Genomic DNA, 72089 nt, shown 5'->3' on the forward strand with positions numbered 1-72089 from the left:
TTATTAGTAAAATAGCATTGCTAGTAAATGAACAAAAACAAAATCTCTGAAACAAAATAAATAAAAAGTTGATGAAGCAGCCTTCGCTTCCGCACTCCGCACTGTTAATATTTCAAATGGAACAGACGAAAGTGCATTTTTTTTTTTTAATTGTGTGTACATTTTTAATTTGAACATCAGACGGCCATTTTGCGCAAAAGATTTATTGACGTGTCAATATCAGGTTTTTGACCAAATTCAGTCAGTTGAACGGAAATTAATTATTATGATTGTATATAATTTGAGTATTCATTACATTATATTTTCATAAGAAAATAAAGCGTTGGGTGGTATAACGATTAAGTCGACCGCCTGTTAAACGAAAGGTCCCAGGTTCGAATCCTACACATAATAATGATCCTAACTAATATTATAAAGGCGAAAGCAAGTTTGTTTGTTTGTTACCTCTCCACTATCTACTCAACAAAACTTCTTGAAATTTTGCATACCATACATATAGTTTGAAGTATGGAGAAGGACATAGGGTGCCTTTCATCCCGGATAATTAACGTGGGCGAAGCCGCAGGCAAAAGCTAGTAACCTATAAAAACAGAAATAGTCCATACGGATATAATAACTCCTAACGTACTTATAATAGCGTGCAGTTATTTTCACGATATAAAACTAAAAGATCTTTTATCTACAGAACCCTTATAAAACAGATATATAGCTATTAGCACAGAAAAAGTGTGATATAAACCATAAAACGAGGGTGCATCTGGCTGGGAATGCAACGCAATTCACGTTACATTTTCCGTAGCGTTATGAAGATAATATACAATAAATATCCGTGCCACAGACATACAATATGGTAGACATAAAAATATTATTATTGTATTAATAACTAACTTTTATCTGGGGTTCGCTACTATTATATTGAATCAAAGTATTCTCAGACATTTCATAAAATATCTCGGATTCTAAGCAACCTATTTTAGACTAGACCAGAAGTTAGAGCATCCGCTATACAACTGACTGTGAAAACATTTTACGTTATGAGCAAACAAATATACAGAAAAAATGTCTTGGCTTTTATTAGTCCCGTATAGAACATCCATAAAGACGGCCATAATTCTTTAATATCTCCTTTGTACAGATATTTACAGATTTATATTTGAAGTATAGATACCATATGTCTTTGTCACGGTAAATATTATAATTTGTTCCAATACCATATTTCTTAATTAAATATATGTATAAATATATAAATACATATTAGGAAAAATCACACAGATTGAGCTAGCCCCAAAGTAAGTTCGAGACTTGTGTTATGGGATACTAATTCAACGACACTATATTTTATAACAAATACACATATAGATAAACATCCAAGATCCGGGTCAATCAGAAAAGAAAATCATTTTCCATCATGACCCGACCGGGGATCGAACCCGGGACCTCTCGGTTCAGTGGCAATAACTTTACCACTGCGCCACCGAGGTCGTCAATTGGAGTAACTACCTAATTGCTTGTATAATTAAATAAATAAATGGACAACGTTAATAACCAAAATTGACAATCCTCGCCCGTGAGCTGTCACAACACAACATACACCTTATAATACAACACAGAACATTATCAAAACTGAAAAAAATTACTCCATTATGACAAAGCCACTTGTGTAGGGTTCGTATCGATTCTGCTTTAGTTTAAGACAAAAATATCTGTCGATGTATATTTGTGTCATTTTAAGATTTGTCTGTTCGTATTGTTATGACGACCTCGATGGCGCAGTGGTAAAGTGCTTGCCTCTGAACCGAGAGGTTCCGTATTATATCATTTTTATGGGGCGTATAATTTTCGCCTTAGATAAGAACCAATCCCTATATCCCTACATGGATATCGTAATAGGCTAATATAGGATTAGCAGAACTGATAGGAAATAACGATTAAGTTTTTGTATACAATTTGTCCGCGCAAATACCATGGCATCTAATTATCTGTGAATCTATTCAAAATTTGTACTTGTTGCGAACATTATAGTAAGATACATTTTGGGGATCGGCCATTTTGTCATTTTTAAAAGGGAGATTCTGGAGCTCAAACATGATCTATACTATTATTATAAAAAGGTAAGCGCTTGTGACATTGTGACTTTGTATATTTGCGTCGGGTAATCTCCGAAACTACCAAACCGATTTCAAAAATTCTCTCACCATTAGAAAGATATGTTATCCAAGATTGCTATAGGCTTTTTATATTGTTATATTTTACCTCAAAATTCCCACGGGAGCGAAGCCCCGGACAACATCTAGTAGGTTACATAAACGTACGAAACGGTAGCTGCCCAATTCGACTTAGCACCGTCACATGCTTAGTTTTGGGGCGCGGCAGCCGTGACATATTAGGCTTATTCATCACAGCTCATATGCCAGCGAAATATGCCTATTGTTTCGCTTGATTACATGTGTACACGCCCTAGACGTTTAACTAATGAATGGTAATTAATTTGGGAATTGTGGACTTTTTAACTTACTGTATTTAATTACTGTGTGTACATGATTTGCCGTTTTGGAAGTGACATGTCTCTTTCGGCCGCCTATGTATCTGTATCATGGCTATGCTTCGGAAAATATGAATTAAAGACACGTGGCGCATCACGCGTCGCGTCAGATGGTACGTACGTAGTTTTGACAATATTGACATAGGTAGAAAAATCGATTTTCGACCTGGTAACTACGCAGATTTAGATAATATATATCATTAATTAATTTATCCACACTTTTTACACAAAATTATATTAATTTTAACTAAAAACAATCTAAGTAACTTAAAAGTCCCTTATAAATACTTATAAATTAATATATATCTATTGTGTACATAGTTTTCATATAGTTGCATAGTTTTTGTATAGTTTTCACGGATATAGACGACATTAAAACAATTAAATCATAAATAATTACACGCGTTGGTTTGATTTTCTGTCGGGTAAAGTAGCTCATGCTGTGTGCACACCCCGAATAAACTACTATACAACATTTAATATGATAAACAATAAAATGCCTTTATAAGTACATGCATTGTACTTTACGCAGACGCAATAGCTTGGGCTTCACCCGGCACTGTATGTCAACACTGCATTTTACTTGCATAAAACTTACATGCGCGATTGGGACAGTAATAAAGTGGGACCGCCACTTTATTACTGTCCCAATCGCGCAAAAACCCACAGCGACTCAATCTGAGTGTCAAAGGGAATAAACCAATGCAAAAATTATAATTTATTTTTTTGTACCTTTACAGAATATTGACAAATTTGACAAAGACATCAAACCGAATTGGTGTTATAATTTTCTTGATTATTTATAAAGTTCAGTAACAACTCTGGTGGCGTGTGATTCCGCCCTAGAATATGACCACTCCATATCCGTCTGGGGATGTCGTACGAGGCGACCAAGGGACACGCAAGGCAACAATAGCACTCCCAAGAACGGTTGTGAAATCGCAGCAGGATTTCACCCTTAAAAATTTTAAGGGTCTTTTTAGGCTGACCCGGCGTTTCGCGGCTTCACAATCCCGGACGCAATGAATACTATCCATGCAGAGATGAACAATGCACTGACATGCATTCGCAAACTCTTTATGAGAATTAATTCTCAGAGCGTTTCGAACGCTGCGGCCGCGCTGTCATTAGGTACTATCCGTCAATTTTCTCGAGGAAGGAATCATTTCCATTCATTCATAAAATTGACATTATCACATTACAAATTATCATATAGTCATATAGTAAAAATGATTCTTATCTTTTTAAAATTTGAAAAATGTTAAGAGAACGCTCTGAGCACTTCGTAAACTCTATACTCTGAGCACGTCGTAAATGCAGATTTGCAATCAGAAAGAACTATTTCTGTGTTTTTAAATATTCCATGAATGTCTAAACTAATTGACTAAATTTAGTCCCATATTAACTAGTTGTTTGCCGCGAACTTGACCTTGCGAACACTATGAATTTTTCATTAGTTTTTACATAATTGTGAATATTTCAAAAACGACTTAACTGATTTTGTTGCCCGACGAATTTAAAAATTCTATTGACAGTTCCTACATACTTTTTAAATCTCATCAAAATCGGACCAACGGTTCGAAAGTTATCGCGTTACAAACATAAATACATATAAAAAATGTACTTTTGCCCCAAGTTGATTTGTAGACATGGCTCGCTTCGCCCGCTCGGTCAATGGTAACTACTTATATGAGATTTTTAACCCAATTGCTAAAATTTGGGCCGCGGTCTAAGAGATATAAAGAGATTCTAACTATCCTAAGTTAGGATAAGAACTGGTCAAAATCAAAGATCTTGTTATAATTATGATCTTGATATAAATATTTATAAAAATCTTTTCTTTCCTACGAAAAAATGAACAAAAAAAAAATAGACAACCTGTTCGCACCTTCCAAAACCTCAACAAAAAATCGCATACTTCCCCAACCAAAATCAGTGTATAGTAATGACAGTAATAAATCATATGGATCGTTAAGCACGCTCGGTTCGGGGTTCGATTCCCGAAATGGCATCATCTGTCAATAGAGTGACTTGACATGACTCGCTAATGGACTAGCTGTGTTGGATTGTTGTATGGAGATGTACTATTGTATGATATAGTGTTATACATATTTTATGATAAAATAGTATTAATATATTTGGAAACAAGCAGTGAGCTCATTTACATTATATGATAAAAAAATCTTGTAATCTATAATATAAGTTTTATATATGTGCACTAGATGTTGCCCGGGGCTTCGCTCGGAATTTTGAGATAAAATATAGCCTATAGCAATCTTGGATAATGTACCTTTCTAAAGGTGTAATATTTTTTTTAATCATTTCGACAACCGGAATTGTGGACAACGTTATCCGCCTCAAACAGACAAACTCACAAACGCTTACCTCTTTATTAGTACTTATAGATAAATATCAAGGATATTTAAAAAGATTTCTTTATTGTTACATAGTATAAAACAAAGTCGCTTTCCGCCGTCTGTCTGTCCTTTAACTATATTTAATTTGTGATGCGTTTTTTAAATAGTTATTCAAGAGAAAGTTTAGGTGTAAATTTTATTATGGTTTTAGACGAGCGAAGCCAGGGCGGGCCGCTGATTGTATATAAATATTTAAACAATGTGCCATTTCAATCATTTTCTACATACCCTGAGGTACCCTGACCTGGGTGCTTACCATCATCACTTAACGCGATCCACTTTACGACCTAAACTGAACTGCATCGCAAGATCGTACCATCGACTTAATTTTTAGTATGAATGCGATTCATTTTAGGTGCCTAAATTGAACTGAGTTGCATTGGAATCGTTCTGTAAAAGTTGATGGTAGGCCTGCTGGATCTTGATACGAAGGTCATCTGCATTCATAAAAAAACACTACTTATATATATTTTGTGCAATCATTGGAAAATGTATAACTCACTCTTGTTGATTTCTGCTGCCAAACAGCAGTGCTTGCATTGTTGTGTTCCAATTTGAAGGGTGAGAGGTGTAATTAAAGGGTTGGCAAAATATCCTAGGTCACAAAATAGGCAACGAGCGTGTGACACACCTGGTGATGCAGGTGTTGATAGGCTGCGGTAACCACTTATCATAGTTTGGGCCGAATGCCTGTGTGACTTCTTAGTACAATAAAAACGAACCTTTTGTGAATTGCCGTAATGCAATAATTCCAATCCTTCAATTATATAAAACATTAAACACACGTTTATATAAAATAATAATATAAAATAATAAATTTATCACGCAATCAATCTTTTATTAATTATAAAAATTGTTTTATGAACTAAATATAAATATACAGAAGCATAATCCGCAAGCGTTTATCTTACACGATAAAAAACATAAATTGTTGAAAAAGTCATGGATTTAGTAAGTACTTCAGGAGTACATTAGTAAGTACTAATTCCATGAAAAAAGTTCACAGATAACAAATACAATTTAGTTTGACGAATTAGGTAGCTTAGAATTGTTGAGACGAATCGACGAATTAACCTAAAATTCTCACGAAATTATCTGATTACAACGAAACTTATTTTGAAGTAATCTAGGTAGGTACTTCATCCTATCCGATTAAACTATTTAAAAGTTCCGACTGTGACATGTAATCGTTAAAAAACTCGCGTTTTTATGTTATTACTATTAGTACTAATAATAAACAAATCTTAAAAGCTTCTAAAACAGTCAAGGGTGATCCACGCGACATGTAGTGTCTTGTTACTGTTCTTTACACTGTACGATTTTAATTAGGCAATTCATTTTAGTTTTTTTTTTAACAAGTGTCGATTTTGCACTATACATTTTTAGTTAGCGCTCCAAAACAATATCTATAAAATACTTACATAAAATATTTTTGAAATTTTATTCTTGTCAATGAGAAAAAAGGTGAATGATGAATATTTCATGAAAGTTGCTAGACCAAACCATACCTAGTATTTACAAAATTACGCTTCTTTGATATTTAATTAAATTAATAATTCGATTTCAGATATCAACTAATCGGTAGATACGTATAAATATTTAAATTAATTATAAAAAAATATTAATATTTTTTTCATCAACATAACCATTCTTAGGCCGATTATTACAACATATATAGTTTAGACGCACTCTAAAAAATATTTGCGTTAAATAATCCCAAAATGGAAGGACCAATCACGTGGTACACTGGTATGGCTTATACAACAAGTATATATTTTTTATAATTCACTTCATTTATACAAAAAAGTCGTATTTTGTTGGTAACAATGAAATCTTAATCTATATTTCTTTACTTCTTTAATATACAAGTGTGTAAATATTTTTTTTACTAATCTGAGTGTGTACTAAAGTTGTTACACACTCTGATTAGTAAAAAACATATTTCGCAAAATTTAAATAATGATTTGAATAAAATCAAGTCTTGAAACTTATGTTTTTTTTAATTTTTTTTTTAAATTAGTTTAAAAGTTCTTTTTCGATATCGTATGATCTAACGCGCACTAGTCAAAAACGTCATCGGAAGCCGACAGCTGACGAAAAGGGAACTCCTCACCCCATCAATAACTTATTCTGACGGGCGCGTTACACCGCGCGGGTAGCTTCCGGCTGCTAAACGACTACAGCTGGTTTACACTTGATATCTTTATTTTTATTACTCTTTAGTACTTTTCGAAAAAGTATACTTGGATTTTTCGTTTGTATATATAATAATGATTATATATTAAAGAAGGTTTAAGTTAAGTTTTTGTAGTTTTGAAGGAAAGTAATGCGATTTCTATATCACCAAACTATATTTATTTTGAAAGGACGAAAGAGGATTTAACCTTATTGTTTGTAGCACATAATAACTAAACTATATCGGAGTTTAGATTAGGCAATTTATCGAAGTACAGTCGGCTGCATGTCGAGCTAGCCAAATTTATTGCAAACTCACCGTTATTACCGCCGCATAGAGTGCCACGTAGGGTAACTTGAGATGCGGTCGATTGTGCATGATAAAATGTCAAACGGATTAGGTATGGTGATGGTAATCATATTTAGAAGCAAACCCTTCATTTTCTAGGGGAACCTTAAAGAAAGGGTCTAGTCCAGGTTCAAGTCTAGTCTATGAAAGAAACCGGAAGCGGTGGTAGTGTAATGGTTAAGACGCCCGCCTGTGGATCGAAAGGTCCCAGGTTCGAATCCTACTCGTGCCACATGAGTTTGTATACCAATCTGACCCATGTATAGTAGTTTTCATCGACCACCACTTGCTTCCTGTGAAGGAAAACATCGTGAGGAAACCTGCACACTGGTTGATTATTAACTTGTGTGTGAAATGGAGAAGCCAATGGCAAACCACTCCATTACTAATGCCAAGAAAGTTGTTGTGTGATTAATTCCACGTAATGACCACGACCCTCAGCCATGAGGAATACGACTATGAAGAAGATGAAAGAAACCAAGAATTCGCCCAGAGAAAAAACAGACAGGGAAAATTCTATGTAAAAAGTATACTTTAACAAAAAACCTATGAGATCTATTCATAAAAAAATATCACAACACGTGATTGGGTAGTGTCTAAAAATATAATTGGAGGTTATTTTATCACCGAAAAACAAAACAGTAATAAAACGTCGGAAGTAACATGTTAGAATATTCTTCGTACGGACCACACTCGCGTCAAAAAAGTAAAAAAATGACAGCTTCGTTAATTGATATGGAAAACGACACAGTGTTTCATCGGGGCAAAAAGTATTTCGAGTTCATTGCCCTTGGTTTTATACCAAAATATTTTTTTAATACCATAGTTCCACATAAGGACCACTCCGTATACTCCCGTGGATGTCGTACGAGGCGACTAAGGGACACATTCCCATAGAGGTTTAACGTCAGTTATATCACAGCTAAATCTTTGGTTACAAGTTATATCTTCTTCAGAGTCGTATTCCTCATGGCTGAGGGTCGTGGTTATTACGTGGAATTAAACACACACAACAACTTTCTTAGCATTAGTAATGGAGTGGTTTGCCATTACCTTCTCCATTTCATACACAAGTTAATAATCAACCAGTGTGCAGGTTTCCTCACGATGTTTTCCTTCACCGGAAGCAAGTGGTGGACGATGAAAACTAATATTCATGAGTCAGATTGGTATAAAAACTCATGTGGCACGAGTACGATTCGAACTTGGGACCTTTCGATCCACAGGCGGGCGTCTTAACCATTACACCACCACCGCTTCTCAAGTTATATCATTTCACACCTAAATCTTAAAAATGTCGGTTACAATAGTCAAGTTATAGGTTAATTTGAACGCTGATAACGGGTTTGAGAATAAGTATTCATCTTCTTCATCCCGATTTCACATGGGATTAAAGTCACAAACTACTTAAATCATTTTACTCACCGCCGGACATCGTTATCGACATGTACCTATCCCGTTTCATTCAAAACTCCAATGATAGAATTGCCAAATAGTTTCGGACTAATAAGAGGATGTGGAAACTATGTGGAAACATTGCAAACATCCAAATGCTTGGAAAACTTCCCTAATCTAATTGTTACCGCAACCGGATTGGTGGACACGATATTTTACGGTATCTAATTTTATTCCGTCTACAGCTCAAAGTTTGGTATAAAGACTTAAAAACGGTTGACCTAGCGAGCGAATTTTTTGTATGTATGTTTCTTTGTAACGCGATAACTTTCGAACCGTTGGTCCGATTTTGATGAAATTTAAAACGTATGTAGTATCTGTCAGTAGAATTTTCAAGTTCGCGGAGAGTCAAAATCGGTTAAGTCGTTTTTGAAATATTCACAATTTTGTAAAGACTTATCAAAAATTGATTGTGTATATAAGTCTATATAAAAGATTATAAATAAGAATACAACAGTCAGTGATGATTCCGCCCACAGGAATTAAGGAAGTCACAAATTTTCACTTAAAGATCAAAAAAACAGCAAATTATTTAAGAATCCTCTAAGGATTTGAAGAATTCTAAGAAAGAAATGGAGATTTCTTTGTACTCGTCACATAGTGATAGGATAAAGCGATAAGCATAAGCGACTGTGTCTATTATAATTTATTTATTTACTAGTTGTTCGCCGCGAACTTAGACCTCGCGAACAAAATAATTTTTTACAAAATTGTGAATTTTTCAAAAATGACTGAGCCCATTTTGATGCCCCCCGAACTTAAAAATTATATTGACAAATTCTACATACCTATTAAATTTCATCAAAATCAGACTACCGTTAGTCTCGTTAGAAAGTTATCGTGTTACAAACAAACAACAAACAAACATACGTACATACATACATAGATACATATATACATACATACATACATACATACATACATACATACATACATACATACATACATACATACATACATACGCGTCTAAATCTAGTACTTACATAAATACGTTTATTTTTCAACAAAATCACTACCTTACTTCAAAAGTCGTGAAGTATGCGAACGGATCCGCGGTAATAAGTAACGCTTCAAAGGGGAGTGTGTCAACATATTGCAGAGACACAAGATTTATATGCGTTTTAAAATAGGAGAGGGTGACGTTATGTGTGCCTTGGGACTTAATAGTCGGCTAGTTTTCGAGTTATTGCTATGTGTTTTATATTTCTGAGACTAGTGGAGCATTTGGTCCCTTGTAGCGTGTGGTTCCACCCTGGAATAGGACCTCTCCGTGTACTCGCGTTGATATAGTTCATTCATTCATTCATATCAAATGTGTTATTGCTAACACTAGTGTCAGATTTTATTCAAGTCGCTTAAAGGCATCTTGACATTTAAGTACGATTAGGTACCTACCGCCAACTGGTGGCAAGTAGTCTCATACACACTAGTGAACTGAACTGTCGATCAATAATGTGCAGGTTTCCCCACTATGTTTTCCTTCACCGGAAGCGTGGTCTATGAAAACTACACGAGTCAGATTGGTATACAAATTCATTTGGCATGAGGATTCGAAATTGGGACCTGCCGATCATAGACGGACGGTCTTATCTGTTGATGTAGTGCAAGGCGACTAAGGGACAGTTAGCTCCAGGCAGCGGTCATAATAGCTGACCCGGCGATCAAAATTGCATGGTAACTTTCAAAAGTCAACTAGAAAAGATATTTTAATATCAGCTGCGGCGCTCAAATAAAGTATATTCATGTATGAAACATGAACAGACACGCAAGTGGACCTAAGAGCCATGCCGAATTACACCGTTGCGCTCGGTTGCAGCCACGCAGCAAATTGCAGATCCGTTGTGCTCCATTGTTTTCTATGTTTTGATACTGACGTGCGTTGATGTACGACGAAACTCCGTACAATTTCTGCGTTGTTCTGCGTTAACCCGTCAAAGGACGGGAACGTTACGAAGGAACACGGAGCGCAACGTTACGGTTCTTATCTGACGCAGATTGGGTCAGGTTAATTTATCGTTGACTGTACACTATGCAAGGTGAAGCAAGCAATTAAATTACAAAAAAAAAATGTCGACGGAATAGAATCGAACTAAAGATCTTTTATAAAATTTAAATATACTTGACGAATAAAATACAAAAATAGATAGGTACTTTCATTATCTTATTTCAACTATCATAAAAACAATAATAAACAACTATAATTAAAAAATGGCGGCGCCAATGATAACCCTTTGATGGCTCTCACTAATTATTACAAATAAACATCCTTCTTTACCAAAATAACCCTAAAACTATCCGGGCATAAAATTTTACAGCAGCATTATTATAAGCGACTATGCCAGTGGTTTATAGTTTTTATAATATTTTTCGACACCAATTACACAGAACACAGACTTTCTAGAGGTTAAGCTTGCTATATTTACTTCAAAATCCAAATTTGCACCTTGTTCAGTCCTAAATTTTTTTTCGATTGCAGTGTCTACATTTTAACGTTTGTAATGTATATTTTAGATGGATTTTATTCGATGGCCTTCAAAATTGCGAAATAGGAATATTATTCATGAACTCATTCTTATTGTAGTATTCGTGGCTATCATGTGTACACACACAACGACTTTCTGGTAGAGTAGTTTCATATACTGGTTTCCTTCTGGTGGCCTTCATTTCATATACAAGCTGTAAAATCATCAACGAGAATGCCAGTTTCCTCACGATGATTTCCTTTACCTGAAGCAAGTGAGGGAAAAGCCTTCACTTCACTCCACGTGAACATTTAAATAATAATTATCAATGCAGCTATAAACTACTAGAATTCCGAAATGACCACTTATAAGAATTATTGCCGAAAGAAACTCAAAACTACTTTACAATGTCAGTATTATTATACAAACTTATTATTTACTAGATGTTGCCCGGGACTTCGCTCCTGTGGAAATTTTGAGATAAAATAATAACATATAGCAATCTTGGATAATGTGCCTTTCTAATGGTGAAACATTTCAGCCTCAAACATACAAACTCACAAACGCTTACATCTTTATAATAATAGATATATTGACATACAAACTTGTGTGTCACACGTAGGATTCGAACCTGGGACATTTCAGTTCTCAAACGTGAATTCAATTACGTCTTAACTTGTCTCTCTACTAACTTTCGTTTGTGTAAGTGGTGTTGGTACAATTATAGAAATAAAATCTATCTTAACCTGAACTCTAATACTCAAGGAATCGTACCATCTTACGGACCATTTTATATTATACAGCCAGTTTAATTTCAATCCAGTGTTTCATATCGAATGTTAGTGAGTTCAGGTCCAATAACAGTGGTGATTAGTAAACTACTTCTAAGAAATTTAGTTTTGGCTCATTAACGACTTCGGAGTGATTGATGAGATTGACTGCAAAAGTGTTAGGTCGTTTCATGAAAACTTAAATGTACTTAAAGTATAACAGTTAAATGAGGAAAGATTTTAAATAAGACTCCCAAGTAATTTATTTCTTTTGACTAAATGCATACGGACTTGAAGTATTCTATTTTAGTCTTGTATTTAATTAAATAATTAAGTATAAATCCAAAAGCTAGTAAAAAAAAAATAAAAAATACTGTCTTTCCTTAACCCAAGGGTTAGTTGTCAATCAACTCTATACATTTTTGAGTTTTTGAGCTGTAATATATTGCAATTATGGAATAAGTAGGTACTCAGTAGACCGGTACTTACTAAATCCATGGTTGCAATAAATTGTGCATAAATAAAAGATCGCGACGAATGAGAACTTCCCAATTTAAAGTCGGTTAAAATATATTATACTTAAAAATGATCAGGATCACGCAAATAAGCCTCTTGTAGTAAATGCTTAAAAGCTTTTAATAATATAGGCTAGGTAATGAACAAAGAATTATCTTAAGTATAAAATTTAATTTGGCAAAAAAAAAGCAAAAATAAAAAGGTAAATAATATATAAATCTTTCTTTGAAAAGATTACCCGGTTTAATATCTTTATCAACTCATGTATGGTTAAACCTCTGATGTGGTTTAATTTTACGCAAGGTTAGAAAAGGAAACAATAAAAAGGGATCATTACAAAATATTATCATATAAATTGAAAATGGTCCTCTCGAACAAAAAGCTATGGAGTCAATATTACGTTATTTACTTTTGGGCATTTGACGAATGTCAAACCTGTTACCCCATTTGTTTCTCATTAAATTAAGACTTAATGTTCTATATACTTTGGTTTAAATTTATCGATATTACTTTGTAATACCACACACAATAAACCATAAAAGGCTCACATAAATAATATTATCTAATGATGAAAGACAAGAAAATAATATTACTTTTCTAATTGACTTCGAAATTTCCATTCACCGTTCCAAGTATTTGTAATTGTATCGCGCACAAAATCCTATTGTGTAACATTATTAATAAATATATATGAATTATATGTTATAAAATAGTTGATATATAAATATAGATAGACACCCAAGAACCCAGGTAAATCTATAAAATATCATATTCAATCTTGACCTGACCGAAAATCGAACCCGGAAATCCATCGTGGACGTCCAGCATGATATGACCATTAGACTCCCTACAGAGGTTTATTTCGTAAACATGAAAGTGGGCCTAATACAGTTCATTAACCATTAACTGAAAATCTAAAAATAAAGATATCACAATTTTTATGTCTTTTGATTGCAATTCAAGTATGGGCTTTGCATTTCTAATAAATTAAAAATAAATATTTTAAGAAATTATATGACACGAACGAAATATATGAAAAATAATTTTATTCAAATATTTAACAGCCACTCCATTGTTTTTTCTGTCTCAGCGTCCCGGATAGATACGCGTCATGATTTGTGGGGGCCGTTTTGACATCTGATTTCAGTCATGCGTCACATTGTCAAGGGTTCCGTAATTTATTATTATTTACTTAAAATAACGTGTCATCCATTCATGAAATCTCGGGTAGATGTCGCGACATTCTTCTTTTATCAAATATAAGGGAACAGTTTTATAGTCGCATGAGTTGAGATATTTTGAGATCTATATCATAAGTCGCAAAAATTCATATGAAATTATAATAAACAACGATAAAACATTATCTCTAATTCACATAAATAATACAATGTTTAACTTGATAAGTGAACTTATTTTGAGAGAAATACCTAATTTACGTTTGTTCATTTAACTCTTTCATTCTTTCGAATGCTTCGATAAATTAAAACAAATTACTATGTAGGTAATATATACAATAAAATAATAAAAATTAAAACATATGTGTACTGGCAGCAAATAAACCTAAATTAATTATTGATTGAAACCAATGTAAGATACAAAAAAATTACACGAATTACCTACTTCTCTATAATAGCTTTATAAATTTTAGAATGCATGAAGACTTCATTGGTTGTCGAGTGCGTTGACTAGATTCTAGAAATTTGTTCGAAAATAAGCAGCAGAAATAAGTCGAGAATCATTTTATTAGGTAATTCTTTTTTAAACGAACAGGTGGCTAATGAAAAACGATGTTTAAAAAAGTATAAATAAATTTATTTACAAAAGTAGAAAATTCACTTGAACACAGCGAGGAAGACTAGAGAGGTGATAACGGACATGATCGACCTGTAGATGACGACAGTGCCAGAGTAGTATCTCAACTGTCTGGTCGTCTTGTCCATCTCGATGAGGCAATCCATGATTTCTTCGTTATTAGGGATGATCTGCGACGTTGGTAATAAGAAACCGAAGTTACCTACATCCCTGTAATTAAATATTATCATTTAAATAAGATCGGTATTTTACTTCAGTTTTCAAATTAAGTTTATTAATAGATTACTGATGAAAAAACAAATCAGTTCTTAAAATCCTAAGAATCAAACGGAGTAAAGATTTAGATTTTTATTGAGAATTCACAACGCACAGAGTAATTAATAAGCACTAGGATTAAGAACAGATTCGTATATAATACATGAATTCATTGCGTTTATCAGTCCGTAGTTATTCATATAACGTTTCTTTAGTTAGTTATGTAACTAAAACATCGATAAAAGTGTGCAAAATCTGTGAAAATGAGTACAAATTTGCCACAAATACGCAACAGAGATCGTCAACTCTTACCTGAGTTCAAAGAGATACACAATAGGAAAGTTTGCTACTCCTTTGGCCCAGTCGAAGCTTGATCCACTAACTGCATCTATAATAAAATCATGCTTTAAATTTGCCTGCCTTAAATACTTATTTACCACACATACCGAAAGTAAGTTTGTTTGTTCTTTACCTGCTCAACCTGATTTCAAATCTTGTTGAAATATTGCATATATGTAGAAGTGATGAGAAGGACAATGGGTACTTTTCATTCCGGAAAAATCACTTTTTCCGTGAAAAATTCACGTGGGTGAAGCCGCCGCAGAAGCTAGTATAAATAATTTGCTTAGGTATTTAAAATTCGTTAGTTTCATAAAAAATAATTTAGATGATCATGAAATATTTCGAAGTCTATTCAACTATATCTTTACTTTCAAGGATTTATTTTTTGGTGGTAATTACATTATACAAGGTAAACTACAGTTAATTGAGCTCGATCGAACATAGAAAAAGCCTAGAACATAAAAGAAGCATTAGGTCTTAAATGTTCCATCAAAAATACAAAAATATTGCAAAGCTTTCTTTAGTAGCCAAACCATGGAGGAAGTTTTTCAATTAAATAATAAATACATGTACTTATATTTGTGTGGCAAACCCTTTTAATATCAGTAGGTACTTCAAATATTGAGACGCTTCGCGCAAACGTTTCTGTTATCATTGACATCAAACTTTTTATCTTATTTACACTGATTTCTTGTGCTGAGTAATGACTAATTCCTAAATAATGAATCATATTAGGTCTATGAAGTATTTTGTGACTAACAGTGTGTTTATTTCTGCAAACTATTTGTATATAATAAGATAAAATACGCGAGTACTTGAATTTATCAAGTATTTGTTATTTAAATAAATAAATAAAAATAAATATATTAGGACAAATCACACAGATTGAGCTAGCCCCAAAGTAAGTTCGAGACTTGTGTTATGGGATACTAACTCAACGATACTATATTTTATAATAAATACATATATAAATAAACATCCAAGACCCGGGCCAATCAGAAAAAGATCATTTTCCATCATGACCCGACCGGGAATCGAACCCGGGACCTCTCGGTTCAGTGGCAAGAATCTTACCACTGCGCCACCGAGGTTGTCGAGGTTGTTGTATTTTCGTGGAATATCATGGACACTCATGGACATAAGATTCTTGCTTGGTATGTAAATATAAAATCAAAATGTTTGCATTTGTTCTAGGAGACTAATCATATTATACTAATCAAATTATATGTTAGATTTTCGAAGTGTCTCCTTCTCTTATCTGAGCATTTTCTCTGGTTGCTTTTGTACACATTGCACGATCATTAGCATTAATTATTATTCAACCATTATTATTCTTGATGCCAGCACTTCTTGGCGGAAAGGGCATTAGTTTCCTTCGTAATTATCTCGTAAGTTTTTCAAAATAGTTAATATATCGTAAAAATCGTAGACAATATCTAGTCAGTGACGAGAAAGAGAAAGTTAACTTACATAAAATAGCCGTGGAGGTTCCTACCGCATATGGAGTGCCATGTCTTGCAGTCAACTTCTCAGCTCCACGTATAGCGATTTCGTACTGTTAATAAAGAACATAAATAGTTAAAGTTATATCACAAAATGTACTTCTCGTCTAAGAAGGTCTAGCGAACGAGAAATTGAAGACAATTCTCACCATGTCACCATAGTTTTCAGCCTCCAAAACGCCGAAGTCGCTGACATGGCTGTAAGGCACCAAGATCATTTGAGAATATGAGTGGAAGGCAAAGTAGTAGATGACGTTGCCGGTGGCTTTCAACTGGTTGACGTATCTGATTATGGCTTGAGCTTCTAATTCTGATGAGGCACTGGGTCCGGCATAGGTTTCAGCACATGGGTTATTTGAGGCACCAATAGCTGTAAAAATTGTAATGTGACATCACTATTACAATTGTTAATTTGTTATGAAGTATTTTAACTGCGGTGTAACTAATTGAAGTGGCCACCGCAGTATATGGACATCTGAAGCGTCAGGGGTGACGGTGGTTCCACATCGCCGATGGCTGGCATCATTGCCAATTTTTAACGGGATATCTTAAACAGTCTAATACTTACAAGAGCCACATTCTTCTATCTCTTTATTCTCTTCTTTCTTTGCCTGTCTTTGAAAAAAAGCCTGCGTCGAAGTTTGTTGTGCAAATTCTTCACCTGCGCTTTGGATATTGGCAGTAGACTTAATTTATTTTTTGACAAAAACAAGTGAATAATATAAATCGAACACGTGTATATCCTGTAATCATCCTACGTTGGATAAGAAATTTAGAATTTTAAATATTTTTTGAAATATAACTCGAAAAGCTGATGAGGTGATTAGACGTTTCCTCTTCAAAATGCTCAAAAAATTTGTTAATCTACGCATGATGCGCCTTTAGACACTAGGAGGTACTACAGTTGCAGTTGAAGCTACTTCGATATAATTTACGATTATCTTTCACTTACACATCCATACAAAGTCGAAGTTCCTGTTGAGATCGATGCCGTTGCCAATATCTGCGTTGGCGCAGGTCGACACGTAGTTTGTTGGGTTACGATTCTTTCTCCACATTCGATTCTAAAACAAAATCAAATTATTTTGTTGAGTCATTTAACGGCATAATATTAAATAGATCTGTCAGTCAGTCTCGTCAGCAGCATATTAACCTACCCTTCCTTGCAAACTCGCAAATTCCTTGAAAACTCGCCGCTATCACCTCGCCATAGAGGTTCATGCAGGGTAAATTGATGTGCTGTTGACTGTACATATTCAGAACTTGAGAATATATTTTTAAGACAGATTTTGACATCGATTTTTTTGATACCGACTCAGTTTTATCATCATGTGATACACAAAATTTGTACAGTGTAAATAAATTACTCTGTACAGATAGGTATTTTAAAAAGTATTACATATATATTAGCGGGCCGCCCCGGCTTCGCTCGTAAAATACTATAATTAAACATAGCCTTTGTTACTCCTGAATCTTACGTCTATATATGTGCATAATAATCGGCCCTATAGTTTTTCAGTTCTGTATTCATTAAACATATAAATACAAATCTTTATTCTTTATACAAAATTTGTGCAGTATAAAGAAATTACTCAGTATTTATAGGTATTTAGAACGCATTATGCATAGGTATAAGCATGGATTAGTTTGCAAAGATATTTTATTCATTGGAATTTATAGCGAAAGATCAACAAAGTTTAAAATCAAGATTAAATTTAGTGACTTGGTACAATTTATCGCAGATAATTAAGAATTCGTCGAGGATTTAGATAATTGATTATTATTGTAATATGAATAACATTAAATACAATAAAGGGCTTAAATTGTAGATAGATGTCTGACATTGACAAGTACTATTGATCCATAAGTATTAGGCAAGATTTTAATTCTAAATTCTATTACATTATTATTACACTACTATTACACTACTATTACACTACTATTACACTACTATTACACTACTATTACACTACTAGTACACTACTAGTACACTACTATTACACTACTATTACACTACTATAACACTACTATTACACTACTTTTACACTACTAGTACACTACTATTACACTACTATTACACTACTATTACACTACTAGTACACTACTATTACACTACTAGTACACTACTATTACACTACTATTGTAGATACAGCCAACAGCACATCAACCTACCCAAATTCATTGCATACTCGTCTCTATTGCCACGCCATAGAGGTTCATGCAGGGTAACTTGATGTGCTGTTGACTGTGTAGGAAATTTAATTGTTACTTGAAGATGATTCAATAATATTTGGGTTTTATATTTTACGATGAGATTGACACCTCGTATGCGCGATCACCACCACCGTCGTCGAACAGTTTGCCAAACTACGGCGAATTCGGTATACATTGTAGTTTTTTTATTGCGGCAAATAAAAGCACTCATATTTACCACGCAATGTTGTGTCTGAATTCGGCGACAGTGTGGAGCTACCATAATATTTGTTTGTTCTTGTCTTGCCTTGTGACCTATATATCAATACCAAGTAAAGGTAGTTTTACTCGTGCATAATTAGATAATATAAAGATAGTTTTGCTAACATTTAAGGAGGGTTGCACCGCAAACTTTGACATTAACTGTAACATGCGAAGAAAAACGCCATTTTGTAACACCAGCGCGCCGTGTACAATTAACGTCAAATGTGACGGTGCAACTCACCATTATAAATAACAATATTATTATTTTATTTATTTAATAAATTATGCGATGGTATTAAGTATTAAATATTAAGGTTTGACTTTAATGTCATTCATACAAGTCAAAGATCATTTTGCGTAATATTAACATACACTGTATTTTTTTTTTCTCCATGATGTCTGTAACTAATGGCCATGAACAATGACTTCGTAATTATGTAAATTTTAAATACTTGGACAAAAATAAAAGTACCTACCTATAAAACCTTATAGGTAAATAGCGTAAACACTTTCTATTCTGTCACTTGTAATAATTTTGCATATACTTTTAAGTATGCAAAATTATATTACAAGTGACCTACTAAAACTACCTATTGAAACTACGAGGTTGGTCGATCTTTTTGTATAATGTTTTCTGTTTGCTCGCTCAGTAGTATATGAAAAATTTTTAGGCAATAAAATTTTTATCTATTATGCAGTCAACTAGAGGCATAAGCATTACTTTTTAATGTTTTTAACATATTTTTTTTAATTTAAACGTCATATTATATCAAAATATTTTCCTCAAGCCCATTTGATTTCAAAGCTACTGATCGCTGCCACACGACGGGAATAGCGCATAAAATCTATATATTTTTATTTATAAATAAAAAATACAAAGCCAATGAGATATGTACTTACATTAGTAAAAGTATAGACATATCCATCTGGATTGACAACGGGGAAAATATGCCATACGAAGGTTTCAGCCAGAAACCTGACATCTGCGTCGTCGCTGGTCAAAAACTCTTTAATAATCCACGTAACAGTTGCTGGTGATATCCATTCCCTTGCGTGTATTCCACCTTCAATCATACCAACTAGAGGAGTGCCCTCGCGATCGCTATTTTTGAAGTCAATAAGAACTCCTTTAATCGGCCTTGACTCGTATGATTGTCCTATAGTAACAGTAGTGACCACTCCAGGATATAAGTCGGCTAATTCGTCGAGCCACGCATGGATTTCGTCTAAATTGTGATATTTGTTCCATGAAAATGATCCGAGTGTTTCTGATCTCCCATCAGCTGGTATCATTTGAGCATCAATGAGTCTGAAAAAATAGATATATTTATTATTTGACTGGACCTATACATATATTCTATACTCTACAATTATTATAAAGAGGTAAGCGTTTGTGACTTTGTGGCTTTGTTAGTTTGTATGTTTGAGGCAGGTAATTTCTTAACTATCGAACCGATTTCAAAAATTCTTTCACCATTAGAAAGGTACATTATCCAACATTGCTATAGCCTATATTTTATCTCAAAATTCCCACGGGAGCGAAGCCCCGGGCAACATCTAATACATATATTAAAACTGTAAGTGGGCTATGTTTGTTCGCGCAAAACATAAAAACTATACGATGGAATTTGATGCTGTTTTATCAGTTGTATAGCGTATAATCTAACTTAAAATCTTTTATAAGTTTCATCGCGATATGTTGTGCGATATCAAATTAGTTTGTCATTTTATTTTTAGGCGTGTGGAATAGGATCACTCTCGTCGATGACGCACGAGGCGACTATGCTTAATAGAAATAAAGAAAATGAAAATTCCTTGACAATGAATAGATTACAATAGCATTCCCTAAAAGGGTTGTCGTCAGGCGGTTCGTTATATGAAATCATCGATCGAAATCCTATCTTCATAACTTAAGGTTAATTTTTACGCGGACACATCTACCTAATAATCGTATAAGGAAATTTCCTAGTGTGAAAATAAATATATTTTGGTACAGTCAACAGTACATCAAATTACCCTGCATGAACCTCTATGGCGCGGTAATAGCGGCGAGTTTGCAATGAATTTGGGTAGGTTGATGTGCTGTTGACTGTACGTATTAAAACTGGTGTTGTATTATTAATTGTAGCTCGTAAGTATAAAAGTTATACCCAGGATATATTTCTCAAACATAAAAGATGTTTTGAAGTTTTTACTAAGTATTTCAAAGTTATTGAATAAAGATCCACTTGTAAGCATTATTATAATGCCTCTACAGTATCTATTTAAAATATCTCCCATCAAAATTCGCTGCATAGTTTTAAAGATCTAAGGATAAATAGGGACAGATAAACCGCGGGAAGCGGCTTTGTCTTTACTATGTAGTTATTATACAGGTATATTGTAAATTACTTGCTTTTCCCCCGGCTACACTCATTTAAATTTCAGTATAGTATAGTATAGCTGGCGGCTAGATGGGTCGACGATGTAAAGGAAATTGCTGGCAACAACTGGATAGGGATGGCCCAGGACAGAGATGCTTGGCGGAGACGGAAGGAGGCCTATACCCAGCAGTGGGACACGGAGGGCTGCAGATGATGATGGTATAGTAGTTTTCATTGACAACTTGCTTCCAATGAAGGAAAATATCGACACGCGTACACGAGTCGATGATGATTTATCAGCTATATAGTGTGAGAAATATACAAAACATCGCGTGTTCATGGTTCTATTCGGACCTGTGATGCCACGAAGCCCGTCACGTGGTCCGTGTAAAAAGTAAAACTTATAGAAGATTTAGTTATGATTTAACAACAATACGCCATACGCCGACGTCAACACCCCTTGAGATTTCCGTTGCTACCTATCAGATACCAAGACTGTGTGTCGTCTCCTCGCAAACAAATGAAAATGTTTTACTTAATTTACATAAATCAATACTTACTCTTGTACATTTGCAACAGTTATTTCAGGTTGCATGCCGACAGTTCTGGTATAGTTTACAAAAACCTTCTCCTGCGCAGGGGAAACCATTATTCTGACGTCGTTATCCACTTCAAAGATGTCCGTCCAGAAATCGTAGCCATCTTTTTTTAGATCGTTCAATTGTTGCACTTGTACTTCATTCTTAGGAACTACTTTGTACACTTTGTAGTCGTTAAAAGTCTGCTTAGCGCCACTAAGTGCTATAACAGCTAATAATACAACCACTATATTCATATTGCTACGTGTGCCTCTTATTGTTACCTATTTAAAAGTGACACATTTGTACGAATTTTATCGATAATTACTGATTATAGATTCCTCATTGCTAACGCGATAAGGTTTATAGATGTTGATAATATAATTTATCATATTTTAGAATGATTATAGTATATATACGTATGAGTGTTTGTATTTCCATCGTGCCAAAACTGCTTGACACAATTTAGTGAATGTGATTTACGTGTAGATGTGATAAAGTAAAACATTTTATCATTAGCGACTTACATAGCTCGATAGATCAATCTTTATTTTCACATATAATTTTTGTTCTTCATAGTTTAATTTATATGTCAAACCGTGTTTTACGTAACGATTAATTTGTTACATAATTTGTATTAGATTGAAACTACAAAATTATCAATACATACATTTTGTTCGATAAAATTTTATAACAATATATTCTGAATGTATTTTTATAGCCTATAAAAATAAATTCAACTTTTGTGTTAAGACGTTGATTTTAAATGTATTGATTGTTAGAAAAATAGTTCTTTTCTTTATTACACATTTCATTGGGATAAAGGTACAACATACAAATTGAAACACCTAATTAAGTAATTTATAAAGTAATTTAATTATTCATTTGATTAGATTAGATTAATCTAAACCTCTAAGTGCTGTCTTGATGTCTGTAGGCTGTATGCCGGAGACCATGTGAAGCAGAGGAGAAGTATGCAAACGTTTACGGTATTTACTGATACGAGTACTCTATGGTGGAGAAAACTTTCTGAAAAACTATTAGGATTTCGTGAGAAATACTAGGCATTCGCGGAAGATCAGCGTCGTGGTTTACGCCATGACATCGTGCTGAACGAAGACAATTTTAGTACGTTACCTCTTTCAATTATATGTTCAGTGATGTCTGTCGTGGCTTTTGTACAAAATAAAGGTTTTTTCTTTCTTTTTTTCTATTTTATTTACCTACCTATGTAAAGGTATGTTTCAATAAAAATTGGTTAAAACTGATTTGTCTCCGGGTTATCAAAATGTATTCTACTACAGGTCAAGACGAGGAAGATAATATCCGATATACGAGCAAGTATTCGTTGTTAAATTGATTTACATGTACATAAACATTTTAAACAACTATATTAAGTAATGCATAAATAATTTTATTTTTAGTTTACATAATTATTGATTGATTATTGAATTTCTCAAATTTATTCATCATTAAGTCATGATGGAAAATGATCTTTTCCTGATTGGCCCGGGTCTTGGATGTTTATCTATATATGTATTTGTTATAAAATATAGTATCGTTGAGTTAGTATCCCATAACACAAGTCTCGAACTTACTTTGGGACTAGCTCAATCTGTGTGATTTGTCCTAATATATATTTATTTATTTATTAAGTTAAAGCCATTAAGTTTTGTAGAAACATAATTATTTTGTTTACTAGTGACTTTCATAATTTTTATAATCGCATAGTAAAGTTGTTCTAATTATCATTTTTTTGACATTTTCGAAGCTTTATATATATTTTTTTAGAACACGCATAAACAATTTTTGGCACAACTTACAAACCACAAAAAATATCAATCACTTCACGATAAAAATCTCATACGAAACATATCATTTTTAACACTGTTTTTTTTTTTATTTATTTTTAAATTTCCACTAAAAATCACTTCATAATTGTTGATTTATGTCCAAAAAAGAACACAGCACTTGTACATAACAATTCATAACTCTCTCACTACTACACACACAGTGCCCTACAACTAAACCAATTTTGTTATCACTATCAGCATTCCATATATCAACTTATCGATTACTGCTTGCAAATATTAGTTATATGATAGTATATTTAACACCACACTTCTATAGTGCATTGTCACATTCGTTAACCTTGTTTAAACCTAGACATACGTGTTTAGTTACCTATTCTGATAGTAAACTAAAAGTGTGCGTTTACAAATGACTCTATTCTAAAACTAAGTAAATATATACAATGTTGTGTATTGAATATGATATTATATAATTTCTTAAAGCAACCTTCAACCTTCAGCACGATATGGAAAAAACTGCAATTAATGTAAATTTTAAGTTAGCATATTCCATCTTACTTATTTATATAATTTAAGATGTTATTAACATTTTGAAAAGTAGGAAAACGGAAACTGGCTTCCGACGCTCAACGGCTGAGAATGATAACGGCAAAATACTCAGATGAGATATTTTTAATTCAGTCAATGAATAGGAGAAAATATAATTTTCCTCGGCTACAAGTTTGCTATGAGATGGTTATTAAGAACTATATTACATCCATACTAATATTATAGATGCGAAAGTCTGTCTGATCTGAAAGCAGATCAGACCGCTAAACCGCTAGACCCATTTTGATGAAATTTGGTATGCATGTAGTGAAAGATCCCCGTATAACGTAGGCCGTGACTATAATGGGGGGGTGAAAGTTTGTATGAAAATCATGTCTGTTTCGCTTTCACAGAGAAATTCACGCGGGCGAAGCCGCGCAGTTAGAAATATATAGATTCAAAATAAGTTCTAAGAATATAAAACACTTTTTTGACACAATCTCCAAGATAATACATTTAGTGGGATTCATATATATGGTTATAGAAAAGTAAATTTGTGTCCAAATGCTTTCATTAAAACAATAATAATCGCAAAAGAAACTTAAATAAATAATCATAACACTTAAAAACATTTATTAAAACAACATCCCTAACACAATACAAATAGTGAATAATACATTAACGTGAACAATACTAGCTGAGGACATGAGCCAAACATTGTAACCCATGCCTTTGGCATTCTTATTCATTTCAACGAGAAAATCCATGGTTTCCAAACCTGTGGGGATGATCTGCTGTGGGGGCAGAAGGAAGCCGTATTCGCCCAAATCTCTAAGCTCGAGAAGGTAAGCGATTGGTACTTGCGTCGTGTATTTCACCCAATCGAAACTTGTGCCACTCATTGCATCTGTAAAATATGAAATGAACCGTTAACATAAGTCAATATTTTCGTTGACATAATAGTTAACATAACATTATCAGCCATTTTAAAGTGGTTCTCGTGAGTTTCGATCTTTGCATCCGCGCTGTCATTACGTTCCGTCGATTTCCTTGAGGAACGAATCATTTACAAAATGACATAACCATAGTACAGTTTAATTATTTTAAAGTCAGTAAAACTAATTCTTGTCTTTGTTAAATTTTGAAAAATTGTATGACAGCGCGGCCGCAGCTGTCCGAAACGCTCCGAGAACAACCTAAAATGTCTGTTGATGAATAGTGTTCCCACTGCTTGCGATGGAAGAATACTGAGGATGGGCTGACACCCTACGTGGGCCTTAATGAAATTTACCGAATAGACGAATAGAGAAAGCACCTACAATTTTGGTCACCCATCCTGTGAGTGACCATTATGCATAACAACACAATACAATAATATTTTATTGCACAAATTAGTTACATAGTATACATAAGTATAAAATGTATTATCACACATAGCGTGACATGATGATTTAGATATATTGTGCAAAAGGAGGCCTTATCGCTGTGAGCAATTTCTTCCAGATAACCTTTTTGGAAATTGCTAAACGAGGAAATATTCACACACACTCAACTACTACGACTCTTTTTCTGATATAAGCATTTTCCTGGTTGCCTCCGCAGCCATTGTGCGTCGGAGTCCCGGGTCTGCTTTCCTACTTTTTCGTCTCCACTTCGCACGGTCGGCATTCTTAGTACTCGGTAAGCATAATCGCTATCACATCGTCGAAAGAACTATGATGCCTTCAAAATCGTCAAGGTATATTTCAATTCAATGTTTCTGAAACATAAGTAGGCACTCATTCTTCAGAAACATTGTTTTTAGAAAAATTATAAATATACTTACACATCACATCCATGGAGACGCCAACCCGATAATTAGTACCAAATCTGTTTTGTATTCTATCAGCGCCTCTTATTCCAATTTCGTACTGAAATTATGAGACTGACAAATTAATGTGATATTTTTATTTTTGGCATTATTATAATAATTATTTTTATGGGAACTAGATAACAGTCTAAATAAAATTATTCTTCTCCATAATTTATTTATTTCTTTAAACTTTATTTTATAGAAAGAAATAAAAGTACAAAAATTAAAAGCGTTATCTAATAGTCTACTACCAGAGGATAACACAGCATGTTACAAAATGTTATCTAACACTTTTTGTCTCTTTTCCTAAACACATTCTTGATAAAAGAGTGTCAAAGACAGAAAGTTTTATATACAATTTTGTAACATGCGGTGTGGGAGCACCTATACAGAAAATGAAAAAGTTTGTCCTTATATAAATGCATATAAATAAACCAATACATTATTATCATCAATTCAGTCTGTCAACTGGATTTTTTTGGCTAAGGTTTCCCAGCAGTGGATCACTACAGGAATATAAAAAAATACATACCATATCTGCATAGTTAGTCGCCATCAAAGCATTAAATCCATTAATGTGACTGTAGGGAAGGATTACGAGTTGTGTGTATGAATGGAATGCAAGATAATAAGCAATGTTTGCCCTCTCGTTCACATTTCGTACATATTGCGCTATAGCCCTTGTTTCGGGTTCAGAGAACGCTGTTGGACCTGGATACGTATTACTGCAGGGATCAGGGGAGGTGCCAGCCGCTGCAGAATAAAATAAAACACCCTTTAAAATTGTTTGTAGAAAATACTGTTTGAATGAGATTCTTTCAATCAAAATCAAATCAAAATCAAATTATTTATTCAGAAATTAGGCCTTCACAGGCACTTTTTCACGTCATATTCTAAATTAAATGATGTTTACCAAAGCTACAAACTACTAGCATTTCGGAACGACCACTGCTGAGAAGAAATGCCGAAAGAAACTCATTCATACAGTGTTGGTCCCTATTATGCCAGAAGGGCTTACCATTTTTTAAATATAAATTTATGTATAATTATTTTATTTCGCCTTTGGGCATTTCTTCTCAGCAGTGCTCGTTCCGATATGCTAGTACTAGCTTTTATCAATTAATTTAGAAAATGACGTGAAAAAGTGCCGGTGAAACACTAATTTCCGAATAAATGATTTGATTTTGATTTTGTGTCATCTTATTGAGTGTGTTATTGATACCATTGTTTCCTCACGATGTTACTTTTTACCAAATACAAGTGTTCGTCACTGAAAATTACTAGTTACATAATGCGAGCCAGATAAATGTGGCAAGAGTAGGATTTGAATCTGGGACCTTTCGATCATAAACATACCACCACCGCTTCATAAAGTAAAAAAAAATATACAAAATCTTCGAACCCTAAATATAATAATAACTTTACTAGGGTTATGTCAATATTGAATTGTAATTATATTTTTATCAATGTACTTACTGTTCCAAACGAAGTCAAAATTCCTGTTCAGATCAACGCCATTGCTCATGTCATCAAGAACTCCTGTAGTATTGCATGAAGTGAAGTATGACACGTTACGATTCTTTCTCCACATTCTATTCTGAAATTATAGTTTACATAATCATAATCGCATTATTATTATTATTATGAAAATCAATGGCTGACAGATCTTGGTTATTTTATTCTGCTCACAGTCAAGTTCGAGCAGATTAATAAAACTCGATAGGACTAGTGGGACTCAAAGAAATATTGTCACAACTATTCTCTAAGTTCTTGATGTTGAAGTTTTTTGATTACAAATTTCAAGAAATCACAGAATATATATCGTATGCTGAATACAGTAAAGCACAAATGTTTATGCTACCAAAAAAAGAAGAATATCACAAGTATCAAATTTATATAAAACAAGTTTATTTGTTAGACAAATTAAAAAACCCCCGACATTCAATATTCATTTCGCTACAACTTTCGAACGGGCTAAACAGATTTTCATGAAACATGGCTAAAACACTCAGGAATATAACTATAACACAAAATAAACTAAACGAAAATCGGTCCATCTGTTTGGGAGTTACGATGCCATAGATACAGAGACAGACACGTTAAACTAATAACACCCCTATTTTTGCATCGGGGGTTAAAAACGACATCACTTACAGTAGTAAATGTATAAGCATAGCCATCTGGATTAACAACAGGGAATATATGCCACTCATAACCTTCTGCCAATTCTCTAATTTCTGGATCAGTGCTTGTCAAAAACTCTTTAATAATCCAAGTTACGGCGGCTGGTGCTATCCATTCTCTAGCATGTATTGTACTTTCTAATATACCAACGCTAGTATATGTAATTTCTGGATGATAATTTATTATAATGCCTCTTATTGGTCTATTTTCAAATGAAGACCCTATTGTTATTGGTGATACTATGTCTGGATAGGCTGTTACTAGTTCGTCTAACCATGTGTAAATTTCTTCTAATGTATGGTAGGAGTTCCATGTAAGAGAGTGGAATGACGAAGAATCTCTGCTGTCCAATAATGCCGGTTTTAGCTGGTCTTCAATAGCTCTGTAAAGGTAATGAAACAACTGTTTAAAAAAAAAAGAAATTATTTGAAAAATCTTCCTGCTATAAAGGTTTATACCTTTTGTACGTTTAATTTGACTTAAGTGCAGTAATAAGAGCAAAATGGATGACCACGACGAAATTTTTCAAAAATTTTACAATTTGGTGAAAACATTCTAAATTGAATCTTTAAAAATCATATTACATAGAAATAATGTTTACATGATCACTTAACGATAAAAAATAAAGCATTAATGATGTCAATTTGTAAAAATACAAAATTAAGATGTATCGATTGATCGTGTGAATCAATTACCGAAAATAGCACAACTTGTATCTGTAATAACATTTTTAAAAAATATACATAAAGTGCACGTACCTTTGCAAATTTTCGATTATAATTTTCGGTTTTAAATGTTCATTTTTTGTTATCTCCAAAAATTCTTTCTCATTCTCTCGAGACACCATTGCTTTGACGTCACTGTTCACATTAAAAATCTCCTCCCAAAACGTTGCAAAGCCATTTTTTTTTATCGTTTCAAGACTTTTTACTTGTCCATCTGTTGTCGGTAAAACTTGGTATAATCTGTAGCCTTCATAACTAATTTTTTGAGCATTTACAAAAACAACACAAACAATACAAAAATATATTATTTTAGACATAATTTCAAATTTATTTACGATCTATTAAAACCATAGCTTACATTAAAATGACTTGAATTTATTTATCGAACTATAAATGTGTATCTAATCTCTGCATGATAAAGATTTGCCTAATTAATTTTAAATACCTATCACATAACGAGTTTATTATCATATTATCGATTATCTGGTTGCACCAGTCAAGTTTACTGGTGCAACCAAAGGTAATATTAGTTACTTTTCTAGACACATGAATATCATTTTTTAAATTGCGATCCTGTTATAAAGTTTACTTATGCATACATTCCATTGATATAAAAATACAGTCCACTTATTTATAAAACAGTGAAAAATACTTTAAACTCTCTCTTTTAATCGTTTATGTACTTTTATATATTATTAGAAAAAAACATTGTAAGAAACAATAACGGTAAGCCCTTCTGGCATGATAGGCACCAACACTATTCAAATGAGTTTCTTTCGGCATTTCTTCTCAGCAGTGGTCGTTCCGAAATGCCAGTAGTTTGTAGCTTGTGAGAAATAACCATAAATATAAAAATTGACGAGAAAAAGTGCCTGTGAAGGTCTAATTTCTAAATAATCCATTTCAGACACAAGTTGATAATCAACCAGAGTGCAAGTTTTCTCAAGAAGTTTTCCTTCATCGGAAGCAGATTATTACATGAGTCAGATTGGTATATAAACTCATGTGGTAGTAGGATTCGAACCTGCGACCTTTCTATTCATCATTACACCACCACCGCTACTTTAAGCTAAAATTATGTTTTCTTCACATATTTGACATCGACAGCAGGAGACAAAATATACTTCAAAAATACCGGTGAATTGTGAGTTGAACTCGCGTGGAGAGCATTACATATAATTTGTAGAATTCTTTTATGTTTCCCTGTATAACCAGGTTTAGAAAAATTATACCTGTAACTAAGCAAAGAACTATATTTTGTCATTTTTTCAAAATTTGTAAAACTATATTTTGAGATCCTCTTAACGAACACTTTTATTTTAAATATTATATATGGTTTGCTCAACTTTTTTTTAATTCCTAATTTACCCAAATTTATTGAGGAAAGTTTGAGTTTAAAATTTGTTATGTTTCTACCCGAGCGAAGCCAGGACGGGCAGTTAGTATTATATATAATACTTAATAATATATAAACGTCTTTACACACCGACATGGGTGGGTCTACACAATTGTATTTATCACCGTGACTCGACGTGTACTCACAGAACGCATAAATCACGGCCGATACCACGGAGACCAAGAAACGCCGCTATTGGCGTTCGGTGGGAATGTGCCCTTAAATCTGATGTTGGTAAGGACAATTTGATAACTAGCCCTGTTATTTATAAAAAAAAGAACATCTTGACCCTTTCTGACAATTTAAAGCACAATAGTGACAAAATATAATTAAGCTTAAAATATTTTTTTTAATAAGTGAATATTAAAATCAAGTACCTTTATATAGCCAACCTACTCTTTTAAATGCTTTCAATTAAATAAAATGATGAATAAAAAACTTTTCCAATTAAAACACAGAATCATACAAAATCTGGGTATAATTTGAGAGCTCTCAAATTCAAAAGGAAAAAATGAATCATTTTCCGCTCTCTCTTAAAATTTTCCGCCCCTACCGCGCTGGGGTCGTAATGACGTTTATACAACAATGACGTCATAAAACGAAGCCTGGTAATATCTTAGACGTCACACCTGAGCTGGCTACTAAGCTTGATTCTCGAAATGTATACAATTTTGGCAAAATAATTCAATTTTGTTTTATTTATTCGTGTGAAAATGTTGACAGCTAACTCAATAATTGGATATTCAAATGGAAAAATTCAAAAGATTCAAAAAGTGATTGCCAAAATTTATATTTAAACCGATCAACAAACGTTTCATTTCTATAAAAAATATTACTAATAATAAAGTAGGTACTTACATCGTTTTTATTCTAACAAAAAATCTTTTTTAACTAAGTTTTTCTTCCTATAAAATAACAAAGATACTTAATGATAAACTGATAATTAATTAAGTTTAGTTTATTAGTGATTTTTCTAATAATTATGTAGCACGATACAGACAGAGCAGAGAGATGCAGAAGGCGGGAAAACACAAGACTTGACGTTTGATTGTCTATTGTCAGAATAGGGTGCGTTCTATATTTCAACAATAATAAAGTTTGATTTTACCTATTAATCAAAATACAAAAATAAAAAATCTAACATTTGCACGACGTGTGTGTATTTTTCCTTTTTCGATTATTATTTGTTGCATGTTCGTATAGAACTTTCTGTAACATCTACGCTGTTCTCACATTTTTGTCAGGCTAAATGTGGTAAGGGTTTTCAAGAACTTGTTTAGCGAATAGGGACTTTAATTATTCCCTTAAATATTAAGGGCAGTGCCGTCGGTTATATTACAGCGTGATACTGCGAAGAAAAGACCGCGACGCCCATTTAATGAATGCAAACGGCCCTTAAAAGCAGATGCTTTTCGCTACGCGCTTTGGGAAAACTCTTTGAAATATATCCTGCCATTGTTTTTGGGAGAATTGGGTCGGTTGAATGTGAAAAAGTAATGATTTTGTTTCACTGGAGTAATATTTTTTTATGGATGGGTTGCATAAGTTGACTTTAACGTTAACTTTTACCTGCGCACAAAAACGCAAAGTAAGTCGTCAGCGGCGCGCAGATTAAGGTTAGCAAACTACTCCAAACATGTGAAATTTAAATTTATAATTAAATTGTAAGAAGTTTCTTACTGCAAAAAAATACGAACACGGAACACGAAAAATTTTCTGAAAAAAACTTTATGTTGTGCAATTTGGTTCATATTTAGTTACTCTTTCAATGTCAGCATTACACCTCCATATAACTCCGTAATTCAGCACTTTTAACATCTCAATAATATTCAATACTATCTATACCATATACTAAAGAGGAGAAAAAATATTTTCTTGTTTGTACATACTAAAAATTTTATTGATTTTGATGGAATTACGCACAAAGATTGACTAGATTATGAAAAATATAAGACGAATTACCTACGAGTATATTCGTTTGAATTGAACAATTTTATGCACACATTCATAGAAAAGAACCGTAAAACATGATCAATATCCACTATGCTATCTAATCTGAATCCTGAATCTAAATACTTACAGTGGTTAGATAAACATGAATTAGTCACTTATTCTGTTCAAAGATAAACTAAAATATTCAAGTCATCCTACAAAATATTAGATATAGATATTTCCAATTGAAGACCCATAATAAATTATGAAATTCCTTGAAATTATAGTCTAATAGTTGCGCCCCTGGCCTTCGCTCCCGTGGAAATTTCGGGATAAAAAGTACCCTATGTGTTATTCCAGATTATATTCTACCCGTGTACCAAATTTTATAACAATCCGTCCAGTAGATTTCGCGTGAAAGAGTAGCAAACATAGAATGCTCTTAAGCTATCACATTTATAATAATGCTTGATACAATTATCTGTCATATGGAATATTTATATCGCTACGTGGCTTTACTTGTTGCACCTTGACTTTGACGTTAATTTTAACCTCCGCACCGTTTAGACAAAATGGCGTACATTGCGTTTTTCTGCTCAAGTTACAGTTAACGTCTAAATTGACTGGTGCAACCCGTTCTGTATCAACAAACAAAACATCAACAGTTAAAAAATTACACACCGTCTGGGTATATTTATTTTCAACCTTGTATAAGTTAACTATGATAATACAACTATAATTAAGATAATATACCTAAATATAGTACAACCTACAATTAAAATGATTTAATAATCTCTCTCTTAGCTACGAGTACCATAACATAAACCTTTCATGCTAAACACGCTAATGAGTTGATCACAGAATCTGTCTGTTGATATCGACCCACTGATCGTCTGAACACTGTTACACGCAAGTATCGGGTTGTGCTGCCAAGATACCTTTGACGTTAATTTACAAGCTTATAGCGTTTAATTTATTATTATGACGTGTGGTTCCGTCTTTGAATAGGACCACTCTATGTCCTTCCGTGTATGTCGTACGAGGCAATTAAAGGACACAGCCTAGGTAGCTGATAGGCAACAGTAGCATTTCCAAGAAGGGTTGATGTCAGGCAGGCGGTTGGTTATAAACTCTACAAAATTTTAAGTTATATTTAACGCCGATCTCGGAGTTTGTCGCGCCACAGTCCCCAATATAATTGGGAACATGCGGATATGAGCGTTTGATTTATTATTGCCATTCAACATCGTCAATGAAACTATACCTCAACTTTATATGGGGTTGGCTATAGCATGTTAGTATCCACTTCTCCTTGGCCGATGTTACGTTCTTCTTAGCCATATTCTGCCGAACGCACGCCATATTCATCCGTCTCTTCTTCTTTGTTATCGTTATTCATAAATTAAAACTAATTTCTTCACCGTCGTTCGTTCTTCGTAAGGAGAAAGCAACTCTGCACTAACCTTAATTTAATCGATGTCTTTTAATTAAAACAATATAAAAATATAAACGCCTCTGATAATTTTGCGGATTTTATTTCAGCGCTTCACAACAATCCACGTGCGCTTACAATGAAACAAACAATAATCCAAAAAAACTGGGATCAGGAATATTTTTTTCTAAATGAATATTATCAGGCCAGTCAATTGTCAATTTGACAACTTTGTATATATATATATATATATATATATATGATTATGATTATATATATGGCCTGGCCGCCTGTCCCTTGCACCAGACATTTATCGCGATACTAAGAGACAATAGCGCCATTATACTGCGCTGAGCAAGTTAACAATGAACCAAACGCTGATTAAGCGGTTCCCCGGCCATCGTAAATTATTTTGTCCTGCCGTCCGAAAGTAGGACGGTGCCGTTTGAGATCTATCACAGAGTTTTGTGGAGAACAAGCCTTCTGAATTTTAAATTTACGCAAGATTATTTTTTTAAGAAAAAACTATTCACCCAAATATATATATTTTTCCGTGAATTCAGGTCCTCAAGTCCTGTCTTGTGAGACATATTTTTTTGAAACTACATAAAAATGTAATATTTTATGTAATATTAACCAAAAACCAAAATAGATCAACAAAAAAGAATATTATAAGACATTTTTTAAATATTTTTACAAAATTAGTTCTATTTTGTAAAAATATTTATAAAATTATTATTTTTTTTTAAATATGTAAAAATATTTAACACAACAATGTTTAGCCAAAAAGATAAAAGTCTTCAATTTTGCGTTTTTTTATATTTTCGCTATGTACATACTCTAAAAATAATAAGATTAAAAATTTATAATAATTTGCGTTTTTTAACTATGTAGGTACTAAAAGCATGCAGAGGGCGAACTTAAATTTTAAGACTTTTTCTACCAGTTAACCAAGAGTTTTCTTCCAGTGTCCTACTGAGAGAAAAGAACATTTTAGTATCTCCATAAAATGATTTTTTTAGGATGAAATGTCACGCATTAGAGAAAGCTTTAATTCCATAACCTTATTGTTTTGTGACTATACCATTTGAAAATCACAAGGTATTGTAAGTAATATATTGTTCGGATGATTTACTTTTGAGTACCCCTTCTTTGGCCAGAAATTAATTGTTTCGTAGTAATGATATTCAATAGCTGGAAATTAATCGAAATTATTATCTGTATTGGATCCAGGTGTTTGAGTACCTTGTATAACTAGCTGTGCCCCAAGGCTTCGATGCCGTGGGATTTTCGTGATAAAAAGTACGCTATGTGTTATTCCAGGTTATATTCTAACCGTGTACCAAGTTTCATAATAATCAGTCCAGCAGATTTTGCGTGAAAGAGTAACAAATATATACACATACATCCTCACAAACTTTCGCATTTATAATATTAGCACGATAATGCCAAACAGTATCTGTTAAATTGCATTTTGCCTGTATTATGATGATACTTTGTAAATAAAATAACACCCTCTTTTTATTTTAATTGAAGAAAAATGATAGGTAAATCAGAAGCCCTTTTTTTTCACACTTAAGACCACACAAGGAGAAAAATGTTCTTAATATCCAATATTGTCATAGAACTTACAAAATCATCTTGCAACTTTTTAGCCAAAATGTATACTCCTGAGTTGATTTATTAAAGGTCTAACTTTATGGGGAAGTTCATTTCCTGTTGAACGCGGCGACGTCATATATATAGTACGGGGCGTTTTGGCAAGTCAGTGTGCATAGTTCAATGCATTTTTTAAATCATTTATATTCAATACGGAATTAAAGACATACATAAATACAACACGATATAAATAGAAGAAAAATGTTCTTTTTTTAAACAAACAAAATTTTAAGTTAGATAATTTTTAAATTTGAACGGGTATTCTAATTGGCCCACATATATTTTTTTTCCATACGCCCTCAAAGCCTATTCCAGCATATTTTTTTGTTCACTCTCGGTCGTCTTCAATGACCTCATTAAAACTGAAACTGGACTAAAATCATAAACAATATTTGTCGACCTCGGTGGCGCAGTGGTAAAGTGCTTGCCTCTGCACCGAGAGGTCCCGGCTTCGATCCCCGGTCGGGTCATGATGGAAAATGATCTTTTTCTGATTGTCCCGGGTCTTGGATGTTTATCTATATATGTATTTGTTATATGATATAGAATCGTTGAGTTAGTATCCCATAACACAAGTCTCGAACTTACTTTGGGGCTAGCTCAATCTGTGTGATTTTTCCTAATATATTTATATTTATAATAATATACATGGCAAAAATCAGTTTCTTTAGTAGCTAAATAGTAATTAGAAAATCAATAGGAATATACTTATAAGCATTTTTTATTGGTATTGCCTAGTATATTTACAGCAAACAAACACTATCCAGCTAATTTGCTTGCCGGCGCCCGAGGCGTAAGACTCCTGTGTAATAGAATAAATATCCAACTCAATTCATTTATTCACAAAACAAAATACATTGAATTTTGAATATAGGTACATCGCAATTTAAATGAGACAATTAAAATTATAAAAATATCAACTTTATAAATGTTAGTAACAATAGAACACTCAATGCCCTCCCGTGGTTGTCGTACATAGCGACAAAAGGATAACATCAGGCCGCCTGCCTATTTAAAATATTAAAATGTCAGTCGAAAATCACAGTCAAATTCTTATTTATCACAATTTTGGGAGGACAGAGAAATCACAGTCATCTTATTTATTACAATTTTATTTCGGAGTATCCGAGAAGGATGGGCGACATACATACGGGCGTATCCGAGAAGGCGACCGCGAATGGAATCGGGTATACGCGAGAAAATCTATCCAGCACATAATATTACAAGTCAATGGCAGTTACAAACAATCCTATGCGAGGCCGACTGACATCAAAAAGCTATCAAAACTACAATCACACTAAAACAATGCCGTTTTTTTCAACTCCCATGGCTTTGCGAATATGCAGCCCATATGTACTGGCGAAAAAATATTGCTGCCCATTTCGTATGACCCGTAGGTATATATTTATTTTATTTCATTACCTTTTTGCTTTTGACCGCGGCTTCGCCCGCGTGTTCTTATCCCACGGTTATTTTTATGGGATGAAAGGTATCCTATGTCCTTCTCCGCATTTGAAACTACATGTATGGAAAAGATTAAGAAGGTTGAGTAGAATGAGAAGTATTGATTGGTTACATAGAGCAGGACGAAGTAACCAACAAACTTACTTTCGCATTGATATTATTAGTTAGCATAGAATTTGTCAGCTGCTTTAGGGCTTCGCTTCCGTGAAATTTTGAGATAAAATATAGCCTATAGCAATCTTGGATAATGTACCTTTCTAATGTTGAAAGAATTTTTAAATCGGTTCGGTAGTTTCGTAGATTACCTGCCTCAAACATATAAACTCACAACCCTCTTTATAATAATAATATAAAAATATAGAAAATATGATATTTTCTCAACAGCGATGTAATAGCAATACAATTATAAAAATGTGAAATTTTATAAAAAAGAACTATGTTTTGTCCGCGGCTACGTCCGCGTGTAATTAATTCCCACTGAAACTGTTCTTTTGATACGGGATCTTCTTATCTAGTGTCAGATTTTATTCAATTTTTGACATGACTTTTATATGACTTAATTCTAAATGATGATGCGAGAAAAGGTAATAAATAAACATAATTTCGCATTTATTATATTTTTATTATATGAAATTTATTTAATTCAGGCAATTAGATTCATAAAATACAAATTAAAAATATACCATTACAATTAATTAGTTGGGTTAAACTTTTTATTATTTCTACGGATCCCTAAAATGTAAACAAGAGCAGGGAGTTTGAAATAAGAACAAAACGCGAATCTAGTGCGGAAAGCTGAGTTTTCGTTTTTGATGCTGTCGACGTAGTAATACATATATTACTAGCCGCCCGTCCCGACTTCGCTCAGGTCAAGCATAATCAATTACACACTTAAACCTTCCTCAGGAATACCACTTATTGGTGAAAAATTGATGAAAATCCGTGCAGTAGTAATGAAAATGACTAATCATGAGTCAGATTGTTATACAAACTCATGCAGCACGTGTAGGATTCGAACCTGGGACCTGTGGGCGAAGTGCGGGTTAGCATTTCACTTCTCACCATCGAATCGATTCGAAGTGAGACGTGAGCGAACCAATCATAGCGTGGTTGTCGTTGAGTCACAATGGCGCAATGTGATTGGTTCGCTGTGTAACCCCTCTGTCGGTTCACAAGCAGGCGTCTTAACCATTACACCCAGGGACTTTTGGGGTAACTAAATAAAGTGTTTTGAGCTTTGTTTTTCCATTCAAGTTAAAAGAAAAACAGAAATAAACTGTAATACTTTAAATCTGTTTTATGAAAAACAGGTTCAAAAGTGTTTATAACTGTTACAGCCTTTAAGGTTTATAATGGCATAACAATGCAACAGCCGACGTGTAGTTGCCGGTTCGTTATAAGACGGAACGGCAACAGCACGCGCTTTGACGATGCCGTCAATGGAATTTCCCCATACAGCGACGCTGTTTACACACACAGAAATTTGTAGAAACAGTTTTATAACAGTTTGGATACAGGAAAAAACATATCTGTTACTTTTTTTAAGTGTTCGAAGCAAAACAGGTTTGAAACACCCAAATTAGTGTTACAGGAATAATTCTTTCCTTTATTATGGTGTTCTTAAGTCTCTGATAACACCACCATCACTTCAAATCATTTCAATTGCATATCTTATTCTATGTATTTATTACTTAGGGTCCCAGATCCTAGACCTCGTACAGTACAGTTTCTGCAGCACAAAACACCAGATTATACCGAGATTATGGGGATAAACCCCCATAAATTTTACAACGGCGATAGTATGTCGGAACGCATTTAATATTTTGCTAGTTCGAATCATGCCGAGCCTACTGTCCTTTGGTAGTGTTGGGTAATTAATCATCTTCTTGTTATCGAGTCGGTATGACTATCGAACGGCGTTCGAACAGTATTTGGCTTCGCTGATAGCTCTATCGCTGGCCTTGTTCAAAATAGCATGCTCCTACTCCACTATAGGATGTGGAGCAGTTGGGACAGGATAGCAGGCGAGTCATGGATTGAAAAATTGGGAAATGAATGGCTATTCAGACGGTGGTTGACCAATATCAATCGACCTTGATCGACCGTGGCTTAATGGTCATCACGCCGCTACACTGGAGGTCCCGGATTCGATCCCCGGTCACCACAACATGGAAAATAATCTTTTTCAGATTGACCTTGGTCTTAGATGTTTATCTATATATGTATATGTATGTTATAGAATACAGTATCGTTGATTTAGTATCCCATAACACAAGCTTTGAACTTACTTTGGGGCTCACACTGTGTGATTTGTCCCTATATATTTATTTATTTATATATGGCTTTCGCTGATCGCTCTGTCGTTGGCCTTGTTCAGTATTTAGGACAGGATACTAGGATGAGTCATGGATTGAAAAATTGGGAAATGAATGGTTATTCAGATGGTGTTCGACCAGTATGTGGCAACGCTGATCGCTCTGTCGTTGGCCTCGTTCAATACTCCATAGTGCAGGATGTGGGGCAGTTGGGACAGAATGGCAGGTGAGCCATGGATTGAAAAGTTGGTAAATTGATAAACTCTTTGTTATTCACCTTTTTATTCAGTGTGATGTAGTGTTGAGCGGTGGCACTTGGATTCAGACCCATAGGTCTACATAATAGTGACCATTCCCCATTTTCTCGAAGATGTCATACAAGACATTTTTTACATTATTTAGTAGAAGTTTTGACCGCTGATATGTTATAGCTTTCAGTCTGTAGGTATCTAAGAAAATCAATGAAAATTAAAATAATATTTCATGAATAAGCCATAATTACCTTTTTTTGTTATTTTCAGGCCACTAAAATATTTAAAATTTTCCTTTCTACGACCACTTTAAAACCACGACGACATACCACCACTTTAAAATTTAATATCAACCTCTTCAACGCAGCCTGCAAAATTTGAAAAATCGATAATATTTGTATTTCAAATCGACATCAGCCCATCCCTACGAGGCGATAAGAAGGCAGACAGTGAAACAAAAGCGCTATCGACGCGAATTTCAACAATATACGAACGCACGTAAATCACGCACGTCGGCCATATTGTTTATTCCCAACATGTATACTTGTCGAATATTCCTTTTTTAAAAACAGATTTTCGTCGATAACTTTATGATACGGCTACATCATTGCACTGGATTCATGTTATGGTTATATATTAATACAGTTTTGTTTGCGATTGCAGAAATAAAATAATGTTTAATGGTAACGTATCATGAGACAATCGAACTCTAATATCGGAAACCAAGAAAGATTAACAGAATATAGAAGAAACATGTTTTTTTACAAAAATGTAATTTTATCAAGAACTTTTATTGTCGTCAGATATCTTATGGCATTTAATGCCTGACAAAAAAAACCCATGTCCGTGCTGTAAACCGTTGAGGAGTTCCCTCGATTGGAGCCGATCCCAGCTGCACCATGAGGTCATGCTTATCATTATAATTTATTGTCATGGAAACTGAAACGACGTGGGATATTTCAACTCTGTAGGTCAACTGAGATCTCACTTGCAAGATTTGATTACAGACAAACGGGACAATAAAAAAGAAGTTTCCGACAATCCGTGGAGATTCGACTTGCGTCTACGCACGTCAATGTCAAAACCAATGGAAAACAACGGGTTACAAAAATGCAACGCAGAGCTATGGGCACTGGCCTTATCTGTGCGAGAACGAGAACGAGCCTGTCGACTCTATAAATATATATAAAAAAAAATCGAAAATTCGGTTTTCTGGTTGTAAAATTCCGGTTTTTAATAAAACTATATCATAAATATTTCCCAATAATCAAATCGAGTGTCGAGCGATCGTTTCACAAAATATGAACACATCGATACCTCAATCGCGTAATAAATCGCAAAAATAAATCTTTGAAATCAAAATTTGCAGCGGAAATGATAAAGTTTGGACAATATTTTACAATAATCAAATTCGGATACGCCGATGCATATTGTTGATGAAAAATTACATTTAAATTGAATTCTCTGACCGTAGGGGATTCTGTGTTGAAAATGATAAAGGTATGTATTGAAATGATAAATACTAATTTATTTTCAGCTCGGGTTAACAGTAGCTTTTTCCTGGAATTACTGTGTATTAATGGGAAATTTGGAAAATTGCATAATACGCGCAAATGAGCATTGGAACATGGCTCTTACTGGTCTAAGTTAATATGTCAGCTATTTTGACTCAAATAATAAATTAATTACTAATCTTACCTACTCCATTGCAGGATGTGGGACAGGATAGCAGGCGAGTCATGGAATGAAAAATTGGGAAATGAATGACTATTCAGACGATATTTGACCAATATCAATCGACCTTAATCGACCGTGGTCATCACATGGTCATCGCATTCACATCAATGGTCATCACACCGCTACACTGGAGGTCCCGGGTTCGAACCCCGGTCACCACAACATGGAAAATAAACTTTTTCAGATTGACCTTGGTCTTAGATGTTTATCTATATATGTATATGTTTATCTACATATTTTATTCATAGTCTATTTTGTTTGCAATAACCAGATCTTAATGCTTGGTTATACTTACATATATTGTAACGACACATTAACAATCAATAGAAATATCCACCAGTCTCTGATGATAATATGATTGAGGTATCGAGAGTAATTGCAGAAATGGTACAGGATCCCTTCCTGGCATTATCACCGATACTGCATCATCAAACCTGAAAATATTTGTAATGACTAACATCCTGGAGTGAGTGCCCGTGTAAATGTATATTTTTATATATCTCTCTCTCATCAGTGTTTTCCGGGTTGTTTCCTCAGCCATTAAGCATCAGAGGAAAGCATCGTTTTCATAAAAGGTACGAAATGAAAAGGAAATTGTTGAATAATAAGAAACATCTATAAAAATATGTACTTACTTAGTAGGAAGTCTTCTGTAAGGCATTTATTAGATGCACTATAACTCATGTTCATCACGTAGAATATATTTGCATGTCTTTCTTTCAGGTACTTCTACATATCTCTTATCCGAAAAATCCATCAGCGATTCCGAAAACGAAACCCGATTTAATAAACCAATGCCCAAACCGCGTAAATCTAAGTACAGTCAGAGACATAAATAAAGAGGCGAAGATTTAACGCACCCTGTTAGAGATAGCTATCTGGGGAATGTATTGCTGGTCTGAGTGTACGTGCGACGCAACGCAATGTGAACATGTATACGAATTTACGACGCTAACTGTACTTACTTTATTGATTTATTGATGGTAAGGATATGTGCGAAAATAGATGCTTCTAAAATTAGCCTCTCCTATGTGCTTGCTAGCGTACATCAGAAATCGATAGTGTGTATTTAAATATTCGTGGAATACTAGATACCGCAGAAACTGCCCTAAAAAAAAGAAAAAATAGAACAAAATAAATGTCAACTAGATTTTTCAAATATATCCATTTACTACTGGCAACTTCGTCACTCCATTTCCCCAGAAGCGAACGTTTCAAAAATGAAACATTCTAGAAACCTACCGAACGCGGGCGATTTAAAATTGGAAGCCATAAAGGCGCGAACCGACCGGATGTTGGACTCCGGGCCCATCAGATCCGTATCAAGCAGACTCCCGCCATCGGATTCATTTCCGGCCACCGTTGCATTTTGAATTTTAGAATTCTATTCCCACGAAATAGGTCAGATATGTGATTTTTAGTCTATGATTGAGTGTTTTTTTAGCCTTCTTTTTTATTTAGAAAAAGAGAGACTGAATTATAAAATGGTACTTTTAACTTATAATTTCAAATCACACTGTAAGAAGTTGCCAACTAAATAGACGTTAATCTTAATTGGGTTCGATTCAGACAAATATTGAAATGAAACTATCTATCGCTATTTGTACATATAAACTGAGATATACATAATGTAAAAGTTATCTTATCCGTGGTCACTACAATACAGACAGACCTACCACACGTCAAACACTCCTTTTTTACATCGGATATCAAATCAAGATCAAAGACAAAAACCCATTTTTTTAAACGCACGAATAACGCCTGCCGTGGTCGCGGGTCAAGATACATTCCTTTTTTTTTATATATATAAAGCCGAATAAAAAGCTACATCTGTCAGTTACTGCATTTCTTAGTGAAGTTGATGTGATAATATCTCGTGAACTTCACGCTCGTTTTGGGTGTCAGTTGCCTGTTAGTTTTGAGGCTGTGAAATGGGCGTTTCTGGATAGAATACTTGGTCATTTTGGGGCTATGAAGTAGGCGTTTTTGCAAGGATTACTTAGTTGTTTTCAGGGCCATGAAAAGAGCGTTTCTTAAAGTGTGTATATCATTTTAAATGATCTTATCGCTTGTCGCTTGTCAGTTTCGTATTTTAGAGGCTATGAGAATATATGAGCTATAGAAGTACTACACCATTAATTGGGTACAATAAAAATGACGTTTCTGGAAGCAATACTTCGTATTTGTTTGGAAATAATTATATTATTGAATAACATAAGAAATACTGTACATAATTAAAATGCCGTATAAATAATATCAGGTGTATACACACCGAGTGTCTATATAAAATAACTAGCTTGTGCTGGCAGCTTCGCACGCGTGAATTTTCGAAGTAAAATTTCAGTTATTCTTTTATCGCGTATTCTAAGACTAGTAATTTTGAAATATCCTTTCTTAGCAGTCATCTCCTAGTCACAATCAACCTTCCTGCCAAATTTCATTTTATTTATTTATTTATGTACACAACATAACAGTGTAAATATAAAACTAATTAATTTTCATGGGCTCGGTAGTTTTCGAGATTTCGTAATACGTAAGTGAGCGTTTTTCGCTTTTATAAGGATATCTATCCATCCGAGCGACAAAGGTGTGTAGTTGAACAGAGAGCTAAATGTGATTTTAGGGGCGGGGTATATACTCTAGTAACACGTGAGTGAGCGTTTTTCGCTTTTATATAGATTCGAGCGACAAAGGTGGATAGTTGAACAGAGAGCTAAATGTGGTTTTAGGGGCGGGGTATATACTCTAGTAACACGTGAGTGAGCGTTTTTCGCTTTTATATAGATTCGAGCGACAAAGGTGGATAGTTGAACAGAGAGCTAAATGTGGTTTTAGGGGCGGGGTATATACTCTAGTAACACGTGAGTGAGCGTTTTTCGCTTTTATATAGATTCGAGAGACAAAGGTGGATAGTTGAACACAGAGCTAAATGTGGTTTTACGAGCGGATGAAAACTCTACTATATGCACTTCGATCGAAGTATATTAAACAATGATTATTGTTTATTTTACCATGTTTCGTGGCCCCAAATCGTAGGTGTTATTTTGGCATCGTTCTCAATCTTAGATAATGAGATCACGATACGTTTATATTTCTTTTTCTATTCATATGTATTAAATATTATTATTATTAATTCGTTATATCCGTATCTATTTTAATGTTAATCCATAAATTAAAATGTAAATAGAGATACTTATATTGGTTTTTATCTTTTCACGGCAAAATTTGCTTGAAAAACACGCGGATTTGCTTAATAAATTTTATTATTAAAGTCAGAAAGTAGATAGTAGTTTAATATTAAATATTCCCATATATTACCAGCCGAAGGGATGAGTTTCCCTATGACTTCAAAGGAAACGTAAGTTTTTTAACTTAAAGGCCAAGTGAATCCTTACCCTTCAAGAATGCGGATATTAAAATATTTTATGAGATTTCTTGCATACAGATAAAGCGGTTGATTATTGACGACTTCGGTGGCGCAGTGGCAAGGTTCTTGCCACTGAACCGAAAGGTCCCGGGTTCGATCCCCGGTCGGGTCATGATGGAAAATGATCTTTTTCTGATTGGCCCGGGTCTTGGATGTTTATCTATATATGTATATGTTATAAAATATAGTATCGTTGAGTTTGTATCCCATAACACAAGTCTCGAACATACTTTGGGGCTAGCTCAATCTGTGTGATTCGTTGTAATATATTATTATGTTATTGAACGGCTTCTGAATAACAGTGCTTTGTATTTGTATCTGTTACGGCTAAACCCCGAAACGCAGCAACACTTGAGTGTAGCCAAATATGACCGATAACACCTAGGTTTAGCGGCACTTCTGGGTTTAGCTGTAACATGTGTACGACTTTTTGAGAAAGCGATACTCTTAAAGTTAAAATTAAATGAACCATTAACTTCCTTATCCTAACTAATGTTATAGATGCGAAAGTAAGTTTGTTTGTTACCTCTTCACGCTCTATCTGTTCAAGCAATCTTCTTGCAATTTTGCATACATATAGTTTGAAGTACGTACGAGATATGCATGGGATACTTTTCATCCCGGACAAATAACTGGTCCCGTGGGAAATCACGCGAGCGAAGCCGGGGGCAAAAGTTAGTAACGGCTAAGTTGCAAAAGTGAGTTTTCAAGGCGTTTGAACGAGAATATTATATGAACAATTGCCCAAATACTCCTAAATCCTGCAACATTATTTTTAATGAACCCACACACAATCTTGCCCCAGGGAAAGAAAATGAGAAAATACAATTTGCGTCCCTCAGTTATCCCGGAGTTTATCGATATCCTGGAATGATTAAATTTATTGGTAATAAGATATCCCTTTTGACCAATCACATGTAACGGGTGTATTGTATTGATAAATATATTAGGACAAATCACACAGATTGAGCTAGCCCCAAAGTAAGTTCGAAACTTATGTTATGGTATACTAACTCAACGATACTATATTTTATAAAAAATACATATATAGATAAACATTCAAGACCTGGATCAATCAGAAAAATATCATTTTCCATCATGACCCGACCGGGAATCGAACCCAGGAACCGAGAGGCGGTTCAGTGGCAAGAACTTTACCACTGCGCCACCGAGGTCGATATATAAATACATATGATAAATTTGTTTGTTGTAATGAAAATCATGGTATGTGCCAATGTGAAAAAAAATACGGATTTGAATTTTAATGATACTAAAGACCGGTCAGTTATTTATTTTTTTAAACATTCAATAAAAAACACACAGACAAAAGTTTGATATTTTTACATATGCTGAGGTACAACACTATTAGTTTCACTATGTTTTATTTCTCAAATTAATTTTCCAAAGAATAAATTTCATTATGATTGATGATCAACACAGCAATTTTTTTATTATCGAATATCATTAAGACATCTAAAGAAATCGTTATAAAAATAACAGTATATTGTTATTACCAAAACTACACAGTAGCTTCGTAACCCACGGCGCTTCTAACCCACAATCTGCACCCACAAATCACACCCACACACAATCATGCTATCACACAATCAAACAACTTAATTATTAACGTCTATTAATAAAATGTTGACAAGTTAATTTACCTTGCAGGCGGAGACGTAATATATCATTGGTATGCTTGATTTATGTTGTTAAATCTAATAATGCATTCGTAGTTATAATTGTTATATTAGATGAGCTTGTAGCTACGTTATATCTAAGGTTTCTTTTGCGTGCGTTTCTTCTACGTTATATTTGTCAATTGGCGTCTTTGGAGAAAGACCTGCAGTGAATTTTATTGCGCCGCTACTTCTTCACATGCACTTTTGAAGTCGGCAGTTTAAGTAAATTTTTGACGTCAATAAGTGATGTAGATTATATTTATAGTTTAGATTTTACGACGCTCACTTAAAGTCAATACTCTTGGGAAATGCTGTCATTGCCTATAAGCTGTGCGAGTTTTTTTTATCCCTTAGTCATCTTATATGATAATCTCGGGAGGATAAATAGGACCTAAGGGAAAGACCATCGAAAATGATTTTTACAAAACCAGGTTGCGGTCTATGAAAACTACATTAAGTATATGAATCAGATTGGTATACAAACTCATGTGGTATGATTACTTCGAAGACTTTATCATATCATTCAACCGCTTTATTTTCAATACTTCCCAAATCAGGACTTATTTTACATAGCAATAGGAGACAACATTTTGTGGTGTAGTGTATTGTTCTGTCCTAAGATATTCAATATCTTTTTATAGATGTCGTCCAAGGCGACCAATTGACATATAGCGTTCCCAGAAATGGATGACAGGTAGGCGACCGGCTGTAAGCTGTCTCTTAATATTTAATTTCAGTTTTATTTCTAACGTTGACCCTTGGCTTCGCAACATCGCGAGAGAGGACAAAATTTATCTCTCATCTGAGTCCGTTTCCAGTTACTTACTTGGCCATATAGGCGTCGCACGTCAGTATCCACGTTCCCAATTATTATTTCTTCTCAACATCGCACGATCCTAAAATGTCCTTAATTGTCAAACCATTGGCACAAATCGCGTAACCTCCTTGACGACATCAAGCGAGCATCTAAAAATTCTGTACACAAGATCCATTCGTTGACTAGCCAAGTCACCTTTATCGCTTCAAATAAAAACGGCAGTAACTATAAACTCCTAACGATCCATAAACTTTACTGTTATTAAAATATGGCGTACCTTTTCATTAGACTGACATTGATTGGCTATTATTTATTTGATTCTGTGAGATATGTGCCTCCTGAATGGCGTTTTACCTTATTTGTGTTTAATCGTCATTTCTATATAAGTAGTAATTTCCGAAATAATGCTTAGGATGGATTTCTCTATAGTTAGAGTTTATCTACTTTTTGATCCAACATCGTAACCTATAGGACATCGTAAACTTTCATAATTAGCAATGAAAAGGTATGTTATTGTGTCTTTCTTAACCATAAAAATCATCGTTTATGTGAAAAATTAAAACATTAAAGCTATATTTTGAAGTGTCATTTTTAAACCATCTTCGAAACATTAACGGTTCCTTTTTCGAATCTTAAATTTCATTTTCTAAAATCTATGTCCAGCTAATAAACTTATCAAACTTAACTTCTTCTTATAAATAAAGAAATAAAAATAAAGTCGCAGTAAAAATTCTTCGAATATTTTTTTTTATCTTCAAGTAAAAGTTACACATTCCTTCAACAATAAAACCGAGAGTGAACTTGAACCCTTCAGTTATAACCTCAAGGTCAATGACCAACGAGACGATGGTGAGCTTTTATTGGCTATATGGTTAGTCCAGTGATTTATACCATAATGTAAACTTGGTTTAAGAGGCAAGGTTGCGGAATTTAGTGTTACTGGAAATGATTAAAAACCCTGATTTCAAAATTAAAGCTATTGGTTTTAGTTGTAATGCTATATTTGGTTTTCAAATGACAGATCGCTACCACAAAACATTCAAACACGTAGAATGTTACTAAAATGTTATATGCTGCCTTTTTTTCCTTCATGTACGAACCGTTTAAACAAAAGAGAGAACGTGTGGACGCAATGACGTGTTACGTGTTTTATGTTTCGTGGTAGCCCCGTCATTTACTTATTTATGATGAAGAATAATATAATATAGAATGCAAACAATTCATTTAAACTTGTAAGGTTTTTTTTTTAGAATATAATTAGATACTTATATATTTTTTTAATATGATACATTTGTTATATAATTTACGTAGATAACATGCTCCGTAAAGATTTATTTATTTAACTTTTATTTGTTTTCTTTTAACATAAATTTTTACACATGTTTTTCGAAAATAATTTTCTTTTAGACAAAATGGCGTACTTTGCGTTTTTCCGCACACGTTAAAATTAACGTCAAAGTTGACGGTACAACCCACCTTTAACCGTCACAGTTAACATCAAAATGTAGTGTACCAATTAACCTTCAATGTGCATTGCAAATATGTGGCAAATTTACTATGGCGAATTGACATAAACCCCCAATATTATAATAATATTGCACCACTTCTAGTTATTTAGATCTATAATTAAGTGTACCCATGCAGATGACAAAGCAATGTCCGCGATCTGTCCTCAATAAATCGGCCATTAAAATGAGATTATTGTGAATCGAAGAAGTGGTGGTGTAATGGTTAAGACGCCCGGTGATCGAAGGGTCCCATGTTCGAATCCTACTCGTGCCACATGAGTTTGTATACCAATCTGACTCATGTATAGTAGTTTTTATCGACCACCACTTGCTTCCGGTGAGGGAAAACATTGTGAGGAATCTTCCATACTGGTTGATTGATATCTTGTGTGCGTAATGGAGAAGGCAATGGCAATTGACAGTTGTTGTGTGTGTTTCATTCCACGTAAACGCGGCTTTAAAATACTTTATATGTTTAAGAAACCAAGAACATATTTATTTTAGATCAAAAACAAACAAAATCATACAAAAGACTTGAATATAAAATGAACACACATTTCAAGAAGATTCGAACCAAAGCACATTTCTAGAGAATACACTATGCAAAACCCAATCCTATTCAAACAGCTTAGAATTCAAAATGGCACAGCAGAAAAGTTTCTGTGGTTCCGTAACTCGATACATTTGCGTCTCCTAAACTCAGCTTCGGAAGGCTTTTCGGGAATTTTCACCGGAACAAATGCTAGAAGTAAAAACAAACTGGATTTTTTCGAGTCCAGAGGAGAAATATATTTTGGTTAAGTGTAAAATAAATTATGTAGCATGTGGTTTGTACCCATGACAAGGATTGTGCCAAATCATCACGCGGATGTTAGAACTGACAGGTAATAACAGCATTCCCGTAGAGTTTTGATGTCAGGCAGGCGGTCGATAGTAATACAGTAAACAGTCTAAGTTTTCGACATTGAAAGCGAAATTACAATTGAAGACCATTCCATTAATATTTCGCATATCACATTATGGCCACGACCAATAGTAAAAAATAATAAATCTGCGTATTAACAAAATTTACGTACCTACAGTCAACAGCACACTAACCTGGCCAAATTCATTGCAAACTCGACGTTATCTCCGCACCATAGAGGTTCATGTGGGGTAACTAGATGCACTGTTGACTGTACATCAACATTGTGAGAACACGGACAAAGTCGTGTTTGTGCACGTAGTTGCAAAATTATTTAGTGATGGGAAACGGTTTATCGATACCTATGTATCGATCCTTATTAAAATTCGATCTGAAGCAACGCTTTATTGATATGAATTCTAATTTAGCTATTGCCAGCGGTTTCGTCGGTGATGACTTTCGTATTTATAATATTGTAGTATGATATGGTTAAATAGTATGGATTTTAAACTATAGTATTAATAATGTAAAGAACTTTCAAAAAAAACGTATTGACGGGAGTACTAACATTTTAAAAGGACTGTTTACAGAGAAATATAGCTAATAAAATAAATATTCAGGCAGTTATATATATATATAATAGTTGATATGTTGAGTAAAAGCAAATGTTTTCATTTTACCTTGAACCGAAGGGCTATTATGTAAATAAAATTAAAAGTAAATAAATTTAAAATTATTTTCTATTGTGTTAATGTATTGAAAGTGTATAATTTAATGAAATTATTGTGATTTGTATCTAGAATTAAATTAAATAACATAGGAAGGAAGGAGCGGAGTCTCCTGGCACAAGCATATTTTTGCTTAAAAGGAGGCTCCAGCAACATGCACAACCATTGTAATTCATAGATACCCAATAAACATATTTTATTTTATTTAAATATGATGTTACCTTATATTAATTTTTTACACAGATAAATTCTTGAATTTGGTCCCACCGTATCCAAGTATAGGAGGAATCTTTTTCATCGATATAGCATATCGACTAACTAAACTCAACACTAATACCGCCAACTTAAGCAAAATCCATTCGATATTTCATCGCTGTGATTAAATTTTCGATGTAACGATTACAAGTTGCGCAGTACGGTTATAAACACTAATTTCCCTTGAGTTAGTATAATGATGGTATAAAATATAGTGTTACATATAACTTTATCGTTTAATTAATATATAAAGCATATGCATAACTAAAATGTGCTACATTGGAACTTAAAATACCTATAACTGATAACTCATTAAGACGCATTTTATCACAATGTCCTGTCATCTTCGTCTGGTTTCTTCTGGCCTTTTGGTTTGAGGTTGACTGGTAAAGAATGCTTTATGACGATAAATTTACCAATTTTAAATATATATTTTTTTATATTTTAGTGTGATAAATTGTTGAATAAAAAATATTTTTTACTAATAATATTATATAATAATAATACTTTATTTACCAACAGAATTCAAGTTTTACAGATACATTTAGGTTGTAATTAGAATTTACAATTTTAATTTTTGTTCCGCTATGGACTGTGCACTAGGCGAGGCTTGTATCTCACCGTCCAATCGGTACGTTCTACATTTTTACATGCTTTACCATCGGATCAAAAAAACACATTGTTTTTAGTAATTACACGAAAAATTATAACAAAAAAAGAAAATCTGTATATAACACAATATTTGCTGATTTTCTGTTTTTGCTAATCAGCAAATTAAGCACGAAACAAACTTAGCCACATAGTTTGTTTATGATTCTATGTTAGCAGCTGCTGGTAGAAGTGACAAACCCAAAAATATCTTGATGTCGTCTAGGGATCATTCTACTAACCCTACAGATTTTCAAATAAATCTCTTCTTATACATTGAAATGAATAAGAAGAGATTTATTTGAAAATTTCTTATACATATCAATGCATAATCATTTTTTTAATAAATCTCTTCTGCCAATAGGTACTATGAATGAAGTATTTATGACTGTAAGTTTTATTTTCTTACAATACTATTTCATTTCTTTCTTAGTTTCCTCAAACACTAATTTTCCTGTTGGGTCTCTTGCTTTTTCTGTTTAGGAGTCTAGACATTGGCTTAGCTAAGCCAGTCCAGGTCATTTCATGTTGCTATCTCGAAGGTAGTAGCAAGGAGAGATTTATTTGAAATTTTCTTATGCATTGATATGCATAAGAAGATATTTATTTGACAATCAGTAGCACCTATCAATTTACCCTATTTGTTTAGTTTTACACAAATTTATAAATTTAAGAAAGTTTATCTAAGTTTTTTGCATAGTGAAATAGTATGATTTACTACAAAAGGCTATACAGGAAAGCGTAATAATTCATAATAAAATCTAAACACCGTATTCATAGGGAGATTTATTAATAGGGACTGTTCGGCAATTATCGTCATTCTCATATTTTCACATTAAACCCGATACGATGTTGGTTAAACCCTTGAATAATCGCAGATTTTGGAACGTTATTTCGATCCAAATTATCACGTACACTTCCTGTAAATAATGATTGAGTTATAAGCAGAAGCGGGTGTCTAGTATCTAAAAACATAGAATAGAGATTTGTGTTTCCACAGAAATATAAAAGTTGTTTAATGCATAGATTTCAAAAAAAGATTTCCGTGGCTTAATTTTATTGAAACCTTACGCATTTGAATCGTAATATTTGTAATAAATTATAATGTCTACTGTCTCCCGAAAGAGGTTGACGTCCGGCAGGCGGCTGGTTGTGTACAATCACGGTCGAATCTCTAAAATTTTAAGGTTTATTTTACGTTGACGCACGCAGAATAAGAGAGAGAAAGAGAACTTAAAAAGGTAAGAAAAAACACTAACTGATGACTCTCAAAATTTTAGGTTATTGTCTAAGAGTGGGTTGCACCACCAACTTTAATTAACTATTACCTGCGCAGAAAAAAGAAAACTACGCCATTTTGTCTAAACGACGAGAGCGCGTTATTTACAGTCATCGTCAAAGTTTACTCGAGCAACCCACCATAAATAATAATCATAACACTTTTCTCTCACGACTCTTATTTATTTACTAGCTTTTGCCCGCGGCTTCGCACGCATGAATTTCAATAGAAATGTATCTAATTTTGCTACAGGACCCTACTCATTTTCCGGGATGAAATGTCTATAAGATTTTAATCCGGGATTCTGAGGCATTTTTGATTCATTAATTAGTTTTTCAATTATCCTACGGCAACCTGATCATTTACCGGGATGAAATGTATCTAAGATGTTAATCCGGTATATAAGGTACCTACATACTAAATTTCAAGCAAATCGGTCCAATAGATTTCGATTGATGCGCGTTCAGACAGACAGACGGACAGACAAAAATTTCCAAAACTATATTTTCGTCATCTATATAAGTAACTAAGTATATTCCATGAAGAATTTAAAAAAAATATATCCAATGTACAAATTTGGCCTTTCTTCAATTTTATTATATGTATTGATTTATTCATAAAAATACACACAGATATTAAAATTATATGTCCATTAAAATTTATACATCAACTTTTTTGCAGTATTTTTTTATTATCCACGCTATAAGTTTATCACTTGTTCTCGTTTCACAAATCATGATAAATCGGTTTTTGTAATACTCGTTGGTAATCTATACAAGCTTAATGCAGTTAATAAGTCTTCCCTGTTTTACCGCAATAGCTTTTTGTTTCAGCACTTTTGGGGTTTATTTCGGAGTATTAATATTGTAATGGCTTTTTGGGCTATATTTGCCGCATACTAATCCTTTTATTATACTGTATTTATATTACTATGACGATTGTGATGAGTAAATATCATTATATGGATATCGATAATGAAAAAAAATCGATAACAAAATAAAAAAAAATATACTGGAATGGCGTCAGCCTAAAACTTCTGAAGAGGTAAATCTGAAGTGATAATTTCCTCTCTTGACCTAACAGGGGATCAAACCCGGGATTCTTCCGATGTAGCAATCTGGCATAGCGCATGATAACATGTTTCCAAAAATATGTACCTATTTTTAATTAAATTGTAAAATACAATACCTATTGATAGAGAGGATAGGTTTCGGCATGATGTATGCCCACTTTCAATGATTTTGAAGCGGTGGTTATGTAATAGTTAAGACGCCTGTGGACCGAAAGGTCCTAGGTTCGAATCCTCGTGCCACATGGTTTTGTACACATATATAAACCTTTAAAAATAAATTAGGTATAAAATTAACTGCTTTAAAATTCGGATATATAGTGTGAAGAAGCACGAACAGTTGATTATGTCACAAAAGGCTGCACACGTTCCTTTATGAGTGGAACTCGGGGCATGTGTTAGGAATTTTGCAGAAATTCAATAAAGCTTATGGCAGGCACGCCTTTACCTACATTGTTTGGTTGGATTAGGGTATGGTGCCAATTATTAGTGGGTAGCTTTTAAAAACGGTTTTTCTTTATGTCTTCTATTAGGATAGTAGTAATTACTATTAAAAATATTGACTCAAAAAATTAAAAAAAATAAGTAGGAAAACTTGGGTACCAACAGTCGATTTGACGATGAATTTAGTTGACTAATGCATCGCAATCTATTATAATAAATTAGAAAATGTGTTTGTTCTTCTTTCAAGTCAAAATGGAGCAGGTCTCGGTGATATTTGGTGTGGACATAGTTGGACTGTGACATAAGTTGTTTTTGATGCGAGCGGAGCCGTGAGCAACACCTAATATGTATTTTTTGTTTTTTGTTAGTTTGATAATAATATAGAGTACAGATAATTTTAGTAAACATTTTTAGTCTTTCAACTCTCTTCTTTATTTCGAGAAAAATAATTATTAGCACGGTATTCGTAACAAGCGTACAATGATGACGCATTATATAAAAAAAATTGTGTTCATTTAAAATTTAGAATACTCACTTACTTTTTCTCTTTTTAGTTCTAGTTTGGTTTTCAAGAATGGAATATATTTTAAAATTGGAACTCATCAAACTTGGGAGATAACAGCTTTACACCACTCAGCGGCGCCACACCCAATAGGCTATTTTAATTAACAGCGATGGAATTTTCTTTAACAACTGGAAAAAGTGACGCCTGCATAGGAAAAATTGACTAATGGAATATTCAATTTTTCATTTCAAAGGATTTTGTATTTCGAATAAATAAAAACAATTGAATTTCTCGTTTTGATTTTTTGATTGCAAAAACTACACGAATTTTTGAAACATGAAAATGATTTTATGATTAGTTGACTACAATTACTTTATAAAAGCCACCCAAATAACAAAATCTGGTACTATAAAAGTCATGAGAAAGTTATAGAAGTAGTTTGTTACTTGGGTAATTATACTCGGATCTTATATGGAAATATAAGTTATTTCTTGTAATCAGTATAGGACTTCGTAACGTCATGTCAATACTCGCAAATCATTTGCACTTTATTGTGGTCATTAAGAGGAATTAATCATACACAACTACCTACTTTGCAATTCTAATGAAGTGGTTTGCCATTGCCTTGTCCATTTCACATACTAAGTGATAAAGTTATCAACTACAGGGCAGTTTTTCTTAATCTGAAGCAAGAAGTCATGAGTCAGATTGATATACAAACTCACGTACCTCAAGAAGGATTACAACCTGGGACCATTCGATTTATAGGCGGACGTCTTGCCCATTAGACCACCATCGCTTTAGTTGCAAGTAGTTCAAATTGACCTTTTATAGAGAGGTCATTAATGTGCATTATTATAATAATGGTTAATTTGTATATTTAAATAATTCTAACTGTAGTGACAGCATTGTGTTGACAGACAAAATTGTGGAGCGACTGGTAGCGAGCTCCCCTCCGCCCCAGTCGTCTCCTGTACCGCGTAGAATACACATGTTGTTGTTTTGTAACTTGTGAGTAGCGCAATAAATCGACATCCGAATTTATAAATTTTTAAATTATGTAATAGTAATATAATTGAAACTATGTATTAACGATAAATAAAAGGCTTTTTTGTTTTATTTAATGGCTTACAAAAATAACAACATACCAAAAAAAAAGCTTTATAAACATGTCGTGAAAACGTTTTAAGAACGTTTCCTGCGCCATTAAAACGACTAGTAAACAGACCTGGAAAGATGGATGGTCTAACAGAGTACAAGGATCTCCACTTGAAGAAAGTGCAAGTGGGAAGTAGCTGTTTCCGTGTCTTGATGTGGCAACGATTACTTCATTTATATTGTACATATTTTAATATGATTTTTAGGCTATCACAATTTTTTTATTAGAAAAAAAAATCTTTATTTGCATTATTTAATTTTATATATACAATATTATTTTAATAATTCCATACGAAGTTGCGATAGGGATAAATTATTTCAAAAGTAAAGTACTTTACTTTACTTTCAAGTTCCACACACCTGTCCGGCTTCCCGTGGCCGGATGGACGGGACGAGGGTCTTTCCACACGTTAAAAAAAAAGGGATAAAATATTTCAACAAATCAAACGAAAAATTCAATAAAAACCCTCGAAAGATTTTTTTGCGTCTAGTATTAGTCGAATTGTCATAAAATATATTATGCAAGCACCCATTACACTATGAACATAAATATTTAAAGCCTAATTGGCTTAATAAAATCTTCTCAATAAACTGTAACTAAGTAGGTGTTGCCAGTAGTAAAATCAACACCGAAAAAAATCTACTCTAATCCCATTACACGTAGTGATGTGGTGAAAGCTTAGCCGTATTATCGATATTCTGTTATAACGTATGGTCCAAGTAATAAGCGATTTAACTTGGAATATTATAATATATATTCAAAAGTATGTATTTTTATAAAATTTTAAAATAATCCATGGATCGTAAAACATTACGGTTAAATTGTAAATTATTACAACACATGCGTGCGTGCATGCCATAATTCCATACAATAAACGCATATGGTCTATATCGGCCTTAAATCTTTTGAACATTCAGACACGTTCTAAAATAACTTTTTTCAATTTTACTATATACGACTTCAAAATTCAAATTCAAATTCAAATAATTTATTCAGAAATTAGACCTTCACAGACACTTTTTCCCGTCAATATTTATAGTTATTTCTCACAAGCTACAAACTACTGGCATTTCGGAACGACCACTGCTGAGAAGAAATGCCGAATGAAACTCATTTGAACAGTATAGTTTTCCTTTATTTTGATACATTATTCTAACACTTATAGGTAATTTCCTTGAAAACTGAATAATCTTCTCTATATTATTATACTTAGTTTATATTTTAAAATCTATACTATATTTCCATTGTATAGTATAGTTTATTCTTAGTTCAATCAAATTTATTTATTACCTAAGCCAACGTAATTCCCAATATATTTTTTAAATAAGTTTACTTAAAAAATATATTTGGAAAAAATAAATTTTAAGTAACACCTACCTATTTATTTGCAAAAACGTAACGTTCCTGCAATTTGTTATCTTGAAATAACGTGCCCAGAAGGTTGGCAGTTTAGTCACGTTATATGACAATACTGATTCTTTGAGCGAGATATATATATATATATAGACTAGTTTTTGCTCGCAGCTTCGCTCGCGTTAATTTTCCGGGATGAAAGGTCCTATTTCCTTCTTTATACTTCAAACTACATGTATGCAAAATTTCAAGAATATTGGTTGACTAAATAGAACGTAAAGAGGTTACAAACAAACATCCTTACTTTCGCATTTATAATATTTGTTATGTTAGTTAGGAAGTTGGGATTAGGATAACCTATTATTTACCAAGAGATGGCGTCGATAAAAAAGATGGCGTGGAAAAATTGATATTATCTTTGGACCACGCTCTCAGACAACGTGCTCTGATTGGATGTGGTAGGAACTTAAGCTGGGTCCAGCGACGCTGGCACTCTAGCTTGGATCAGGCGTTTGAAATGTTGGTTTATTGTGCACCTGCTTGTTGACTTTGGGCTAGTACAGTCAAACAGCACATCAACCTTCAAAAATACATTACAAACTCGCCGCTATTACCGCGCCAGAGAGGTTCATGCAGCGTTCATGTGCTGTTGTAACTGTACATATATTTCCAAAATTCTAAAGTTTTATAACAAAATATCGAATATTTGAGTAGAGAATAATAATAATCCAATCCAAATCCTCCGGCTAAGAAGGACGTCTTCCACTGAATTTCTACCGTTACCGTTTCTTAAAATTTTGGCTTGTTTATCTTTTTATTTGTTTACCTTTTGTCTCAGTCCAAGATGAACAGGGTATAATTATCAATTTGTTATGTAACAACTGGAATCTTCTTGTGCTTCAAATTCAATATTAAACAAAATCGACGGGTACCTATTCAGATATGAAAAATTATACATATCAAAGTAAATAAGTTTGTGCGTAAGTACAAATAATTGAAATAAATAAAGTTACAAATCTATCCATTATACGAGTATAAGGAATACAAAAGCCAAAAAATACCTAAGTTCAAAAGGCAAATTTAATTCAGAAATTTAAATAAAGCAATGACGTTTATCGCTATAATTTCTCGATTAAAAAATCTATCGAATTAAAAAATCAAGAAGACTACATTACACTATTCGTGAACAGAAACGAAGTGTAGTCAACGAGAATGCTATCAGATCACGAACTTAAGGGGATCTCGTAAAATTATTACCTTAAGGCCACGGTAGCTTATGACAAGGGGGATAAGCCACAAAATATAGCGGCCCGCTTCCACTACCCGGATTATGGGAGTAATATCGAATTATTATAGTAGGGTTATAATGTTTGATTGTAATGAGCGCTAAGGATTTTACGTTCTTTTTTAACCATTCATGGGTGAATTTCGCGAGCGTTTGAACGCGAGTAGCGTTTCATTAGTGTCCAACATTTTTTTTAAATAATCATTTTTTTTTTAAATTAAACTTTTGCAAAATTAACATTGTAACAGTACTTTACTTATTTGTAACATGGGGTAATTAAATTGATTACTGTCTATGGTAAAACGTAATAGTTCCCCGCGGCGGAGTTCAAAATGCTCGTGAAATTCATCCTCATTAGATTAGTCTGCTAAAAGACATTTCAAGATGACTAACGTTGACTGTCTAATATTGATATTTATTTATAATAGGTTAAATAATTTTATTAGTATAAATATAGTAAAAACATATGTTTTTGTCTAGTAGGTAGTTTTGTTCCTCGGCTCACAACATGTGTTAGGCGACTGTACGTACTGTGTTTAAACTAATTGTTCGCCGCGAACGTAGACCTCGCGAATACAAATTTTTTTTACAATTTTTTTTTTTACATATAAGATATAATTTAAAATATCTCAAAACACATTTTTCAAAGTTACAATCTTTTGGCTTCGTGCCGCGTGACGCCATGTTTTTCGTTCTTCTTGCAGTTCTTGCCAGGCGTCAACTCTAAGGCGGTGGCGTGTGGTTCCTCCCTAGACCATCCCATATCCTCCCAAGTATATCGTAGGAGGTGACTAATGGACACATTGCCTAGGCAGCTGATAGGCAATATGAGAAGTTGACGTCAGACAGGCGGCTAGTTGTAATGTCACAGCTGAATTTTTTTTACATTGACGCGCGGGGTTGCGGCTTCACAACCCCGAACGCAACCAGCAATATGCTGAGAAGTAGGTTTACAGTGTCGGTCCCTAAAATGGTAAGCCCTTCTGGCATGCAGAAGAGTTTACACCATTTTTTGAATAATAACTAGGTATATAACTTTAAAATTGAATGGACATTTTTTGAGCTTGCGAGACCTAAACCACATATTTGCTTCAGACTTGATTTCTTTCCATCATTCATTCATTCATTCATTCATTGCATCTTCATCAGACTAGATTGAGGTCAAACGCACGCAAATATTTAATTTTTTCTTTAATTACCAACTTCTTTGAAACTTAGCCAAATCTGTGCAAATCATTATAATTAAAACCTTTTAAAGCTAAAACAGGATCTACAGCTTAAAGAATTTTATTGACATCTTTGAAACCCTCTTAATTAAGATGGTCACAACCGGCCGCTTTTTATTAAGGCTTTTAATAAAAACAGATTAAATATTTCCTTACCTCTTTTTTGGATTTTTATTAAGCGGTGAAATTTCTTTTAAATCTATCAAACGTTAATGATCTGGCTACACACTGTCGCCTAATTTAGATGCCGACGCGAATGAATTCAAATATTGCATAGTTTGAATATGAAGTGGATTGACTGTGGACTGTGGATTTTTTAATCCGACCATACAAGCAAAGATACCCGAAATGTGAGGTGTCATTCAATCGTTTTTTGAACTAAACTTGAACTAATGAAAAAAATTAGATTATAAATGAACAACTAAATTAATCTACAATTAAAACTAAAGTACCTACAAATATGAAATTAATTTGAATTATAATTTAATATAATAAACAAACATTTGATAACAAAAGTTAGACTGAATCTATAATTAACCATTTAACTCTAAATATATATATATATATATATATATTTAATAATTTAATTTAATATATTAGGACAAATCACACAGATTGAGCTAGTCCCAAAGTAAGTTCGAGACTTGTATCATAGGATACTAACTCAACAATACTATATTTTATAACAAATACATACATAGATAAACATCCAAGACCCGGGCCAATCAGAAAAAGATCATTTTCCATCATGACCCGACTGGGGATCGAACCCGGGACCTCTCGGTTCAGTGGCAAGAACTTTACCAATGCGCCACCGAGGTCGTCAATATATATATATATATCTGTCTCTCTAATTTAGACCAAGCTAAACCCTTTGATTCAGCCAATAATACCTACATTATTGATGGACAAATCAGAATGCTGCAGGCAATTTGGCACATGCGATATTCATGAGCATTTCTACGGACGGTTTGCCGATTGACATAACGAACTGGGTGAAAGCATTTATTGATTTAGTTTACATTGTACACTGCCGGCTACACACTGCTAACAGTTCGCCGAACTGTGGCGAATTCGGTATACATTGCTGATCTTTCATTGCGGCAAATAATAGCACTCGTACTAACTACGCAATGTTCACGCATTCGCGTCGGTATGTGTCCGAGTTCGGCGACAGTCTGGAGCTAGCATGATGTTTGTTTGTTCGTCTGTAGCCTTATGAAATTGTACCTATACATCAATACAAAGATGGTCTCGTGCATTAGATAATACAAAGGTAGTTTTGAGTGAATGTGACAGACTGACAATATATATTGGGAGCAACTATTGGAGCGGTGCACGGTGGTGTTCCAGTGGATGAGACCGTCCGCCTGTGATGGAATGGTTCCAGGTTCGAACCCTACTCGTGCCACATGAGTTTGTATACCAATCTGACTCATGTATACCGTCAGTCGTTTTTATCGACCACCACTTGCTTCCGGTGAAGGAAAACATGGTGAGGAAACCTGTTATTAACTTGTGTCTGAAACGGAGAAGGCAATGACAAATCACTCCTTTACTAATGCCAAGAAAGTTGTTATGTGTGTCTAGTCTATATTTTATTTTATTATTTTAAAATCATACTAATATTCTAAACGCGAAAGTCTATCTATTCCGCTTTCACGGCTAAACCGCTAGACCGATTTTGATGAAATTTGGTATGCAAGCAGTTAAAAGAGCCCCGTTCAAAAAGTTCAAATAGGCTACTTTTTTTTCAAAAATCAACTCATAGATGACAATAATGAGGGGTGAAACTTTGTATGAAAATCATGTGTGTTTGTATGAAAATCTTTCTCAGAGAAATCCACGCGGGCGAAGCCGCGGGCGCAGCTAGTAAAATATGAATAAAACACAGCAAATCGTTACAACACCATTAATTTTCGACAACTGCATCTGAAATACATGGAACGAATGAAACCGCTAATGCGACCGAAACAAAATAGTTCAATTCCATCAATAACCATTAATTGTGCGCGTCCTGACAAATGTCGCCACTCAGTGTCCAATGCGACGCCATTACCGTAAATGCTGGGAGTTAGGCGATGTTCACATTGCGCTAGTTAAAATCTTAATTTATTACAACTCCTTACTAATAACAAAATTATAAGTTTATCTGATAAGGATGTCAATAGAAGTAGGTCGACTGCCAACTCTTTAAGTCCAGACTGTGTTACCAATTTTGGTTAGTTCCCATCCAAAAATATATGACGTAAGTCAGCTGATAAACCGCCGCAGGATCTTTGAAATTTTAAGCTTTTTTTTTAGTCATTATGGATTTTTTTTTCTATAATTATTAAGGACTGAAGCTTTTAAGGACTAAAGCTTCTAGGACTCCATGAAGCACGGAAGCTCCTACGTCGTGAATATAACCTAGAGTATATAGATAGAAATTATTGTTTTTTTTCTTGTGGTCACAAATCTTAGGTATAATTATAATGTTGTTATAAAAAGAATTAAGTTACATATATATTATTATGTAAGAAAATGAACAAAATGTGTGATAAATAGCAAGCTATTAAAACCTGAGAATATTATACCAGTGTGGGAGATATAATTAGCCAAAAACAAAGGAATATAATCTACACGACCAATGTGAACATAGGTCTTTAGGTCGAGGTTAGAATGCAAGAGATAAACAGAGCTGGTTAACGGGCCCATAGAATATGCATGTCTTGCAAGCTTGGATTCCCAGTAATTTTGCAGCATCGCTTCGAGGTAGCTCTGACGAGCTAACCAATCTATTTACAGGTTTGTATGTGGCTTTGGGGTGCTAATTTTGAAGTGTGACTACATATAAATAACGTCCTTATATTTATTGATGACGACCTAAAGTGCTTGCCTCTGAACCGAGAAGTCCTGGGTTCGATCCCCGGTCGGGTCATGATGGAAAATGATCTTTTTCTGACTAGGCCGGGTCTTGGATGTTTAGGTACTTATTTGTTATAAAATATGGTATCGTTGAGTTAGTATCCCATTACACGAGTTTCGAACTTACTTTGGGGCTAGCTCAATCTGTGTGATTTGTCCTAATATATTTATTTATATATTTTGTTATCTTTATTGTTAACCCTGCTAAAACTTATTATTATATTATAATGTAATATGTTGTAATGCTCAAATGTGTGCAATGGAGTCCTGACATGAGTCCAAAATAATGGAACGTTTGAATAATAAAACCCAAAAAAGTTTATGTGCGGATATAATCCAAGGTTTAATGAGAACACTGAAAATAAACTTCGTCTCACTAGTTGTAAAAGTTTTTATCATGATAAATTAAAATAATTCATAAACCTTGTAATTGTGGAGAAAATAAACGTTTATTTTTAATTTATTACCTAGCATCCATAATAAACTAAGCTCAGTTGTAACAGAAAAAAATATAGTATACTGGATGTTGCCCGGGGCTTCCCTCCCGTAGGAAATTTGACATAAAACATAGTCTACAACAATCTTGGATAATGTATCTTTCTAATAGTGAAATAATTTTTGAAATCGGTTCGGTAGTTTCGGAGATTACCCGCCTCAAACATACAAATATCACAAACGCAGTATAGATAAATATAAATTCTTCATATTACTCAAAAGTATTGTGATAAAAGAAAAACAAAATTGTTAAAATGTTTTCTCTAAAGAGTCGGACACAAAGGCATGAACACCTGGGGGCACAACTTGAAAATCTAGCTTTTGTGTATACACAAGTTTACTTTTTTTCAGTTATATGTTAACAGGTTTGATTTTTAACGTTCCGTTTTGATGATTATAAAGGTTTTTTACAGGATTTAGTGCAGATTAGGGGTGGTGATCATAGGTCTCTTCATCAACATCATTCATCGGTTCATCTATAATCATAAAAATTTAAGCCTAATGTAATATTAGCGTACTGTATTATGGCATAATGATTTTTAATCATAACCTTTCTCACGCATAACTATTTGAAGCTACTGATCTAAACTAACTTAAAAGTTAATTATGACACGTTTACCTGTAGGTATGCCAAAAATATGCCTTTGAGCCATTATGCCAAAATATTGTATGCCAAAAACGGTATGTCAAAAAACAATAGGACAATAAAAATATCCGAAAAAAAGGTACCCAGTTGAACTTAAATCAATTGAACGCAAAACTTACCTACCTACCTAGACTAGACTACCTTGGGTACTTACATCAAAACGTACAACTTTTATTCTACGACTTTTTGTGATTCGTAGGTTTTTTTTTTCATATAAAAAATAATGCAATCTACATGGAGATTCTACACATCTTGACTCTATGTAATAGCCAAGCAACAAGAGACATGAGTAGTAGCGTTATGTAGCGAAATCGAACATAGAGTTAACGTTTTATAGAAACGGCATTAAAATTAAAAAAAGAATTTTTTTTGTATTTATAATTTTAGACAATAGTCTTAAAACAAAAGATGTCAGTCTGTATGTACCAATTATGCGCCTTTGAAATGTTATATGTTAGATACCAGTAACCCTATATATGCTGTATCAATCCAGAAAGCATAACGATTTGATGATTTCATACGATTTGAAAAGTTTGTGGTTTCAAAACTATATTGGATATTACCAAATAAAAAACTACCAAATAAAAAACTACCAAACAGAAAACTACCGAATAAAAACTACCAAACAAAAAAATATCCTAGCGGTACGATATGGTAATATCATCGGTGAATCCTTTGTGCCAAGTATCAAGATAATATTATAACACTTCTAAAAAGTAGTCGACAGTTCGTCGCGTCCACTATAACGAATAAGAAAACCAAATCATTTATTCAGAAATTACGCCTTCACAGTCACTTTTTCGAGTCATATTATGTAACCTCACGAGCACCCTTTTTACAAGCGTTATATAACTAGAAACTTCACACAACGGATACCAAAGGCACCGTAGCTAACCACTACGTATCGTTTGTATATAGTCATTTTTAAAACATCCTGTATTTTTCATTCACACATTCTTCAAAACTTGACTTTTTTTAAATTTTCCTGTTTGTCTATAAAACTTGATTTCAACAGCCTGTAGTGTCCCACTGCTGGGCAAAGGCCTTCTATTTTGCCATCCTTGTTTGTCCATTGCGTAACTCCAATTTTTATTTGTCGCATCTAAATCGTCCCGCCATCTTGTTCTGGCGCAGCGGATCTTTTTCTACAAAACTTAATATTCTTTAAAAATAAGCGAAGAACTCAATTACATAAAACTCTCAGTTACTCAACAAAAATCAGAATTATTTGTGTTAAACACGATTTTTCAATCGTCTCCCGGGATTTCCCTCCTTCTCTTCATCTGTCCCGTGGGAAACAACAGATGCTGAATGTCTGAAACTTTATGTGGAATGAGCTTCTCGGAAGGATTTTTTCTTAGATTCGTTGAGTTAATGCCTTTTTTATTAATTCTAAGGATAGGTGGTAAAATAAATTACTTTATAAATAAACTTGCGGCTGGTCCCGGCTTCGCTCGGGTAAAAACTATACAAGTAAACCTTCCTCAGGAATAACATTATCTACCGGTTAAAACCGCATGAAAATCCGTGCGCTTTTGAGTTTATCAGACAGTTTTCGTTCAGTTCAGTTTTTTAACAGACAGACGATGCGTATGGCTTTGTTTTATAATATAATAAGGATAATATTAAGGGACTTGGCTTTTGATATAATTTTAGTAATAAAAACCTTAACTTAGGTTGATTTGTTGTATTTAATTGGCAAAATATTTTCAGCATATAAAACATCAAAAACATACTTAAACATACAATTTAATATGCATATTAATAATAATAATAATAATTTTCTTTATTCACTTCTCACAAGGATATGGGTACATAAGTAGTTACAATTTCAAGGTTTACATACATGTTGTGCAAAGAGAAATACCTAGTCCTTGTGAGAGTCTGGAGTCTGAACTAGGTCGAAACCTGTACTACAGATCTCCAGGCTCCCTCCCAATACATAATCAAGTGATCAACATTTTGTAAGAAAGTGAACGTTCAAATATGAAAGAAAAAATACATGCTTTGAAAAGAAGTTAAATATTTATAATATATTTTTCTTTTTAGTTCCCATTAAATGATTACAAAAAATGAGTAGTATGTGTACAAATAACAGTCCTATGATCTTATTTTAAAACATCTAACAAGTTTTCAGTATCCTCATAAGATAAGGTAAGTAACCATGCAGAAACATTCCTTTTGCACTGGTATTTTGTACTTGTGTAAATAGAAATCTTTTTATGTATTTTACTATATAGGTAAGGTCCTAAAAAGGAGAAAAATTTATGTGCAAAAAAAGTATTACATCCTTTTATTTTACAAATATTATGAGATTTGCGTTTTTTTAATAAGGCTTCATCGAAATGCATCTTTCCATGTTGTGTGAGAATAGTTGCTACAATGAACAGTTGTCGGATTGTAAGAACTTCACATTCTTGATACAAAGTTTTAGTGGGATAAAGAATATTTTTAAATTTAGATATTTTTAAAATTCCTCTTTGTGCAACCTCAAGTGGTTTCAGAATTGTTTTAGGAGCACCACCCCATATCAAGATGCAGTATTGTGCTACGGTTTGACATAAAGCAAAGTATATTGTTTTTAGAGTTTTAGGCTTCACACAGTGTCTTAGTTTCTTAAAAACCACCATGAGTTTCCGTAGTCTGTTTGTGACAGAATTTATATGTCTTTTGAAGCTAAGATTATTATCATATATTACACCTAAATATTTTAGATAAGTTGTATTTTCTAAATGTGGACAATTACAAGAGTTAGAATCTAAAGCGCATTTATGTATTATCAAATTCGATTTTAAGTTTTGACTACTGATGGTATTTCTAATGGAAAAGCAAATGTATTTTGTTTTATTTGTATTAAGGGATAGATCATTGTTATTTAGCATAGCTGTTATATCATTAAGTCCATTCTGAGCAGCCTCAAAAACCTCTCTCCAGGAATCAGCAGCAAACACAAGCGCTGTATCGTCTGCATATGCTACAAGTTTACCATGTGTTAATTCAGTAAGACATATATCATTTATATAAATGAGAAAGAGAGTGGGACCCAGTATGCTGCCCTGAGGGACTCCGTGAGTAATGGGCATGGCGTCACTTAAGTACGTGCCTATCTTTACTTGTTGGCTACGGCCCGAGAGATAGCTTTCGAAGATCTGCAACTGGACCCCTCTAACCCCTATGTCTTGTAGTTTATTTATCAAGATGGAGACAGAGACCGTGTCAAAAGCCTTGGCCAAATCAAGAAAAATTCCTAAACATTTTTGTCCTGCATCTAGATTTTGAGTTAAAAATTCATTCAGATCTTGAACTGCGTCTGTTGTGGATTTACCTTTTCGAAAACCGTGTTGGTTCTTTGAGAATATATTGTACTTTTCCAAATAATTTACTAGTCGATTATTAATAATTTTTTCGAGTATTTTTGAAAATGCTGGCAAAAGGGAAATTGGCCTATAGCTTCCGACACAGTCTCTGTCACCATCTTTGTAAATTGGAACTACAACAGATTTTTTAAGAGCCGTAGGAAAAATTCCTCTCGTAAAGCACAGGTTGATAATATACGTTAGTATCGGGACTAGGAATGGTTTACAAAGTTTTATAATTTTATTTGATATTCCATCCCATCCGACCGAACACTCATTTTTTAGTCCGTTGATTACCGTGTTAACCTCTTCCTCGTCTGTTTCTGTTAATACTAGCGAATTTAATGTATTTTTTATCTTTTTATCAGCTGTTTTATTATGTTGTTTATTTTTTGTTATCTTATCTGCGAGATTTTTACCAACATTTGTAAAATATTTATTTACTAAGTTTAAAGAGTCTTGTGGGTCAGGCGCTAGTGTTAGTAGTTCTTTAGGAATAGAATTCGATTTATTTGAAATATTAGAAATAGCCTTAACAGCCTCCCACATTTTTTTATTGTCCTTACCTGCCTTTTCAACTTGATCACTGTCATACGTTTTTTTAACTGATTTTAAAAGTTCATTGCAGTAATTTCTATAACGTTTATAAGTTATTTTAAGGGTGTCGTTTGTGGGATCCTGCTTTTGCTTAAGATGCAGATTATCCCTATTTTGTATGCAGCGGAGTAAGCCTGGCGTCAGCCAAGGTTTGATAATTCTTTTACGCCGTGAACTTTGATAAACTCTGGTATTTTTTTGGATTAGTTTACTTATTTCATCAATTAGGTAATTTATACAGAATTCCGGATCTTTTGATTGGTATATGATCTCAGCTTTTATTGTATTAATATCTTCAATTAAGGATTTTTCATCAAGGATTTTATGTACAATCGGTTCTTGTTTACATACACTAGTGTTTAATAAAAAAGAAATTACTGGTTTATGATCAGTAATCGTGGCATTGGGAACTAGTGTAAGTGCTGGAAGATTTGATTTTAAAAAGACGTGATCAATACTCTTTTGACTAGCGTCACGGGTAACTAGAGTATGAGCAGGAAGAAGTCCATGATAAGCCATGACATTTAAATAATCCTCGGAACTCTGATCAATTTTATCAAGGTTAATTGCAATATTTATATCCCCCACATAAATAATATTTTGATATTTATTTAGCTTTGTTAAAAGTTCATTTAGAGAGGCCAAGAAAGGTGAGATATTAGAATATGAAGGGGAGCGATATGTGCCGACTAAAACCGTTTGATTGTTCAGTTTTATAATTATACAATTTGCATCCATAAAAATAGGTTCTTCAGAAGTTACATTGATGGTGTCCTTAACATAAACTACAACACCATCATTTTGTATAGGATTTCGAGTAGTGTAATAAGAGTTATAATTTTTTAGACTTGGAACAGAGTTGGTATTAGCAAGTCGACACTCGGTTAAGATAAGTATATCTATATCAGTTTTTATTCTATCTAAAAGTATTTCAATCTCATTACAGTTGCAGTTTATGCTTCTTATATTTTGCGTCAATAGGGATAATTTAATTTTGGATCTAGGTATATGTTCTACAACATCTTCTACATTACAGGATATTGATTTATATTTAGTAGTGTTTTCTATATCATCATATATATTTAACTGATCGAAGACGGGATAGAAAAATTTATCATGTGTATCGTCACATATTTGACAATTATTTGAAAAGCAGGGTATTGGTACGTATTTGTGATAATTGCAATGAAATCAATTATTTGTAAATAAATGTCTGCAATTATTGAGTAAAATGACTCAATTATTATTTGAGTAATATTGTTTCTAAAGTACAAGTAAATAGAAAATATTAAAGTAGAAATTTTCTGTTGTATATTATTTACATATGTATAAATAGTTCTAATATGGAAACTCGGTTCTATTTTCTTACAAGTACTTACCAACATTTTAATGTTACGTAGCACAATATTCACACTCCACAAAGACCTATGCTCAAATCTATCTGCAAATTTACCACCAAGTATATAGTTGATATAATTTAAGTGGGAACTGAAAAAACGAATCAATAATATTTTAAGTATATAATAGGAATTTAAGTGTGTATCACGAGGTTTGTATATTGTATAGAAAAAACATTTGCACCTAGGAGTTATAAACATGTTTATAACAAAGGGCCTTAAAAATAACACATTTCCATTAAAAAAGAATGTCTGTAATAGTCAACCTGATAGTAACTCACGCAGATTATCTTCGGATACTATTCTTATTACCTTAGCATCTTGCTGATTTTTCTGTTTGACATATATTTTCCCATATGAGGTCCAGCACATATATTTATTGTGTTTCTTAACGAATTCCCTTGTCCGGTAATACAGCTCACTGGTGTGTTTCGTCAATACTTCATCAATGTAGATAGTGCAGGGCTCACCTGGTAATCCAATATGTGAAGTGTTTAATCTGTTATTTTGATTTTCTCTGTCATAGATTCTGGAGTTTTTAATCACAGATGTTTTTAAGTTCAAAGTAGTAAAATCGACTACTATGTGGTTATTTTTCACATTTTTTGATTTAAGACGATAAATATCTCGTATGTCTGAGTCCATTATGGGTTTTTTTATCGTATGCCCGATGTTCTTGACAATATCCATGAGTACATTCTTATTTTCAGTACTTTGCTTAGGAATATTTTTAATTTGTACGCGGGACATGCAGGAACCCGATTCCAAAAGTTCTATTTTTGATTCTAAAGTTTCAATCCGATTTTTGTATGAGTCATTTTCTCTTTCGAGACGTTCCATTTTCAAGATAACATCATCATATTTTAAAGATAGGAATTCAATACTTTTTTGTATCTCTAAATTTTGTTCCGTAATTGTGGTCAAAAAAGTATCCATTTTTGCATTTTGTTTGTTTTCGAAAGAGAGAAATAAGGCTGTGATTTGAGGCATAAGCTCCGAATATATATCGTCTTGGTCTACATCCAGCTTTCTTTTAAATCTGCGAGTAATATTCGCTGAGTCGCGATCTCGTTGTTTTGTTATGACGTTTAGTTGTGTATCGGATCCTCCGCTCATATTCAATAAGTTTGTAGCAGGTAGCATACTGCTGTGCGGTGGTGTATGCTGAGTCGACATGTCAAACAGCCCGGTAGTGCGTCTTTGTCTTGCAGGCTTAGATATGTATACCGCTGTGAGATCTTCCGTCGCTTCGTGCTGCGTCGGAGCAGAACAGAAATATTAGTTGTCTTTTGTCCTCAAGGTGGGGAGCGAGTGCCGCGCTCGCCGTGACCTTGCAATATGACGTTCAATTGATACTTCTTGCAAAACGACGTAAGTGCACTTCTATTATCGGCCGGAAAGTATGAACACACTGTATACACTGTTAGAACCGTTTTTTGTTTGAGCACTTAAATAATAATTTTATTTAAACTTGTGACACGTCCACCTTCGAAGCGATCTCGGACGGAGATGTGATGATATTATCTTATTATTATACTTTTACTATTCTCATAAAATAGGATTTTAAATTATTAGTTTTTGAATATTATTGGGACATTAATAGGTTACATTATATATCATAAATAAATATATTTGCAACTAAATATCCAAGATCCATCGTAGTCCATCTTGAGCTGATCGGAATCGAACCCGGGGCCTCCAGTGTTGCAGTCCGACATGACGACCATTAGGATACAGTCGTCTACGCAGCATTCTCTTCAGCATCCTGCTGCTGTAACTCCTCCAGCCTCTGTATCGCCTTCTGTCTTCGCTTCTCCATGGGCGTTTTGTACCACCACGCTTCTGCCGCTGCGTCCTGAAAATTGAATGAATGAACTCTTTTATTGTACCGTACACCACATAAATTGAGGGGGGGCAATTTTTATGGTATAAATTATTTTGTCCTAATGTTTTTTGGCATACAATATTTTGGCATAATTGGTCTAAGGCATAATTGATTTTTCGCATACGGGTAAATCTGGCATAATTAACTTTTAGGTTTGGTTCGAATTATTATACGTAAACCATTATGCGTAAGAATGTTATGCTTAAAAATCATTATGCCATAGCACAGTATGCTGTGATACATTATGGCTTAAATTTTTATGCTTATAGATAGAGACCCAAATTGAAGGTAGGACAAAATTGTGTGTTTCTAATTTATTGTCTATATTTTTCCACCCAGGAGATATAAACAGACAGGCTTGCAACAGATTCCACTAATAACCCCCGCATAAAGCTAACGTAATATTTGAGTGTCGCGACTTTTGGCTCTATCTGGGGATAAAAACTTGATGCTTTTTAAAATATATTAGTTTCCGACGTAAAATAAGACCAAGAACCTCCCACTGATGTCTAAAGAAGTGAATAAAGAAAAAATTGCTATTACTGCACGATGATGTCTTCCTTGACGTATCCATCAAAGGCAAACCTTTTTTCCATTCAGCAGCGGTGAGCGGATATTATGACAGCGGTCGGCTAAAAGCGGAATCTTCAAAAATTTAAACTTTATACGCTGACCCTGGACCTACGACAGAACTTCCAATACAATCAAGAGAGCTCGAATTATAAGAAAGAGAGAGACCTGTTCGGCATATACTGGTTCCCTGGAGCTTAACTGTACAGCCACCTCCTGGGCTGTCAATGCTCTGATACGTAGCTGCAAACGTCTCTTCGTTGTCAATACAGTATCAAGGGCTGCAAGCAATGTACCTAAAACAAAAATTGCTTTTTTTCATAGCTCCTACATTAATGTCATAAGTGATAATAACATTGATGTTGAGATGTTTGCAGAAAATGATCTATTTCGTTAAATAGTTAAATTTTCCGCAAGAAAACGCAACAACGTACCTATTTAAGGCATCGCGCAGGAATCATAGTGAGTAAATATTTTTTCTGCAACAATATTTTCGAGTACACACTTACATTGAACGAATTATATAAAACTAGCGGCCCAAAATACTGCAGCATCCTCTTAAATCGCTTTATCTATTTTATCGCATCAAAATCCGTTGCGTAGTTTTAGAGATAGATTTTAGCTAAGTATACATGGAGGCAGACAGACAGCGGAAACTTGTACTATGTA

The 72089-nt window shown here is 33.7% G+C and overlaps 3 protein-coding genes and 2 long non-coding RNA genes across 6 annotated transcripts in view; 1 reads left to right on the forward strand and 4 right to left on the reverse strand.

Annotated features, from left to right (window-relative positions):
• Nucleotides 1-14476: 14476 nt before the first annotated feature.
• LOC128677131 (zinc carboxypeptidase-like) lies at nt 14477-24021 on the reverse strand. Of its 2 annotated transcripts, XM_053757761.2 has the most exons (8): nt 23819-24021; nt 21978-22279; nt 19955-20363; nt 17550-17661; nt 16747-16967; nt 16566-16650; nt 15066-15141; nt 14477-14708 (listed from the first exon to the last, which is right to left on the reverse strand). In XM_053757761.2, exons 2-8 carry the CDS (start codon nt 22250-22252, stop codon nt 14519-14521), a joined length of 1368 nt encoding a protein of 455 aa, XP_053613736.1. In that variant the 5' UTR covers nt 22253-22279; nt 23819-24021; the 3' UTR covers nt 14477-14518. The 2 variants fall into 2 exon arrangements, with proteins under 2 accessions (XP_053613736.1, XP_053613738.1); XM_053757763.2 differs by lacking the exon at nt 23819-24021 and having other exon boundaries at nt 21978-22290.
• Nucleotides 22534-23201, forward strand: LOC128677132 (uncharacterized). Its single transcript, XR_008405502.1, has 2 exons — nt 22534-22820; nt 22933-23201. It is a non-coding gene; the product is annotated as an uncharacterized LOC128677132 (long non-coding RNA).
• Nucleotides 24022-24944: 923 nt separating the features above from the next.
• LOC128677130 (zinc carboxypeptidase-like) lies at nt 24945-29469 on the reverse strand. The gene is made up of 6 exons (XM_053757760.2): nt 29129-29469; nt 28341-28752; nt 27663-27783; nt 26719-26939; nt 26160-26244; nt 24945-25241 (listed from the first exon to the last, which is right to left on the reverse strand). The coding sequence occupies exons 1-6, from the start codon at nt 29410-29412 to the stop codon at nt 24970-24972; spliced, it is 1395 nt and encodes a 464-aa protein (XP_053613735.1). The 5' UTR covers nt 29413-29469; the 3' UTR covers nt 24945-24969.
• An 8095-nt stretch (nt 29470-37564) lies between these two features.
• Nucleotides 37565-47441, reverse strand: LOC128677251 (uncharacterized). The gene is made up of 4 exons (XR_008405513.1): nt 47214-47441; nt 42247-42389; nt 41577-41715; nt 37565-39912 (listed from the first exon to the last, which is right to left on the reverse strand). It is a non-coding gene; the product is annotated as an uncharacterized LOC128677251 (long non-coding RNA).
• A 23064-nt stretch (nt 47442-70505) lies between these two features.
• The window catches only part of LOC128677061 (uncharacterized protein), a 7095-nt gene continuing 5511 nt past the window's right edge, over nt 70506-72089 (reverse strand). Inside the window, exons 11-12 of the mRNA XM_053757635.1 lie at nt 71589-71716; nt 70506-70820 (exon numbers count right to left, since the gene is read on the reverse strand). Of these exons, the coding sequence (XP_053613610.1) occupies nt 70707-70820; nt 71589-71716 (242 nt within the window). The 3' untranslated portion in view covers nt 70506-70706. The remainder of the gene's footprint in view (nt 70821-71588; nt 71717-72089) is intronic.

The sequence above is a fragment of the Plodia interpunctella genome, chromosome 17 (genome assembly GCF_027563975.2).
Source record: "Plodia interpunctella isolate USDA-ARS_2022_Savannah chromosome 17, ilPloInte3.2, whole genome shotgun sequence".
NCBI classification, from domain to species: domain Eukaryota; kingdom Metazoa; phylum Arthropoda; class Insecta; order Lepidoptera; family Pyralidae; genus Plodia; species Plodia interpunctella.

What these genes read in the sequence shown, in the direction of transcription:
- LOC128677131 (XM_053757761.2), bottom strand. Translation starts at nt 22,252, where the DNA reads ATGAATATAGTGGTTGTATTATTAGCTGTTATAGCACTTAGTGGCGCT. An exon ending in ATGTCTATACTTTTACTAAT is followed by an intron (nt 17,662 to 19,954) that starts GTAAGTACATAT and finishes ATTTTGTTTTAG; the next exon opens with AATCGAATGTGGAGAAAGAA. An exon ending in CTGAAAACTATGGTGACATG is followed by an intron (nt 16,651 to 16,746) that starts GTGAGAATTGTC and finishes CTTTATTAACAG; the next exon opens with TACGAAATCGCTATACGTGG.
- LOC128677130 (XM_053757760.2), bottom strand. Translation starts at nt 29,412, where the DNA reads ATGTCTAAAATAATATATTTTTGTATTGTTTGTGTTGTTTTTGTAAAT. An exon ending in TTTTGACTTCGTTTGGAACA is followed by an intron (nt 26,940 to 27,662) that starts GTAAGTACATTG and finishes TTTATTCTGCAG; the next exon opens with CGGCTGGCACCTCCCCTGAT. An exon ending in CGACTAACTATGCAGATATG is followed by an intron (nt 26,245 to 26,718) that starts GTATGTATTTTT and finishes TCATAATTTCAG; the next exon opens with TACGAAATTGGAATAAGAGG.